This window comes from Zingiber officinale, chromosome 5A, assembly GCF_018446385.1.
Source record: "Zingiber officinale cultivar Zhangliang chromosome 5A, Zo_v1.1, whole genome shotgun sequence".
In the NCBI taxonomy this organism is placed as follows: domain Eukaryota; kingdom Viridiplantae; phylum Streptophyta; class Magnoliopsida; order Zingiberales; family Zingiberaceae; genus Zingiber; species Zingiber officinale.
Genome location: NC_055994.1, coordinates 10,313,914 through 10,386,002, shown reverse-complemented (window position 1 = coordinate 10,386,002; position 72,089 = coordinate 10,313,914). Strand labels below are relative to the sequence as shown.

General features: G+C 42.7%; 1 protein-coding gene across 1 annotated transcript; it reads right to left on the bottom strand.

Moving 5' to 3' along the window:
* Window positions 1–35,818: 35,818 nt before the first annotated feature.
* Window positions 35,819–37,054, bottom strand: LOC121979412 (F-box/kelch-repeat protein At3g61590-like). The gene has a single exon (XM_042531402.1). The coding sequence runs from the start codon at window positions 37,052–37,054 to the stop codon at window positions 35,819–35,821; it is 1,236 nt and encodes a 411-aa protein (XP_042387336.1).
* Window positions 37,055–72,089: the final 35,035 nt, after the last annotated feature.

The following is a 72,089-nucleotide window of genomic DNA, read 5'->3' as shown; positions in this document are numbered from 1 at the left end:
CTGAAGACGGAGAAGTCTTTTACACTTTAGAAGCTTAGAACTATTGCTAGAAATGACAACACTGATGATTGCTTGAGTTGATTGAATGAATTGATTGTGCAGATCAGTGCTATATTTATAGCACTGGTCGGGGCGCCCCGAAAGGGTTCCGGGCACCTTGGGGGGATAAAATTTTATCCCCCAACGATCAGATCGCGTTTGACGCGATCCTGGTCAAAATCTGAGTCCGGGCGCTCGGAATGGTTACGGGCGCCCCGGACTGGTACGAGCGCCCGGACCAGGAAAGTCGACTTTGTTGACTTTTCGTCCAGGCCTTCTGCTCCGTTTTAGTTTGTCTCGGTCCGGGTCTCTTCTGCTCCGGCACCGTTTGCTTGGGTGATCTCGGCCAACCGGAATAAGGCTCACCCGAACCCAATTCCCGGCCTTCTCCTAGAGCAATCTTCCTTCCCGGCTTTACGTCCCTCGAACGCCGTGCACGTTCTTCACGTCCACCGGTGTACTTTTCTGCAGCTTTCTCGTCATTCGGACGCACCGAGCTCGTCAGCTCCCTTCCCGTGTCGTCCTTCTCACTAGCTGCGTCTTCCGCTCGACTTCCTGCACTCCTAAGCTCCTGCACACTTAGACACAGGGATCAGACAAACAAGACCTAATCTAAACTTGGTTGATCACATCAAAACAACCACGGGATCCAACAATCTCCCCCTTTTGATGTGCATCGACCCAAGTTTAAGTTAGGGTAAAATAGACAAATGGTAATTTTAAGAAAGTTACTAAACTAACATTTTTGGCGCAAAGATTGCGATAATAACATAAGTTAGAAAAAAATTTAATTTTCCTAACTCCCCCTAAACTTGTTACTTAATTCTCCCCCTTTGATCACTGTAAAAATGGGGTAAAAACAATTTTCCAAGTCATTTCAAAAATCCAAAGGTTTTCTAAGTCATTTAAAAAAAAAATGCTAAGTTCAGTTTTAAAAGTAATTTCAAAACATTTTCTAAGTTGAAAACACTACTAAGTTAGTGAAAAAAATCTAAATTAAGAAGTAATTTAACTGAGAAAAAAAAAATTTTGTAAGAAACTTTTATAAGTTCAGAAATATTTTTCAAAATCTAAGCGAAGCATTTTCAAAAAAACTTAGTTAAGTCAATTTCCATAAATTTCTAAATCTCTGAAAAAAAATTACAACTTAAACCAAAAAAACTTTTTTTAAAAATAGTTTTAAAGATTTTTCAAGTGTGAATAAAATAATTTCTAATTTCAGAATAGATTTAAACTTAAATAACAATACTATTTAAAAAAAAATTCCTAAGTATTTTTCAAAATTCATGTGCTGTAGTTTTTAAAAAAATATATTAACTAACCTTTTAAAGCATTGTTTTATTCTAATTTTAATATTTTTACCAAAAATTAATTAAATATTTTATTTCGATATTTCGGCTTCCAGGTCGTAGCGAGGCACTAGGTCTTCTTGGTTATTGGAGCAACAATTTAATTCACTCACTGTAAGCTTTAACTTATATAGTTCTAATTTAGTAAAGATTTTGGAATCCAGTATAGATTCCTTCCTACTGGGTTACTCAAAATTTTAGGGGGAACATAATTTTTAGGAACTTTCCTAAGTTGTCCCTGATGTTTTCTAATATACCAGTTTAATTTTCTATAAATTTTTAATTTTAATTTTGGAAATTTATTTAAGCATGCATAATGATTTTTCAATTTCTCAATTTCAACTTTTAATTTTTAATTTTCTAATTTTAAATTATCATACATTTCTAGTGGACATGCTTTTGCTAAGTTAAATTTCAATTCAGTATTTTCTTTTTCTAATTTAGCTAAGTTTTTAGAAAGAGCTATAATAAATTGAAACAACTATTTACGATTTAGTGCACGTATCTCACTTACCTTACTTGGTGAGGCTCCCCCTTCATCATACCTTTCCTCTTCTGATGATCCTCCCCCTTCATCTATGCTCATCTCTGAGTCCGAGTCATCTTCAAGGAGATGGTTGGCCACCAGTGCTAGTCCCGAGAAAGCTTCGGCTTCTGACTCGGAGGATGAAGAATTATCCCATGTAGCCTTCAGGCTCTTGCGTGTAGAGAACTTCAGTTTTTTAGGCTTCTCCTTTTTCTTTTTCTTCAGTTTGGGGCAGTCATCCTTGATGTGCCCTTCCTTATTGCAATTATAGCATCGGACTGTCCTTCTATTGTATTGATGCTTCCTCGACTACGATTTAAATGTATTAGTTTTAAGAAATTTACTGAAAAGTCTTACCAATAGTGCCGCTTCGGTTTCGTCGATCGATGCTTCGAAGTCAAGATCGTCCTTTTTGGCTTGTAGGGCAATGTTGAGGTTCGACTTCTCTATTGGTTTCTCTGCAAGTCAAGACTCGTGAAGTTCGAAAGTAGAAAATAAGTTTTCTAAACTACTTACCTCAAAGTCCTTAGAGATGTAGTATGCATTTACTAAGGACGCCTATTCAGGGGTTCTAGGGAAGGCGTTGAGAGCGTATTGAATGGAATCTCGGTTTGTTACCGATTCACCGAGATTCTTCAGTTGCGTAATCAGGTCCTTGATTCTCGCTTGAAGTTGCGCTACCTTCTCGCCAGTGTTCATATGGAGATTCGTTAGTTGAGTTCGAAGAATGTCGTGCCTCGCTAGCTTTGCTTTTGAGGTACCTTTGTGGAGCTCTAGGAATTTCTCTCAGAGATATTTTGCGGAGTCATAGCTTCCGATTCGACTTACCTCCTGGGGCGGCAGAACGCTGAGCAGGTGGAATTTTGCCTTTCCGTTAGCCACAAAATCAGCCTGCTCCCTCTTCATCCAGTTGTACTCTTCTTTGTCTTTTGGTTCTTCATATCCATATTTCATTATTAATAATATATCAAATTTAGTTTTAAAAAATACCTTCATTTTTCGCTTCCATGTGGCGAAATCTCCGTCGAACTTTGGGGGATGAATATTTGCTCCGGCCATCGTCTTTGTGCTTCAGTCGGTGGTTAGTCCTTCTGAGGCGGTCTAGCTCTGATACCAATTGTAGGTCTAGCGGGGGTCGACAAGAGGGGGGGGGGGTGAATTGCCTGAAAAATAAAAACTATACCCTCCTCGAAATTTTCAACTCAAATAGTGTAATAGTAAAATAATAAATAAAAGTAGAAACGAAAAGAGACTCAGCAGTTAACCTGGTTACAACCAAGAAGGTTGTTAATCCAGGGTGATGAAAAGCGCACTAGAAAGATCTCTTTCTCTGAAGGCAGAGAAGCCTTTTATACTTTGGAAGCTTATAACTATTGCTAGAAATGACAACACTGATGATTGCTTGAGTTGATTGAATGAATTGATTGTGCAGATCAGTGTTATATTTATAGTACTGGTCGGGGCGCCCCGAAAGGGTTCCGGGCACCTTGGGAGGGGATAAAATTTTATCCCCCAATGATCAGATCGCGTTTGACACGATCCTGGTCAAAATCTGGGTCCGGGTGCCCGGAATAGTTACGGGCGCCTCGGACTAGTCCGGGCACCAGGAATGGTTCCGAGTGCCCAGACCAGGAAAGTCAAATTTTTTGACTTTTCATCCAAGCCTTCTGCTCCGTTTCAGCTCGTCTCGGTCCGGGTCTCTTCTACTCCAGCTCCGTTTGCTTGGGTGATCTCGGCCAACCGGAATAGGGCTCACCCGAACTCAATTCCCGGCCTTTTCCTCGAGAAGCCTTCCTTCCCGGCTTTACGTCCCTCGAACGTCGCGCATGTTCTTCCGCCCACCGGTGTACTCTTCCGTAGCTTTCTCGTCCTTCGGATGCACCGAGCTCGTCAGCTCCCTTCCTGTGTCGTCCTTCTCACTAGCTGTGTCTTCTGCTCGACTTCCTGCACTCCTAAGCTCCTACACACTTAGACACAGGGATCAGACAAACAGGACCTAACCTAAACTTGGTTGATCACATCAAAACAACCACGGGGTCCAACAATTAGTTCCTGAGAATCGACCCCTGACTATTGCATCAGAGATATCATGCGCCCATCGTCTACGCTATGCCCTAGGGGCACTGTAAGAAGAATACGAGTTAATACAAGATATGTCCCAAATATTGACAGGGAATTTGAATGAAATTAAATGTATACACATGCAGTGAGTCCAGCAGTTATACAATCTGAGTATGTTTAATGTAAAGATATCATCACATTATTCAACCCAAACAAATAACAGAAACTATCACATTATCCAGAAGTCACATTATTCAATAGAATAAATAATAAAAATTATAATTGCGATTGAAGTTGTCTAGAAGCTGAGAAAATAGAACGACTGGAATGATGTAGTTAGAATATTGGTCGAATTATCATAACTTAGAAGAGGAGAATACAATGAACTGTCTTCTATGTTGATCAAGTCATCAGAAGACTTTTGGTCAACGTTACTTATAGACAGTAACCGAATTGTCTTGGTTCTTGGTATACCGATGCTCGAGGTAGGTCCCAATAATATATAAGAAGTAGGCTAAATAGTAGATAATAAAATGCATGAAAAATAAGTATGAAAACGTATCTTGGCCCAGGGCTGCCCTCTAACAAATTGGAGAGCTGGTCGAAACTCTGATCGAATTGTCATGATCCAAAAAAGTAGATGAATGTGAATCGATTGATAAGCTTATCTGAGGATGACGACCCGAAACTGGACACGACATGAATATGTAAATGTAGCTGAAATACAATAATCGTACAAAGGCTGGAACGTGGCATGCAGGTACCGCTCTGATCATATTCAAAAAAAAAATTCAACAAAAGCCGAATAAAATAAGTTATAAGTGGAGAAGTTGAGAAGGAGGAAAAAAATATAATTCAACAAAAGCCGAATAAAATATGTTATAAGTGGAGAAGTTGAGAAGAGGAGAATATTAGATTTTTTTCCTTTATTTTTTTCTTTAATTATCTATCTATCTATCTATATTATAGATATGCTATAATCGGGAATAAGTTTTTTCTAGGTACCTGCAATTAATTCAGATGCCTAGATTCATTTAAATTTTTTTTTTTTATAATTTCCGATCGAGATTTAATTCAGATGCCTTGAATTTTCTTTTAAAACAAAAAATTTCTTAAATTTTAAATTCGAAACATCATAAATATATAAATTATACTTCATGAGCATCTAAACTTATTTATCTTAAACACTATAACCAAATAGGAAAGTATGAATCCTAGAAGAAAATCTTATTAGTTTAAATCCATTATAACCCAGCCCCTAAATTCTAAAATATTACACCCTAAATACATATAATATACCTCGTGAGTATTTAAAATTTTTAATCTTGAATACTATAATCTAAGAGGGAAGTCTGAACCCTAGAGGAAAAATTTTATTGATTTAAATCTATTATAACCCAACTCCTAAATCCTAAAATTTTGAACTCTAAATATATATAATATACCCTAAAATAAAATAAAAAATAAAAAAAATTACTAAAGGAGTCTAGGCGCCTGGATTCATTCCAAGCGCTTGGAACATGTCACCCACGGGTGCTTAGATCAATTCTAGGCACCCCGAATTAAGTTCAGACGAACTTATACATGAAGATCCGCAACGTATCAAATTTAGGCTTCAGGCCCTATTGAGCATAGGTACGACTCTAATCATATTAAAAAATATATATAATTTAACAAAAAAAATAAATAAGTGGAGAAGTGAAGATTAGATTTTTTTTTCCTTTCTTTTTTTCTTTAATTGGTTGTTGCTGAAATGAATGAATATATAACTATTTTATTAAAAATATGTACCATTTATTAACTAACTTTCATAAAACCTAAAATAAAATTATGTTAATAATCTTTTTTCCATTCTCATTGAAAATAATTCTAAGGCTTATTAGTAATTTCTACATATGCATCAATTAGAGATCTAGAGTTCTAGACTACGGCGTATTATTAGAACTTTTTCTTATTAATCAATCAGGGATCTAGAGTTCGAGACTCATCTGTAGCATATTATTGGAAATTTTTCTCATTAATCAATCAAGGATCTAGAGTTCAAAACTCAATTGCGGTGTATTATTGAGAATTTTTTTCATTAATCAATTAGATATTTAGAATTTTCTTTAGTCCCACATCTTAGAATTTATAACTCTGCGAGCAGAGAACTTTTTATAAATAACTTTGGCCGATGATATTAAAAAGCATACTTTTCTCGGCTTTTTGGATAAAATTAAGTACGATATTAAATTATGTTTTTATAAGGGAGAGTTCGTTACCCAATTTATGGGCGGTCTTTTTGCTAAGATTAAATGTAGTATTTGTTATTATCAGTTTAATATATAATATAAAAAATTAAATTAATTTTTTATGAAAGAGAGTTCGTTACCCGCACGTGTTCATGTATTATATTATACACGCAATCAGTGATGAAGCCACCTATATATTTGGTGGGGCAGGAGCCACCTATAACTTTGGTGGGACAGTTTCTCCACCTCAATTTTTTGTAAGTACCTTTAGAGCTGTATAAAATTATAAAAATATTAGAATCTTGTTCCACTAATAAAAAAAAGGGGGGGGGGGGGGGCAATACTAAAAAAATAAAACTATTTTCTATAGGTCAATTCTTCTTCCCTCAGGTCTCACCTTGCATTGCCCCACCTAGTATAAGGGGCCTAGCTCATGCAATGCATGTGCACGATCGTTAGTGTGTGTGTGTGTGTGAGAGAGAGAGAGAGAGAGAGAGAGAGAGAATCTATCCCATTTAGTAGCTAATTTTGGTGAAGCCCAAAATGAAATTACATTAAAAATCTTTTTTCTTTTCACACTAAAATTAATTTCAAGGTTTATAAGTAATTTCCATAAATACATAAATCACAATATAAAGTTCAAGACTCAGCTACGGTATTCAAAGTTAAGCTTAATTATGATCTAACAAACTTACTTGAGTATGCTGGAAAGTTCTATTTAAGGCTAGGCAAAGAAATCCTGATTAGTGGATTGAGCAAAAGTCCTAGTTGAGGCTAAGCAATGTAAAAGTCCTAATTGAGGCTAGGCAAGGTAAAAGTCCTAGTGGACGCTAGACAAAAGTCTTGGAAGATCGAGGATATTAAACAAAAGTTCTAGGGGTCAAGGACACTAGGAGGCAAGTCCTAGGGGTCGAGGACCAGACGTCCAGCGAGAAGTCCTGGGGGTCAAGATCGGATGATGAGCAAAAATCCAGATAGGTCTGGAGGACCAGGTCTGGCAACAGGTAAACTCTCCCAAGCGGAGTGGGTGAGGCTGTATTCCCCGTTGAGGGAACAGTAGACATTGGTGTTGGTGCAGGAAGCATCCGACGATCGAACTTGTGTTTTAATTATGTCAAAGAGTTCAAAGTGTTGGTGCGAGAGGCATCCGACGATCGAACCTGAGTTTTGATAATGACAAAGGATTCAAAGTAAAGGTTATTTATGATCTAATATTCTTGAATGAGTTTGCAGGAAAAGTCCTAAGGTATCTTAGACAAAAGTCCTAGCTGCGGTTAGGCAGGTGAAAACCCCTAGGGGGCGGTAACCCTAGGTCCTAGGAGGTGGTATCCCTAGGCAGAAAGCCTTGGCGGGTCGAGGTCTTCAAGCAAAAGTCCAAGAGTCGGGATGATATTGTCCCGAGGGATATCTCTATGAGTTTTCTGAGGAATACCTTATAAGTGAAGTCCTTCTGGTAGTCCGGGCTCTGATACCAATTGTTGGATCGAAAATAATTTAGATATCTCCACAATGACATGATATTATCCACTTTGGGCCTAAGCCCTCATGATTTTGCTCTTGGGCTCTACCCAAAAGGCCTCATACCAATGGAGATATCTTTCTCTTATAAACCCATGATCTTTTTCATGTGTTTTCAATTTGGGACTATGTTTACGACCTTGCAACCCCAACACAAAGTTAAGTTGTCTTGTTATCTGATGTGTTTGAATGAGTTTGTAGGAAAGTCCTTGTTAGGATATATACTAAAAGCCTAGCTTTTTGTATGAACATTTATATTTAGAAATAAAAATCTCTTTGGTCAAATGTCTGCGTCTATTTGTTAAACACAGTTGTCCATTTAATTTATATTGTAGATAATATGGTGTGTCATGTCACACAAAAGATCATGTTATCAGTTCCTTATAAATTATAAAAAATAGCTCACAACCAAGATGGATTGGGACAAACTATTGGAATGGTTGTAGTGTAATTTGATATTAGTTTATCTTGACTATAAAATTACACTAGTACACTATGTTTGTATTGAGCAGGACGATTTGAGATTATTTTTTTTATACTGACTGCATAAAAGAGCAAAATCTCTGTTATTATGGATGTGCGTACTCTTAATCCCAATATAATAACGAGCACATATACTTAGTATTTATTTCTTTAATTTATCAATGGGTGAGATTTATTTCGTTAAATCAATAGGCCCGATAAGTTAGAAAATAATATTATTTATATGGTGTATTGCTGATTATAAAAGGAAACTGTGTCCTAGTGATTTAGGTTGATGATATCCTCTTGAGGAGTGATAACCATGATTTTACTGCATTATTTTGATTCATATATGCATGGTTTGATGTTGATTTCATAGGTTAAAATCATGGTTACATCACATTTTGTGCATTATGTGTATTTTTGGACTTAATTGCAAATTACTTTATTTTTATATTATTTGATGCTAATATTTGATTCTTATTTTGTAGACATCAAAGGATCTTGAATTTGGATATATTTTCACCGAAATTGGGCTCAAATCGGAGTTCAAACAAGAAGATTAAGCTTTGAAGCATTATGAGTCGTTTATCAAGAATAGGACAGATCTGGACCATCCGCTGAAGATCTGGCCGATCCAACCTAATGGGGAGCAGATCTGAGCCATTGATGAAGATCCAGAAGTTTTGATCCAGATCTGAGTTCATCTAGCCATTGATCAAGCTGAATTAATCTGGGCCGTTCAATGAAGACTGGGCCGATCTGGGCCATCCAGTGATGATCTGATCGATCCGACCTACGGGAGGGTAGATCCAGACCCTAGATCAATATCAGTACATTCGGATCAGATTTTGAATGACTTTTCACCGTTGATCAAGAGCCAAATCAATCACAGTCGTCCGTTCAGATCTGGAACAGATTCAAAACACAGAAGCTACAGTGACTTCCAGTGTCGATCCCCTTCGCGTAGCTCAGTCCCGGCGCGTGTCTTCCAGCGGATTCCGACCCCGATTTCTTCTCCAATCATCTTCTCAAGCTTCTACCTCGGTGATAATCTCTACGGCAGCTCATCCCGATCATCTGGAGCCTCCGGTGGGTGTTTCTTCCGGCGAATTTTGCATTTATGTTCTTCTCTGTTCCAGCACCGATTTGGAGGTGGTCTTCCAATCGGCGACTCCGATTCCCATCAGAGACGCTTGGAGGTGGTCCGCCGGCGTTCCTGAGCTTCATCAGATGCCCATCCGCAATCCACAGTGCTCATTCCGATCCAGAGTTTCAGATTTGCAAATTTCCAGCATTTTCGGCACTTGAGTGGGTTCCGAGATGTTCTTAGCTCGCCGGGGGTGGTCCGTCGGTGTTGTTGAGCACTCCTCGAACTGAGACGCAGTTGAGATGCTTCGCTGAGGTCCAAAGTTGGGTGGTCTCGACTTTGGCACTCTTGTGTGACGGCAAGAGTGTGTAGCTTGGTAGATTGGTTGTGAGTTGGATCGGTTAGGGTTTAATTCATTTTGTTATTGTTTTTATAGCTTAGACAGATTTCTTTTAATGTTCGTTATATTTTTATGCAAGTAGTTAGCATTTCTTTCCTTGTTGAAGCTTAGTTTAAGTTTTATTTGTGCTTGGTTAATTGTTTAGTGTTTAAGTGCTAAATTAGGTTTACATCTTGCTTTAGATCAGATTTATTTGAGTCTCGTAATTTTATCCTTAGTTTGATGTGTGTTGATGGATTTATCACAACGTAGTGTGACAATGCGTAATGATTTGTTCATTGGCACATAGTTATGTTTCACTCTTGCTTTAGATTAATTTCTTAATTGCTGTGTTCTTCCTCTGTTAGATTTAGATTTAAAGCTTAAACCCCCAACTCTATTTTTATATCGAAAACCCCAAAAAATAGGAATAAAAGACAATCCTAAATTACATTCTACGTTGGTTCCTCGGATCGATCCTGGGCTCGTTACTACAACATTATTGTTTAATTAAGGGGTTCAGTGGAAAAATACATTTGTACAATTTGATTAGCGGATGTGATAGATTCGCTATATCAAGGAGCTCATAAGAATTGTCATGTAAATCCTGCAGGTGGACTTAATCCGACATGACAATAAAGTTGAGTGGTACTACTCTTGGAACTAGATATTAATTAAGCGAGTTGTCAGTAACTCATTTAATTAATGGACATTCGATATCTTAAACACAGGGAGATTAATGCACTCATGATAAGAAGGAGCCCATAATGTAATATGAGATTGATGCGGTAGTTTAATAATAAATCTTTAGTGGTATGAGTTATTATTGATGAACTTGAGTTGAGTGTTCGGGACAAACACAGGAAACTCAAGCTCATTAGGAGGCCAAAACCAATTCCTGCTCTAGGTACCTGTTGTAACCTCTTACTAAAAGCTTTTTTATCCACCCAAAGCCCAGCTTCTTACCCAAGCTAGGGGCCAGCCACATCCTTGCTTGGTGCCCAAGCAAGGGGCCGGCCAAGCCCATCTTGGTGTCCAAGATGTGGCCGGCCAAGCCTTGCTTGGTGACCAAGCAAGGGGCCGACCATATAAGAAGAGAAAAAGGTAGTTTTTATTTAAAAAATAAAATTTTGTTAAAATCTTTCCTTTTATGGCTATCTATAATGGTTTAAAAGTGAGATTTTAATTTTGTTAAAATCTTTCCTTTTTTGTAACCAACCATTATAAGAATAAAAGTAAGTTTTGTTTAATACAAAATTTTGTTATAAACTTTCCTTTTTAGCCATCCACATGGTTTTAAAAAAGAGTTTTTAAATTTTAAAATCTTTCCTTTTATAGCTATCTATAAAGGATTAAAAGAGATATTTTAATCTTTCCTTTTTTGTAGTTATCTATAATGTTTAAAATAGAGATTTTAATTTTTGATAAAACTTTTCTTTTTTGTAATCATGATTTAAAAGAGAAGTTTTAATTTTAAATCTTTCTTTTTTTAGTCGTCTAAAAAGTTTAAAAGAGAGAGATTTTAATTTTAAAAATTTCTTTTGTAGTGATCACAATAAGAAATTAAAAAAAAGATTTTAATTATTATTAAAATTTCCTTTTTTGCCATGACCAAGGATTATAAAAGAGAAGGAGAGGGTCCCTCATGGAAGACAATTCTATTCCTCTTCCAACTCTTTAAGGCTGGTCCTTCCTCTCTCTCTTTTTTCTCTCTTTGTTTTCTTCCCTTAGGGCCGGCGACATCAAGGATTAGAAAATCCTTGTGGCCGGTTTGCTTGGAGGGGAAGAAGAAGAGAAGGAAGTTTCCTATTTTGGCATTCCTTGGGTGGCCGAAACTAGTAAGCATAGAAGAAGGTTCGGGTGGATTTCATCTTGGTAGATCGTCACCCACACGACGTCCAAGAGAAGGAGAGGAATACAACAGAAGATCAAGAGGTCTTTAAGCTATAAAGAAAGGTATAACTAATTATTTGTTTCCGCTGCATAATTAGTTCATGCACTTTGTATGGATTCTGAAATACCAACACAAGAGGCTATCAATTTTGTGCATCAATTTTATGTTTCAATTTGTGTTTTGATCTTGTGCTTCTATTGAGGTCTCTATAGTTAAACCTAGGGTTACTATAATAAGTTTAAATATTCAATTTCTTTGAAAGGTTTTGTCTAGAAAGTGGTGGATGATCACATACCCAAGAAGGCCGAGTGTCTCGCCATGTTTAACCTAGAAGTCAATCATTGAAATAAATATTTAATCAACTTCTATAATATGGTTTAACTTATGAAGAACACATGGGTTGAACTTGGAGTAAGAATGTTAAGTTTCGTTTCCAATCCAAGTTTAACTTCTGAAGAACAACTTAGATTAATAATGTTAAGCATCGTTTGCAATCCAAGTTTAACTTCAGTAGAGCACATGGGTTGCTAGGAAAAGTTCTATACTTGTATAAAATTTTTGTACAAGGGAATTAGAATGGAATTCCAAGTAGCACCCAACAATTGGTATCAGAGCTAGTTTTCTTCCTTTATGTGTTTGGTTTTCAGTTTAATTATGCACTTTTCATACATAAATTTAGGATAATAGTAGGATGTACAAATAGATTAACTCTATGGTTGCAGGCTCCAACTATTATGACCCTATTTGTGTTTATATGTGATTGGACCCTCGGGCATGTCGAGGGCATTTTATGTGTGTGCATGATTGTAATTATTAAATACAACAGGAGCTGTATTAGTTTTAGGATTTTACATTCTGTTCGATCTAGATTACATGTACATTCCTTCATGGAATATAGGATCGATAAATGTAAAATTTTATTATGTTGCGGCTCGTCTCCTTGCTATGCGTGGTGCTACCTTGAGGACCGGAGGCGCAGCGGAAAAGGAAGCAAGAGGACGCAACGACATAAACCCTTTGGTGGCAGCTAGGGTTAGCAGCATACAGAGGACAACTATGGATGAGACCATAATAATTGGAAAATAATTTTTTCATATTTATTGTCTTTTATGTTGTGTGTGTGCATGTTAAAATTCCTCATTTTAAATAACTAAGTGGGAGAGGAATTATTTAATTTAATTCCACGGTCTCCATTACTGGTTTGTAAATGATGCATTCAAACTTGCACGTTGACTTTAAGTGTTTTCCTCCACATCGGATGAGTTTGTTTGTAGATCACTAGATCAAACTTCCTTTATGGATGATTATAGGAAATTACTTAATTTTGTGTGATTCTCTCCATCTGAAGGGACACAATCCTAATTAATCGACTAAGGATCAAGTAATGATATACACTTATGCGCATTTAATAGTATCCTCCCCATCGAAGTCACTGTTATTATTTGTGTGATCGAAGATAAATCAACAATTGATTTTATTTATAATAAAGTTAGGTTGACAAGATAATGAAATCAATAGGTAAAACCTCCTCTTACAAATGTTTGAATTTGTATACGTCCACACTATCGTGGCATACAAAATTCACGGTGTTTTGAGGTATTGACGAATTTAAATGATATTGTTTGAGGAATCAATATTATTTTAAATTCTAAAGTATTGACCAAATATTTTGTGATTCTTAGGATTTCAAATGGCTTTCAATCCTTTTGCTATTATATTGAAAGAGAATAAACTTACTGGTCCCAATTATAATGATAGGAAAAGAAACCTGGACATTGTCTTAACTGCTGAAGGATACAAGTTTGTACCTTTAGAGATCAGTCCTAACTTGCCTAATAGCGATTCTAGCGAAGAAGATATTGAGTATCATAAGAAATGGGTCAGGATAGATGAGATGGCGCGGTGTTACATATTGGCTTCCATGTCAAATGTGTTGCAGCATCAGCATCAAGCCCTACCCACTGCCTATGACATGATGCTCAATCTCAAAAAATTCTTTGGACACCAGAATCAGGCTGCTAGGCAGGTGAACAATAAAGGTATATCTTATTCATTAGTTATTGAAACATGTTTAGTGGTATTATCTACCGGTACCTGGTGTGTAGATACGGGAGCCATTGATCATGTCTGCAATTCATTGCAGGGGTTCCAAGAAAGCCGACAACTACATGAAGAAGAGATTACCGTATACATGGTCAATGCTATGAAAGTGACGGCTGTTGCAGTAGGAGATGTTTATTTTTCCTTTGATAGGAATAAAGCTTTGATTTTGAGAAATTGTCTTTATGTACCAAGTTTTAGAAAGAACTTGATTTTAATTTCTAAACTATTTTTGGATGGATATTCTATTTTTTTTATGACAAAGTAGTTATCAAGAAAAATAGAGTAGTTATCTATTCTGGTACATTGGTTGGTAATTTATATACTCTAAATCCAATAACTCCCATGATGCAGCAGACGAAAATTAATAACACATCTTCTAATTCTAATAAGAGAAAGCAGCCTTCGGAAATAAACCAAACATATCTTTGACATCTAAGGTTAGGTCATATTAACTTGAGTAGGATTCACAGGTTAATAGCCAATGGACTTTTGGGTTCATTGGTGGTGTAAAACTTTCCAACCTGTGAATCTTGCTCGAAAGAAAAAATAACCAAGAGACCTTTTAAAGCACAGGGATATAGAGCCAAAGAAGTGTTGGAATTAGTTCATTATAATTTGTGTGGACCTATGACTATCCAGGCGAGATGTGGTTTCGAATATTTTGTCTCTTTTATAGACGACTATTCGAGATATGGGTACATTTACTTGATGCACCGCAAGTCTGAGTACTTTGATAAGTTCAAAGAGTACAAGGCTGATGTGGAGAAACGTCATGGTAAAAGTATCAAGATATTACGGTCTGATCATGGTGGCGAGTACTGTTAGGACCAAAAGTAGCTAGAGGGGGGGGGGGGTGAATAGCTCGTCGCGTGCTAAATGCGCTTCGTTGCTTGTTTCTTCGAAGATGTGCAGCGGAAAATACAAAGAAACAAATACAAGACGCTAACACGGTTGGTTTACTTGGTATCCACCTCACAAGAGGTGACTAGTCCAAGGATCCACACCTACGCACACACCCTCCACTAATAAAACCCTCCTTTATGGTAATTACCAAAGGCGGAGAAGCCCTACAAGACTCAATACAAGAAGAAAGGAAGGGATACAAGAAATACAAGCTTACAAGCTTACAATGAGTGCCCTAACCCTAGTTTCTTCTTCTTGCTTTGATCCGCCTCTTGACTTGGAAGAGCCTCCAAGAACCTTCAAGAACTGGCGATCTCGAGCTTGAGAAGAGCTGTGGAGGAGCTGGTGAAGATATGAAATGAATCGGTGAAGAACTGCTGAAGGAATCGCACGCCAATAGCTATAAACGACTCCAACGGTCGAATCCCAATCGATTGGATTGCTCCCAATCGATTGGGGAGGCTTTGGATCGATCCATGGATTGATCCAGAGCGCCTCTGTGCTCTGAAAAAATGACTGGATCGATCCACGGATCGATCCAGCGCTTATCGCGCGAAGCAGCAGCGTCCCAATCGATCCACTGATCGATTGAGACCTCTGGATCGATCCACTGATCGATCCGGAGGCTTTCTGTTCGCTGGGAAAAGCCTGGATCGATCCACTGATCGATCCGGAGGCCTGGATCGATCCACTGATCGATCCAGATCTGCTGGATCGATCCACCGATCGATCCAAATCTGCTGGATCAATCCACTGATCGATCCAAATCTACTGGATCGATCAGCGGATCAATTCAGCTCTTGGTTTTTGCCCAAAACCAAGTCCAAGGCCCCCTAAACCAACATCTAGTCAACCATGACTTGTTGGTACATAGAACCTAGCATCCGGTCACCCTTGACCAGCTAGGACTCCCCACCAAGTGTTCGGTCAATTCCTTTGACCCACTTGGACTTTTCTCTTCGTGCCAAGTATCCGGTCACTCCCTTGACCTACTTGGACTTTCACCAGATGTCTGGTCAACCTTGACCCATCTGGATTTCCCCGTGCCTGGCTTCACTCACCAGGACTTCCAATCTGCCTAGCTTCACTCACTAGGACTTCTTTTTTGCCTGGCTTCACTCACCAGGACTTTCCATTTGCCTGGCTTCACTCACCAGGACTTTCACCTGGCTTCACTCACCAGGATTTCCTTCTGCCTAGCTTCACTCACTAGGACTTTCACCTGGCTTCACTCACCAGGATTTCTTTTCTGCCTGGCTTCACTCACTAGGACTTTCACCTGGCTTCACTCACCAGGATTTCCTTCTGTCTAGCTTCACTCACTAGGACTTTCACCTGGCTTCACTCACCAGGATTTCCTTCTGCCTAGCTTCACTCACTAGGACTTTCACCTGGCTTCACTCACCAGGATTTCCTTCTGCCTAGTTTCACTCACTAGGACTTTTTTTCTGCCTAACCTTCCAGTTAGGACTTCCTAGTCAGGTATCCGGTCACTCTTGACCTACTTGACTCTTCTTCAATCACACTGATCAGTCCCTGATCAGAATCTCCCCACTTGAACAACTGCACCTGCATTGTCCATGTGTCTACATGTATTGTCAAACATCGAAACTATGACCAAGACTCAAGCTTGGTCAACTCAGTCAACCTTGACCTAAGGGATATTGCACCAACAATCTCCCCCTTTTTGATGTTTGACAATACCTTTAAGTTTGAACCATCCTGAGTTAAGCTAATCCCATAGCCTTAACTCTATTCATGCCAAAGTATGAATGTTGGTTCCCTTCAATCTCCCCCTATGACCTCCCCCATAGGTAATGAAGGTCTAACTTAAACCACACATTCTCCCCCTATTGGCACACATCAAACCATGCCCCATTTTTGGGCACACATCAACAAATTCACTTGTTGAAAACTCTCCCCCTGAAGAGTTGCTCATCATTGTTCACAACTTCACTCGTTGTGATCAACACGATAATGATGGTCCCATACCCTTCATTATCTCCGATGCTCACCGTGAGCATATTCCCGAAAGAAGGTTAACCACCTTCCAAGGTATATGAAAAATAATTTTCATGTCCTTAGCGAGTAACTCCCCCTAAAGACATGGTGGTAACTTCTGCCATTGCACCAACAATGACTTGGAATCCCTAAACTTTTAGGAACCCAAAATTAGAAGTTTTGAGGTTCAAATGTTCAAAAATTGAAACAACCTCAACCTAAACTTCTACTTAGTCTTCTTTAACCCTTCTATCCTTGTTTTCAACATGAAAACACCCTCTAAAGGTATACAAACGTGTCTTGAGGGGTTAGGAATGGTTACCTTGACTAAAATAGGTTTAGAGTGCTGAAATCAGGCCTTCCCAGCCAAAATCAGCATCCTGAATCGATTGGAGTTGGGTTCCAATCGATTCAACCTATTTGAATCGATCCACTGATCGATTCAGGATATGTGGATCGATCCACTGATCGATCCAGCGAGCTTCTGCTCGCAAGAATTGCCTTCTGAATCGATCCACGGATCGATTCAGGCACTCCAATCGATCCATGGATCGATTGGAGCTCAGATAGTTGCTGAATTTCAAATTCAGCAAACTTCAGAAACCCCTAGAAAATTCTACAAAAATCTAAAAATCACGAAATTTTGTGTAGACATTATTTAGGGCATACTTTATCATGGAAAAAAGTTTTCTATGAAAATACATCATATTTTTAAAGATTGATACAAACTTTAAAACTTGCAAAAACTTGAGTGTTTTCTTCAAGTTTGTGTTTAACTATTCAATGGTGATTACTATCAAAAGATAGCCTTCACCAAGGTTTTTAAAACTCCTTTTTAAAACCATTTTCAAGACCAATATCCCATCATGTTCCTTGGGCTTAATGTACATGACTTGTACATTAGCTTTTCCAATGATGGGAAAACACATAACTATGTGTTTTGATGAACTTAAAACTCAAAAGAATGCACTAAGTCAACATCTTGAGTTTTGTCCATCATCCTAACATCTCACTTGTATCTAATGTGTACTAAAACACATACAAGTCACCTTATAGTCCTTGTGAGATGTGAGATTTTAGTTTTGCCCTTTCTAGGGATCATGCATATCTATCTAGGCATTTTAGAGATATTGGACATCCACCTAGGATGTCACTTGTTAAAAAGTGTTGTTAAATGTCATTTGTCCTTAAATACAAGGATTTAAACTTAATGCATGATTATGTTATGGCATACATCAAAAGTAAATGATTTTTCAAAAGAAAATATCCTATAACTACATGATGTATGAATGTCATGACATGACATTTTTGGATTTTTCATAATAAGATATGAATACAAAAATAAATATGATGTCATGGCATATGATGGGCAAACAATCATGGCAAAGTTTAGCTTAAATAAAATATACCTAGATTGCCTATCTAAGTATCCTTAACCACTTAGCTAACTCAAAATATACCACTTGTTTTAACTTAAAATGTTAAACCTAGATTGCCCTAAATACTTCAAAGAAATGCCAAAACCTAAATTGACATTTCTATTTCTCTTGATTTGTTTATGCCACTTAAAAACTAAGCATATCCTCCAATGTTGGCATATTCCATTTTTCTTCAAGAGTAATCACTTTAAATTTAGGCCCGAATTGTCTTAAATTCCTAAGAGAATACCAACATCCCAACTTGGTATTTCTCTAGGTTTTCCCACTTTATGCCATTTTAAGATAAAATCACTATTTCCACCATTAGGCATATTTTACTCTTTCAAGGAGTAAATAATAATCCCATTTCATTTTCCAAAGATTAACAAAAACCTTGAAAATGCTCCTTGAGTGTCACTTTCCTCAAAGTTGGGTTAACTACCCTTCTAATCAGAGTTGACACTCTCTAACCCTTCTAGGGGGTAGAGAAGATGCTCCTAGGAACCCAACACCTATTGGTGCTCCTTGGATGCTCTAGGTACTCACTAGGGATAACTTCCCTAGATACCTTCCTAGTGACCTTGTTAGGCTTCTTAGAAGCCTTGGCCACAATTTCTAGGTCAACTCTAGGGATAGCCTCCCTTGTGACCTTGTTAGTGACTTTCTTCGACTTCTTAGACGTCTTAGTCACATGGGTGGCAAAAATACTCTTAGGGATGACCTCCCTAGTATTTTTGACTTGACCTCTAGACTTAGGGTTGGTTCCATAACTATATGGAACCCTATGATAACTAGGCACATCCTTCTTAGCCTTGGATTTGTATCCCAAACCCCTATGAGCATTGGATGCCTTGTGTACCCCTAGACCTATGTTATGCTCATTTTGCCCTAATAGGATATTTTCCATCCTTTTTAGGGTCTTTTTCAATTTGTCAAGTCTTGACCTCAAGACTTGATTTTCCCTAATCAAATCCTTAGATTTTGGCTTTTCATAAAGTCCTTGAGCATTTTTATTTTTCTTAGGCAAATACCTATGGTCCTTAGTGTTATTGCCTAGATGTCTATCTACCTTCCTAACCTTAGGTGTGGTAGTCTTAGCATGTAGAGCAACATGTTTTTCTTTAATGCTCTCATGCTTCTTATTCTTATGATAAATAACATTAAAATGATAAAACTTAGAGCTATCATGCTTTTTACCATAATGTAAAGGGGTAGGCTCAATAAAAGTTACCTTTCTTTTTACCTTAGAGGCTCCCCCTTGACTTGAGCTTCCTCCTTGAGCCTTGACCATCTTCTTCCCCTTAGGGCATTGACTCCGGTAATGCCCCTTTTGATTGCAAGAGAAGCACACAATGTGCTCCTTGCTCTTCTTTGTTCCGGGGATGGTCTCCTTTGGCTTCTCCTTGCCCTTAGGTGCCTCTTGGCCCTTCTTCTTGGCCAATTTAGGGCACTTGCATTTGTAGTGCCCATGTTCCCTACATTCAAAACATATAATATGATTCTTATTATTAATTGAACTATTTATACCTTCTTGTGTAGGGGTGGCACTTGCTCCTCCATTTGATATGAATATAGAGGCTTCCTCTTGATCCGAAATTGATTTCCCTCCAATTGATTTATCTTGACTTGTGGAGGTGGAAGCTTCTTCATTCTCTTCTTCTCTTGACCCGGATGTGGAGGATTCTCCTTCTTCTTGATCCGGTGTCACCAAGAGTTGCTCCCCCTCAATCCTAGAGGTGGAGACTTCACCTTCTTCTTCATCCTTTTGTACATGAAACAAGGAATATGCTCCTTCCTTGCTCTTTTGATTACACTCCCTTGAGAATGAAGCTTCTTGGATTTCCTCTTCTTCGGAAGTTGAGCATCTCTCAACTTTGGAGTCCTCCTCTTGATCTTGCTCCAATGAGTCACCCTCTTTGGATTCTTCTTGGTTAGGTATAGTGGAGGGGATCTCATGAGCCTTTTCCAATTTGCTCCATAGCTCTTTGGCATCTTCAACTTCTCCAATTTTCTCCAAGATGTTGCTCGGCAATAGATTGACCAAAAGCTTGGTCACTTTGTCATTGGCCTCACATCTTTGGATTTGTTCTTGGCTCCATTTGCTCCTTTTGAGAACTTTACCCTTTGAATTCCTTGGAGCCTTAAAACCTTCCATTAGAGCAAACCATTGCTCTATCTCCATCATCAAGAAATTTTCAATTCTTGATCTCCAAGAATCGAAGCTTGTGGATGTGTATGGTGGAGCCACCCTTGTATCAAATCCAAGTCCATCTTGGAATTGCATCTTGAAGTTGAGCTTTTTGAATTCTTTGACTTTGATGAATTTGCTCCAACTTCTTCACCCTCTAGCTTTGCTTGTTTTGCTTGACCCTTCCGGCGATGATTCCGATGAAGAGCGGCCTCGCTCTGATACCACTTGTTAGGACCAAAAGTAGCTAGAGGGGGGGGGGGGGGTGAATAGCTCGTCGCGTGCTAGATGCGCTTCGTTGCTTGTTTCTTCGAAGATGTGCAGCGGAAAATACAGAGAAACAAATACAAGATGCTAACACGGTTGGTTTACTTGGTATCCACCTCACAAGAGGTGACTAGTCCAAGGATCCACACCTACGCACACACCCTCCACTAATAAAACCCTCCTTTATGGTAACTACCAAAGGCGGAGAAGCCCTACAAGACTCAATACAAGAAGAAAGGAAGGGATACAAGAAATACAAGCTTACAAGCTTACAATGAGTGCAAAAACCCTAACCCTAGTTTCTTCTTCTTGCTTTGATCCGCCTCTTGACTTGAAAGAGCCTCCAAGAACCTTCAAGAACTGGCGATCTCGAGCTTGAGAAGAGCTGTGGAGGAGCTGGTGAAGATCTGAAATGAATCGGTGAAGAACTGCTGAAGGAATCGCACGCCAACAGCTATAAACGACGCCAACGGTCGAATCCCAATCGATTGGGGAGGCTTTGGATCGATCCACGGATCGATCCAGAGCGCCTCTGTGCTCTGAAAAAATGTCTGGATCGATCCACGGATCGATCCAGCGCTTATCGCGCGAAGCAGCAGCGTCCCAATCGATCCACTGATCGATTGAGACCTCTGGATCGATCCACTGATCGATCCGGAGGCTTTCTGTTCGCTGGGAAAAGCCTGGATCGATCCACTGATCGATCCGGAGGCCTGGATCGATCCACTGATCGATCCAGATCTGCTGGATCGATCCACCGATCGATCCAAATCTGCTGGATCGATCCACTGATCGATCCAAATCTGCTGGATTGATCAGCGGATCAATTCAACTCTTGGTTTTTGCCCAAAACCAAGTCCAAGGCCCCCTAAATCAACATCTAGTCAACCATGACTTGTTGGTACATAGAACCTAGCATCCGGTCACCCTTGACCAGCTAGGACTCCCCACCAAGTGTCCGGTCAATTCCTTTGACCCACTTGGACTTTTCTCTTCGTGCCAAGTATCCGGTCACTCCCTTGACCTACTTGGACTTTCACCAGATGTCTGGTCAACCTTGACCCATCTGGATTTCCCCGTGCCTGGCTTCACTCACCATGACTTCCAATCTGCCTAGCTTCACTCACTAGGACTTCTTTTTTGCCTAGCTTCACTCACCAGGACTTTCCATTTGCCTGGCTTCACTCACCAGGACTTTCACCTGGCTTCACTCACCAGGATTTCCTTCTGCCTAGCTTCACTCACTAGGACTTTCACCTGGCTTCACTCACCAGGATTTCTTTTCTGCCTGGCTTCACTCACTAGGACTTTCACCTGGCTTCACTCACCAGGATTTCCTTCTGCCTAGCTTCACTCACTAGGACTTTCACCTGGCTTCACTCACCAGGATTTCCTTTTGCCTAGTTTCACTCACTAGGACTTTTCTTCTGCCTAACCTTCCAGTTAGGACTTCCTAGTCAGGTATCCGGTCACTCTTGACCTACTTGACTCTTCTTCAATCATACTGATCAGTCCCTGATCAGAATCTCCCCACTTGAACAACTGCACCTACATTGTCCATGTGTCTACATGTATTGTCAAACATCGAAACTATGACCAAGACTCAAGCTTGGTCAACTCAGTCAACCTTGACCTAAGGGATATTGCACCAACAAGTACCTCTTAGGAGAGCTTAGGAGTTACTTATCAGAGGCTGGGATTCAATAACAACTGTCTGCACCTGGTACACCCCAACAGAATGGTGTAGCAAAATGAAGGAATAGGATTCTTATGGAAATGGTTAGATCAATGATGAGTTATTCAGAATTACCAAATTCATTTTGGGGATATGCTCTGGAAATGGCAGTGTACATTCTAAACTTGGTACCTTCTAAGTCAGTACCTCTACTCCCACAGAATTATGGAATGAGCGTAAGCCTAGTCTAAAACACATTCGGATTTGGGGTAGTCCAGCACATGTGCTAAAGGGAGACACTGATAAGTTAGAATCATGTACAGAAGTTCGTTTGTTTGTGAGTTATCCTAAAGTAACGAAAAGAGGTTTATTTTATAGTCTTAAAGATCAGAAGGTCATTGTTAGCACCAATGCCCGATTTTTAGAAAATGACTATGTAATGAACCACAAGCCCATGAGTAAAATTATTCTTAAGGAAATAAGAGAGAACACATCTAATTTAGTACTAACAGTACAAGATGAGATACCACAAGAAACTGCAACATGTGTCACAAATAATGCACAATTACAGCTAGTGTCTCATCGTAGTGGGAGGGTTGTTCGACAACCTAAAATATTCATATTTTTGGGAGAGTCTTCAAACTTGATCCCTGGTAAACATGAACCTGATCCCTGGACATATGACGAAGCACTCCAAGATAAAGATGCAACATCTTGGCAAAGTGCAATGAAGCAACCAGAGGGGTTCATTGCAAAGGGCAAAGAGCATCTTTTTTGTAAGCTCAATTAGTCCATTTATGGACTAAAGAAAGCTTTAAGATTTTGGAACATCTGGTTTAATGAAGTAATCTAGTCTTATGGATTCATTCAGTGTCCGGATGAGTCTTGTGTATACAAGAAAAGTGACGGAAATGTGGTGGTATTTCTTGTACTATACGTAGATGACATTTTGCTCATTGGCAATAATGTCAAAGTGTTGTCAGACGTAAGGGTATGGTTGTCCAAGTAGTTAATATGAAGGACTTGGGAGAATATGAACATATACTTGGGATCAAAGTAATAAGGGATCGCAAGAAAAAGATATTGTGCTTATCCCAAGCTTCATACGTCTATACAATCCTTGCTCGTTTTAGCAAGCAAAACTTCAAGAAAGGTTTCTTACCTTTTCGGTATGGAGTACCTTTATCTAAAGAGATGTCTCCTGAGACACCAAAGGAGATAGGAGATGAAGGCGGTTCCTTATGCTTCGGTTGTAGGAAGCCTAATGTATGCAATGCTATGTACGAGACTGGATATCTGTTTTACCGTGGGAATGGTTAGCAGATATCAAAGTAATCTAGGATAGGGACATTGGACTGCCATAAAGAATATATTAAAATACCTAAGAAGGACTAGAGATTATATTCTAGTATACCAGGCAGATGATTTTCTTCCTGTGGGATACACGGATTCAAACTTCCAATCAGATAGAGACAATAGTAAGTTAACCTCGGGGTATGTGTTTACTCTGGGAGGTGGAGCCATAGCATGGAGGAGTGTTAAGTTTATAGTGATTGCCTAAAGTAAATGCTCAACGAGCGTGGGGCTTAGAGTAGGAATCGCCACAGGCTTCGAACCAAGTAAAAAAAAATCCTTGGTGTTTGCATTTGCATTGTTATTTACTTTTCCGCTGCGTAATTACTTGAAAGTTTTCTAAAACGAACATGAAAGCCACGAGCGTTATTCACCCTCCTCTAGCGCTTTTAATCCAATAATTGGTTTGACCTAAGGTCTCATTGGAGATCCAAAAGTCAGGACCAAGACAATCCAAGTTAGACTGTAGCTGCACTTATCTTCATTAAATATCTATATGTACTAACTTGGTGATGCAGGTTAAGTATTTCTAGACCAAGATGATCCAGGTGTCTCAAAGGGATTGAGATGCTTGGGACTAAGGTGCCTAGAAAGGTTAGAGGCACTTGGAATATATTTATCCTTGAAGCAACAAAAGTTAATCCTCAATAAAGCCACATCAGCTATTTGTTGGAGACCGTTGGGCCGGCTAAAAGGGGATGAATAACCCTACACAAATTAAAAAGAAAACCCTTCTCGAACTTTGAAAGAACACTTGCATAAATTAAATAAAGAATGAAACTAAAAGGACGAGGCTCACGGGTTTGACTTGGTTATAACCGAGGAGGTTGTTAATCCAAGGAATGGATCACACTAAATATCTCTTTCAGGCGGAAAAGTCTCTTACAGCAGTGAAAGCACAAAAATGGGAAGCTAAACTATAAAGAAGAGTGCACAAGTGTTGTATTACTAATTTCTTGTTTAATATCTAAACTTCTGGACCAAGGCTGTATTTATAGCCTTGGTCAGGGTGCCTGGAAAGATTCTAGGTGTCTAGAAGGGGATAAAACTTTATCCTCGACGCATCGGTCAATGAATAAGTCAACTTTGATAATATTTGTGGTCCAGGCGCCCGGAAGGGTTTTGGACGCTCAAACTCCAATTGGCTCTGGGCCCCCAGATCACAAAAGTCAACAAAGTTGACTTTTTACGGTCCGGGTCCTCTACTCTGATTATGCTCGTCTCGGTCCGGGTCTTCCGCTCTGGCTTCACTCGCTTGGGTGATCTCGACCATCCGGAATAGGGCTCAGTCGAACCCAACTTTTGACCTTCTCGAGCAGGCTTCCGCTCCAACTTCTCATCCCTCAAAATCATCGCGTGTTTCCTTCTCGTCCGCCAGTGTACTCATCCGCAGCTCTTCGTCCCTCGGACGCACCAAGCCCATTGGCTCTCTCCTGTGCTGACCTTCTTGCTAGCCGCGTCTCTTGCTTCTCGAACAATCTTCCGCTCTGGCTTCTTGTCCCTCAGAAACACCGCACGCTTCCTTCTCATCCGCCGATGCACTCTTTCGGAGCGCCTCGTCCCTCAGACGCACCGAGCCCGTCGGCTCTCTCCCGTGCCATTCTTCTCGCTAGCTACGTCTTCCGCTCGACTTCCTGTGCTCCTAAGTTCCTGCACACTTAGACACATGATTAAAATACCACAGGACCTAACTTAACTTGTTGATCACATCAAAATCACCTTGGGGTTCAAACAATCTTTCCCTTTTTGATGTGAGCAACCCAAGTTAAGATAGGGTAAACCAAAATAAATTAAAAGTAATAATTTTTGCATGAAAGTGCAAAAGATAAAAAAAATATTTTAATCTACCTCCCCCTAGACTTAACCTTTTCCTTCTCCCCCTTTGATTATATAAAAAATGGGGTACCAAGAAAAATCTTAGGGCAATAATTTTGAAAACTTATCAACTTTGAAAATTTTGAAATTTTATTTGAAAAAATAGAGCATGCATTTTCAAGATTTAAAACAAATTGCTTTTAGATAAGCATTTAAAGCAATTGTATAAAGAAATTATATTCATTTAAGTAGAATATATGACAAATATTTAACGTAATTAACTGCTTTATCAGTAAGTCCACTTAAGCATTTATTCAGAAAAAAAAACTTTTTAACTTTCTAGAAAAATTTTCTTTGTTAGCAGGGATAACTCAAATAGAATTTTTGTAATTTAAAAAATTGCAAAAAGAATAATACTAGCATAATGAAAAAACTTCATTTTTACCGGATTAACAAGAAAATTTTAAGTTATTTCCAATTCTCTAATTGTGATATTTAAATTTTCATTTTAGTCTATCATAATTTCTCAAAGTTGAAGTAAAGAATTTTGAGAATGCAAAAAATTATATTTGTTCCTTGAACATGTCATTTTCTGATCTTATCTGAGATTGGCGAGATGAAGCGTTGGGGTGATGGCAGATGAAACTTCTGATGAAGGGGCACAAAAGAAGCTCTGATGAAATAGAATGCCTTCCAGAAAATCATGGATTAAATGCTTTGATAGGTGAGTAGCTACGGATCTTAGAAAACCAAAGAAGATCCGGGAGAAGTCCCGCTGGGGAAGACACCCTCAAGGAGATCACGGACTAGAGCTCCAATAAGCGATCCCTGCGTACCACGAGACAAACCGACAAAGTGTTAGTGACCTAAGAACGGGGTGGGAATCCTTGGCTAGGCCCTCCGATGCTCAAGTCAGTTTTCTCGTCCCTCGAAAGAAGAAGAAGAACAGTGGAATTAGGGTTTCAGTTGTGATAGCGTCTGTTTGCATACCTGGCCAATGGAGAAGATCCCCCTTTTTATACCACCTCATTTAACCTCCACGGTCATGTGGTGGACCCCGGTTTGTTAAAGTTTGTTAGGAGATGATGTAAGTTCAACCTGCGAAAATAGTTTAAGGAATCTTTTTTTACCCTAAATGTACCTTTTTTGTCGTTTAGCATACCTGCAGAAATTTTGAGAAACCATTTCCCGCCTAATTAGTTGAGCTGTCATATGATCACATATTATTCTCATATTATTCATATATCACGTGTGCTTGATTAATTACTTCGATCTTGTTATAAGAATGCCTTTTGTTACAATAACCTCGACTGGTAATTTATATTCGGTTGGCTACTCATACTCGGCTAGGTTTTGCCTGCTGAATTTATATGCTCGGCCTGTTCTTTATGTTCGACTGATCTTCCACGCGTGATATGTCCTATCCCGTATAAGGCTAAGTGCTTTCCCGCTCGGTTAACATTTTATGAACGACCGGTAATACAGACTCGGTCGTCCTATCACACTCGATCGTTCTTCGCTTGCCGAGTGTATCCCAACATTCTGGGTTGCATAAGGTTAGGCGCCTTTCCATTCGGTCAGCCCTCTAGGTTCGACCGGTTATGCCTGTTTGTCCGATATTAACTTACCGGGTGTATTCAAAACGCTTCGGACCGCATAAGGCTTTACATTCGGTCGGTCCTTTAGGCACGATCAGTCATACATGCTCAGTTAGTCTCTTCCACTCGGCCAGTTTTTGCCTGCCGAGCGGAACATGCTCCTTCTACTATAACATTAAGTACCTTTATACTTGGCCGACTGTTCATGCTCACACAACTATGCCTTCCCAGCGGGGTTTTCATGAAGACCCCCTCCTTATGCCAACATCGTTTTGTTGTGGGGAAAACTAGCAACGCTTGGAAGGAATCTATGGAGCAACTAGATGCCCTTTTACTTCCCGACCAAGTAGACATATTCTCTGAAAACTCTGTTACGGAAAGCCTTCACCTTCCTTTACTGCTCTTCCCTTCCGATTTCGACTGGCCCTCTTTATGGATAGTTTTTTATCGAGGTGTTGCGCTTGAGCCAGGTGTCCATGGACATGTACCGACAAAACAAAATCCTAAAAGATCGCATTTAAGACCTGGAATCCCATCCTTCTAACTCCAGTACTCCAGAAGTGTGCCAACTCAAGGTGGAAGTGGTGTCTTTGAAGAAGTTAATTGCAGCCCAAGAACAAACTCTCAGTGAAGCCTAACTGGAGTCCAGTCTTCTACCGGATGGTAATAAAAAGCTTGAAGCCCTCCACAAGACAGCCAGCGTCAGGTACCATGAGGAGCTAACCCTCAAGGAGAAGGCATTGTCGGAACTGGCCCGGTAGACCGAGGCTCTGGACAACCTTAAGATAATGTACAAGCAAGAGATGGACCAATGAACTAATGAGCTCAATGCCAAAGACTTGCTCCTGATGGATTACCGAAAAGATTTGGAATCCCAGACCACAGAATTGGGTTCCTTATAGATGGAGCTATCTCAAGCCCGCTCTGCCATATCTAATTCTGCTATTGCTCTAGAAGCTTATAAAGCGGAGGAGAGCGACCGCTTTCAGACCAACCGAGAGGAATACCTACGATGTCCAGAATTTGGTTCCCAAGTAGGAGATCGCTTCATCCGATCACTTGCTTATGGGGCAATAGGAGTAGTCCAACAGCTTAATGAAGGAGGGTACCTGTCGTCTGACCCTCCAAAGGACTTCCTGGTCCATCATTGAATCATTAAAGAAATACCCGATGATATTTTTTCAGAGTTCAAATGATTCTCTATATAGTGCATCCATTACTTATTTATGAAAGCTTGTTTCAGCCTCTCATATTCCTACTTTCTATGCATGCCTCATGACTTTTCCTTAGGTTAGGTCCCATCATGAGGATGCTTTCTAGCTTGGGTCCTCAAGTAAACATAAGTTAAGACGACACTTATTATACTAAGAGCTACATGAGCTACTCACGAGTGAGATTTTCAGATCTCTGTTTGGCTAGGCCCGAACTATCAGTCTAGGTCTAGAAGAATCCAGCTGGAAACTTCCATTAGGAGAGAGGCACTAGGGCCCAATAAGGCCTTTAAGGACTTCATCAAGAGTGTCTCAGTTTTCATAACTTCCTAAAAGATTTAAACATAATCCAGGTCGGGTTATCCGATTGGGCATTTTATACCGATGCTAATAGTGCTTACTTCCCGACCTAGGCTCTTTCTCTCAAACAAATGCCAGTACAAAGAATGACACACTTAGGTATAGTAGGATTGAAGGTAGTTAGCACTCCATGGTCGGTCCAACTTCCTACCCCGAGTGTCCTGTAGGTAATAGGCATAAGATGCTAGTTTTTTAATGACCTTATAAGGGTCATCCCATTGAGGTGCTAACTTAGTTACCTCACCTACCGGTTTGATCCTTTTCCATACCAAATCCTCTTCTCTGAAGAAGCAGGGGATCACCTTCTTATCATAGTTTTACCGCATCCATTGTCGATACGCGGTTATCCAAGCGGCTGTCCTCTCATGGGTTTCACTAATAAGATCTAGCTCTGAGAGCTGCCGCTCGACATTCTCAGGGTCATACAGTAACCGCTGGATGGATGGAACCCCAACCTAGACCGGCACGACTGCTTCGTTGCCGTAGATTCGATGAAAGGGAGTAAGCCCTGTACTTTCTCACGTAGTCGTTCGGTATGTCCAAAGGATGCTAGGAAGCTCCGCCACCTAATTGCCGCCCACGTGGTCCAACTTGACCTTCAACCCCTAGATTGTCCCTCTGTTAGTGACTTCGGTCTATCCATTACTCTAAGGGTATGTCACGGAAGTGAAAGCCTGGGTGATACCAAACCCCTGACACCATTCTTGGAGTTTATGCCCTTGAAATTGTCTCCCATTGTCTGAGACCAATTTATGCAGGATTCCAAATCGACATAAGATATTCTTCCATAGGAACTAGATAACGACTCCCTCCATTATCCTGGCTAAGACCTCTACCTCCACCCACTTGGAGTAATCCATCGTGATGAATAAAAATCGCCTTTGCCTAGGAGTCATAGGGAAAGGTCCCATGATATCCATACCTCATTGGTCAAAGGGACAAGAGACTATTGAGGTTTTCAAAATCTCGGTCGGTCGATGAGTCAGGTTATGATTTTTTTGGCAAGAGAGACAAGTGACCACCAACAATTAAGCATCTCTCTGCAAGGTGGGCCAAAAATACCTAGTCAGCAATACTTACGAGCTAGCGTCCTTCCTCCGACGTGACTACCGCAACATCCCTGGTGAATTTCTTGCAGAGCATATTCTGCCTCATCCGAACCTAAGCATTTAAGAAGTGGTTGAGAGAATGCCCGCTTGTACAATTGATCACCTATCAATGTATAAACATGAGATCTCTTTATAATTGATCTGGCTGCTTTAGCATCGGCGGACAAGATACCTCATTGAAGATAAAGGATCATTAGGGCTCTCTAGTCAATTGGTTCTTCCAAGTTATTCTACAAGTCGATCTGAGCTATCAGGAAACTCTGGGCTACCGACTTATCCAGAACCCAAGTGGTCAAAGAACTGACCATTTTGGCTAATTCATCTGCTCTCTGATTGTCTGCCCTAGGAATCTTGATTATTGTAACCTCCTTGAAACTTTCCTTCATTTTCTGATACACTTCTCTATAAAAGCTGATTGTAACCTCCTTGAAACTTTCCTTCATTGAAGCTATAATTTCTCATTGTTAACTTCAAAGTTGTTGGCCACCTACTGAGCCACTAATTGATAATCTGAGTAAATAATTACCCGTATGGATTCAACATATCGAGCTGCCTGTAGTCCAGCCAGAAGTGCCTCATATTTTGCCTCATTGTTAGTAGCTCTAAAGTTTAACCTGACGATTGTTTGCATGATATCTTCTTGAGGGGATGTAAGAAGTATCCCCACTCCACTTCCTTGTTGAGTAGATGACCCATCTATGTATACCTTCCATGTTTCCTCATAATCATGCTGATAGATCTTCGTTAGAAAGTCGGCCAGGACTTATGCTTTGATCACTGTTCAGGGCTGATACTGTATATCATATTCTCCCAGCTTAGTTGCCCATTTAATGAGATGGTTGGCTATCTCCATGTTGGTAAGGGCCTTCCCTGTGGTACTATTGGTCAGTACAGTAATTGGGTATGCAAGAAAATAAGGTCTTAGGTGACGAGCTTTGATCACTATTCGGGGTTGATACTGTATATCATATTCTCTCAACTTAGTTGCCCATTTGATGAGATACCCGCTATCTCCATGTTAGTAAGGGTCTTTCCCGTGGTACTATTGGTCAGTACAGTAATTGGGTGTGCTAGAAAATAAGGTCTTAGACGAGGCATGAGAACCAACTCATAAACTAACTTTTTGAGGGCCATGTATCAAGACTCGGCCCCTTTTAATAGATGGCTGAAGAAATACACTGGTCGTTGTGCATCATCTTGCTCTTTCACCAAAACTGTCCCCACGACCTCAGGGGCAGCTGACAAATATTCCTACAGATGGCGCCAAATTGATCCTATCCTAAATCTGAGTCAGATAGAGGTCGGCGAAGATGGTGCTGGTGTTGACAGAGAATCGACTTTGATGCACCCTGTATATGCACATCCCAAAAGCTAACTCCCACATGGAACTTCAAGGTCTATATTATGAGGACTGGTAGTACTTGAGCTTTGCACATACTCAGACAATCACCCGGAGCATTAGAGACCAGAAACTAGAGAAAAAGTCCCCGGCTCAAGCCCTCCGACGCTCAAGTCAGGTCCTTTTTCACAGAAGAATAGTATACAAAAGAAAAAGAGCTGCTCAAGATGAGTGTGTATGTGCGACTGCTTGGCTAAGGAAGAAGACCTCCCTTTTTATATGATGCTATATGCTTTCAGAGCCTGCCTATTGTCAGAGAATGTCAGGTGTTAGGGCCTGTCGGATGAGAGAGGATGTACGGTAACCTCCTATTGGAGGAAGGAATATTCCATTCACAGATGATAACAGACCATGGGAATATTCCCTGACATATGATAATTATTCTCTGACAGAAGATTACAATTCCCTAACATTGTTGTCGCTTAACACTTTCCCGTCCCGCCCAGGTTTAGCTACACATAGCTTGGGATGATAATTCAGATATAGCACCCGGCTTGAGTCTTGATGAGGAGGATGAGCCATGGCGACCTACTCGGGCCTTATTTGAGACTGTGGCGAGAGACCCATCTTTTATGCCTTGATCGCTAAAGGATTGACCGAGAGTTGTCTTAGTGAAAGTACCAGACCTATCTACACGACCCAAGCTAGGGAAGTCCGATCAGTCAGGGGTAGGTCAGGAACTAGTCCAGGTCGCGTCTTACGTCTCAGATCTGGGGATTTGCCCTTCCTATGCCAGACTAAGAATTATACGGTCGATGACGTGAGACGGTCCAACTCCCCCTTTCTCCTGACAGTTGACTGTCATATCCCCTTGACTTTTGACTACCGCGCCCCCTTGACTATTGACTGCTATGACTACCTGGCCTTATTGGGTCCCACCTTTATGCACCGTATTAGTAGCCATAAAGATGGTTAGCCTTATATATTGACCAAGATATACCCAGTAGACAACATTCTAACATCCTGTCAGAATAACAACTATATGTTAGAGAATATTCCTCTAGAACCTTCTTCGTGGATTATTATGTCTCTCATTAGCCGCCCACTTATGATAGCATATTCATTTAACTACTTCATCAAAGGCCTATAAATAACAAAAGAGGTATACATGTGGATAAGGAAAGATTCCTTAGACAATTATTGCTCAGGTTATATGCTAATCCTATTAGGAATCTATGTCAGACGAACAGTCAGGTGAGGTGAATGGAATGTTGACTAAATCACGATGTCCCGGAGGGGAGTATACTGAGATGACTTTTATGTTGACCAAGTCGTTAGAAGTCCTCTAGCCAACGCTACCTGCAGCCAACGACCGGGTCATCCCGATTTTTGGTATCCCGATGCTTAAGGCAGATCCAATGAGTATATAAGTAACAGACTAAGACGTATAATAATGAAATGCGTATAGAATATAAATGGAGAACATACCTTGGCCCAAGGGGCACCCTCGGGTGGATCGGTGAGCTAGTCGGGACACTGGTCGAGTTATTGTGACCCGAAAGAGTAGATGACTCTGAACATGCTAGAGAGCTGGATCTGACGACGTAGAGCCGGATGCGATGGCACGAAACTAGATGCGATCTTGGCACATAAGCCGAGATATAACATCGGCACGTAGGACAAGATAAAATATCGACACGCAAGTCAGGATACAATGATGGCACGAAGGCTGGAACACGACACATGGGCTGGAGTAAGATAACAGCGCGCAGGCCGGGATATAATGGTGGCACGAAGGCTAGAGCATAAAAACATCACACAAGTCAGGTCAAAACATAATAACAGCGAGGACTTAGGGGGCCCATTCGACATCAGAGGCGTATGACAATGCAGATCGAGAGCCAGAGAACCAGACCGATGGATCTAAGGTACCAGTAGCAAGGCCGACGGTTGAGGAATGCTTGCTAGGGGGTTATGGAACGACGCTGGCGAATGGAGCTATATTCCCATGTGAGGGATAGTAGAATATCGCCGAGGAGAGAGACACTAGACTGCGTGACTGACTAGCAAAGGGCCAACCGATAGAGAGGGCTACGAGATGGACGAATTTGCTGCGGCAACGTTGTGCCAACAATGGCCAAATGCAGGTGGAGGAGAGAAGGCTATCGGTAGGTAGTTGCGGATGCCGGAAGGGAGAGGGAGACAGCATGCGAGTAGAGGAGGTGACTGCTGCGTCACGAGAGGGAGCAGTGGTGGCATCCACAACAGGGATCACATCGCGTATGTGAGGAAGCGGAGGCACTGGAGGAAAGGGGTAGCCGACCTTGGAGGTGGCCGGCTCTAGAGGAGAACAGAAGCGGTGACATAAGCATCAACGTCGGTGATCGATGAGGAGAAAGGGACCCCCTCCTTACCTGCAACCTTGGCGGTGTGCGTGAGAAGAGTTGGAGGTGATAGAGTGGTCATTGACATGGAGAGGAGGTGGCGTCGAGGAGAAGGCATCACAGTGGTTGTGGGGAAGGAAGGAGGCGACTCAGAGGCGGTCGCTGCTCGGCTGGCGGTGGCGTTCGCAACCTGGGTCGCTTGAGAGGCCACGGCGATAGAGAAGAGGAGGTACGCCCCCTTGACTATGGCGGCAGTGTTGGCGTTGAAGAAAAAGATTTCTCCTTCATTCCTTTAGCGATCGAGGAGAAAACCCAAGCCAAAGCCCCCCTTCCTTCGCGTGAACAATGCCCTAAAAATGATTGGTACAGTAAATGGCCAAAATACCCCTCCTCTCTCTGCTTACCACATCATACACTTTCCATTATCCAACAACCTCTAACATTTTAACATTTCACGTCACCTCATGATTACGGAGGTTATGAGAGATGACAAAAAAGGGGATCCTCTCTATTGGCAAGGTATACTTTTTTAGCATCTTAGACTTACTCTCGGGCGAGCATTCTCTATTGTTCTTCATTCACTCGTCTCGACTCCGTACTGATTTGAATGTCAGAGGGCCTTCGCAAGAAACCCCTCCCTGGTTTCTAGGTACTAGCATTCTGTTTGTTCGTCTGAGTATGCGCAGGATTAAAAGGAAGCTTGTCTATGAAGTAAAAAGTCTTATTCCAGTCAACCATCAGGCCACCGATGCCAGCATGTCATCTTTCCATTTTTAGATAGGATCATCCATCAATAAAATTAAGTTCAATTTCCAACAGCGACGATGACCACAGCTGGCTCAATAACCGGACGAAGCCTCTCCACAGCCGACGTCCTTTGAGCAACAGTCTTCTCTTATGCAACAGAATCACCACAGCCAGCAGCTCTTGCTATGATGGCCAGAATATGACCGATTGAGGAAGAGATGGCCAACGATTGCTTGGACGGAGGCAACCTCTGGTCGGAGCCATTTTTCACGATTTGGTCCATCCAACTTACCTTTAGACCAAATTTAGAGTGACTTCCACCATCGGATTAGATCTAGAGAATGTTGGTGTGGGAAACATCTGATGATCGAACCTGTGTTTTGATTATGTCAAAGGGTTTAAAATTAAGTTGTCTTGTTATCTAATGTCTTGGAATGAGTATGCAGGAAAGTCCTAAGTGTACTTAGGCAAAAGTCCTAACTGCAGTTAGGCAGGTGAAAAAACCCTAAGGGGTGGTAACCCTAGGTCCTAGGGAGTGGTAACCCTAGGTGAGGAAATGTCCTAACTATTGTTAGGCAAAGAGAAAACCCTAGGGGGTGGTAACCCTAGGTCCTAGAGGATGGTAACCCTAGGCGGAAAGTCTTGGCGGGTCGAGAGCTTCGGGTAAAAGTCCTAGAGTCGGGAACTTTAGGTGAAAAGTCCTGGTGGCACGAACCAGGTGAAAGACTGGGCGAGTCGTGGAGCAGACGTCCAGCAGGAAAGTCCTGGAGTCTCGGGTACTGAGCAAAAGCTAATCGATTTGGAGGACCGTTATAGCAACAGGTATATTCTCCTGAGTGGAGTAGGTGAGAACGCATTCCCCAGTGAGGGAACAATAAGTGTCGGTTCGACCTAGGGTTTTCGGTTGAAAATTCCAAGTCAGAACCGGACAGTCAGAAGACTGTCAAATATATTTTTAATTATGTCTATATTGTGCTAACCTTGTTTTGCAGGGTATGGTTAGTGTTTTGGACTAACGTATTTTGTAGGAAACGTGTTTACTTTGGGTAACCTGGAGAATCAGCCTTGCAGCACAGCTCGAGAGCACCCTCATGGAGCTTGAGGGTGCCCTGGATATAGGCGCGAGGGCACCCTTCATGTGGTGATTAAACCTATTATAAAAAATTTAGGCTCATCAATAACTTTTGATCCAAACATATTAGTGATTAAAATTACTATCGAAAGAATTTTAACATAGTTAGATTTAAGGGACGATGGTATTGATGACTATGTATCAAATTTATTGATGATGGAATTGTCTCTAGCTCCCATGGAAAACTTAAAATATTTTGAAATTATGAAATGTGAGTTTTTTTTTTTAATTTGGAAGAGTACCGTAAGAGAATATTTCATATTTAAAGTGATTCTAATGAATCTAGACTCATTAATAACTTTTGTCTAGTGTAGAGAAAATTTTCCATTATTAAAACTAAAACGCGAGCTAAAACAACAGTTGCAAGGGTGGAAATCAAATAACACAAGGAGCTACACTAAAAGGATACAACTAGACCTATGGTAAATTTCTTCAGTTACTAGTTTGACATTTTGTTCCCAGAGTAGCTTGTATCCGACTAATCCAGTTTAAACACTCACTGCTCTTGAAGTCCATAAACATATGACCTTATAATTACGGACAGATGATCAAAGCCTTGGCAGATAATAAAACATTCTTTCTTAACCAAATTAAACAAGAAGAAACTAAAAAGTATTTTTTTTTCTCAAGTTGTAAATTAAGCGAATCATGCATGCAGCAGAGAGATCAAGGGGAGATGTCGAATCTCGGTTCGAAGCAGAAGCCGTAGTAGAATTGGGACCTCGGTTTGAAACATAAGTGCAACTGCTCAGTGTAGGGATGGCTCGACCATGCCCACACCTTCTGCCCCATGTCGAAGGTCAGTATCTCCGGCCACAATGCAGTGTGCATGAAGATGAAGTCACCGGCGCCGCAGCAGTTGATTGAATCAGACCTGCGTAACTTCTTCTGCATGGAAATCGGCATTTGAGACACCTCCCGCCATGTCTTATCCTCCTTAAGTTCCAAAATCACCCATACCTCGTCCGGCGGGTCGTAGACCGCTCCAACCATGACCAATTTGTTCGACAGGTTGAGCAATCCAGAACAACCAAAAGGGCATGGCGTAGGAATCGATTCTTGAATCAGAGACTGAATGCTAGAGGGCGGCTTGGCAAGATCGAACGCCACTAAGCGGGGGATCTTCAGATCCAGATGGTAAATGAAGTGGTAGAGCACGCCGTCGCATATGACGACATACCTGCCGGCTTGCCAGTGGCCGAGGTCTTGGGCGAAGGGAGTGGCCCATGATTTCGTCGTCGATTGGTAGATGTGGACGGATAAGTGCCATTGTAAGAATTTCCCAAGTAGCTGTGTGTGGATGCACTTGGCGACGACCACGGTGTAGCCGCGCGTGCAGCGATCGAACGACAAGGCGAGCGCGTTGAAGTTGGGGGTAGAGTGGCCGGGGACTTGAAGCAGCTTCCAGTCTCTCTTGATGGGATTGCCAACAAATAAGCGGCTCCCGTCGCTGGGGTTCATTAAGCAGACCAAGCCGCAGGAGGAGGACGTGCACCGGAGGCTCTTTTCCAAGCGAGGGGAGCCGAAGTTGTACCACTGGAGGAGACCGGAGTCGTATAAGTGGCCCGAGAATGTGGTGCAGCCGTCGAAGCAGGGCTTGAAGAACAACGTCTTCTGTGGCGCCATCATCGCCCACGACGACGGGGCGGAGGAGTGAACCACCTCGTACCATCGTTTGCACACGATGCCCAATCTGATAATGTTGACGAAGGGCAAAAAGGAGAGCACCTTCTGCAGGAGTTCGTCCGGTAGAAATAGAATGGTGTCCCCCGACAATAATATTCCCTTGTCTTTTTCCTCCTCCTTTCCGTCCCTATTTCTATTTCTACGCATCGTCCTCATCTTCTTCCACAACTCCCTATCTCTAGGCATCGTCCTCGTCTTCTTCAGCGACTGCTCCATGAAGAATTGAAGATGAGATCGTAGTAATTAAACAAGTACCTAATATGCAGTAGCCTAGTTGCGACCTATAATTAATATAGAAATAAAATTTAGTAATTGAAACATATATAGAAATTCTATATTAGAAAGCGAATAAAATTCTTTCTAAAAAAAATAATATAAATAAGGAAATTCTTGGTCCCCATCTCTGTTTATTATATGCATTCACACCCTCATTTATGGATTGAACCTAAATATTGAGAAAAACGTATCATTTGGAGAATGGAAGAATTTGATGAAAGTGACAATGACACAATCAATCATGTGAAAAATCTTTTAGAATTGAATGTTTTCTATTTATAATTGATCGTGCTTGATTTCTTTTCAAATCAGTTTGAATAATTTAAACAATATCAAAAGTTATTTGAATTTTTATTGAATTTGGAGAAGTTATAATGAGTGAGCCTTTAACTAACTTATCAAGTTTTTTATGGAGTTTCAACAATTTTTGACCCACAATTGGAGTTTAAACATTAATGGTGATGAGTTATCTTCGGAGTCGATGTTCATGATTTGTTATTTAACAAATGAAATAAATAGCAACTGATATGATATAATGTCTCACAAAATATAATGGTTTAATCTCAAATATTTATATTACCTATAAAATTTTGTTAACCATACCAATAATAATTGTATCGACAGAAATAAGTTTCTTGAAGTTAAGTTAATCAAGAATTATCTTCGATCAACAATATCACATGATAGACAAAATGAGATAGCAATGTTGTCGATTGTTTAAGTTAACCAAGCGATGTTAGACTTCTAGGCCTCGCACTGTGAGCACTTTTCAATTTACCCTAGCGGTCGGTGGGAAACTTTTGTGGGACTAGGCTGATCGCCCTAACTTCGACATTACCTGACATAATTAATCATTTTTTACACTACCATGAGTCTAGTCTGATTCAGATCAGGCCCTACGTGACCCTGATTCTGTTAGAACCTCAAGGTTGTTTTGGTGTGATCAACAAGTTAAGTTAGGTCCTGTATTGTTTTAACCTTGTGTCTAAGTGTGCAGGAGCTTAGGAACACAGGTAGTCGAGCAGACGCAGCTAGCGAGAAGGAAGGCACGCAGTGCGTCTGAGGGATGAGGCGCTGCGGAAGAGTACACCGACGGACGAGAAGGAAGCGTGCGGTGGTTGCGAGGGACGAAAGCCGGAGCGGAAGATTGCTTGGGGAGCAAGAGACGCCACTAGCGAGAAAGACGACACGCGGTGCGTCCGAGGGACGAAGACTGTGGATGAGTACGCTGGCGGACGAGAAGGAAACACGCGGCGATTCTGAGGGACGAGAAGCCGGAGGGAAGCACGCTCGAGAAGACCTGAAGTTGGGTTCGGGTGAGCCCCTTTCCGGATGGCAGAGATCACCCAAGCGAGCGGATCCGGAGGAGAAGAACCGGACCGAGACGGGACTGAACCAGAGAAGAGGTCCTGGATGAAAAAGTCAATGTCTGTTGACTTTGAGCAGTCCAGGCGCCCGGAGCCCTCCGGGGCGCCCAAAACCCTTCCGGGCGCCCGGACGAGACTTTTAACCAGGATCGAGATTTGACTCGACCTGATCGTTGGGGGATAAAGTTTATCCCCCCAGGGCGCCCAGAACTCCTTCGGAGTGCCTCGACCAAGGCTATAAATATAACCTTGGTCTAGAAACTTTTAAAAACAAACTTTGAATTGTAATTCCAACGTTTGTAAGCTTTAGTCTAGAGTTGAACTTCTGTTTTCTGCGCTTCAATGCTGTACGAGGCTTCTCCACCTGAAGGAGTTTTTAGTGAGCTTAATCTTCCTTGAATTAACAACCACATCGGTTGTAACTAAGTAAATCCTTGTGCCTCGCTTTTTCTTTATGCTTTTAATTTATCGACTTACTTTATATATACAAGTGTTAGCTTAAAGAGTTCGAGGAAGGTTGTTGTTTGCTTTTTGTGTTTACAGGACTATCCAACAACCCTCTCCTAGCCGACCCAACGGTGCTACAAGAGGTATCAGACCCGAGACGCCTCAGAAGGACTAACCGCCGTCTGAAGCAACAAAATGATGGCCGGAGCTAGCGAATACCCACCTGCATTTGAGGGGGAGTTTTTCGTCTGGAAACAAAAAATGGAGGTATATCTTAATTCTGATTTTGGTATTTCTTTAATATTAAAATTTGGCTATGAAGCACCAAAGACAACGAATGGAGAAGAACTCGATCTATGCCTCTGGAACAAGAAGCAACGTAACGAATCGATGGCAAACGGACAGGCAGAATTTCACATTCTAAGCGCAATACCAACTAAAGATTACGATAGAGTCGGAGAGTACAAAAGCGCAAAAGAACTTTGGGAAAAGTTCTTAAAGCTCTACGAAGAACCGGTTGAAGCCGTCTCCTCAATAGACATCGAGCCGTCATCAGAAGAATCCGAAATGGAAGAAATTACCGAGACATCCCCAACAAACTCAATGGTCGAATTCCATCCCGAAGCCACAGAAAGCCCATCCCAGATGAGCAACGATGAAGGGGGAGAGGCTTCAGAAGAAAGCAACTCGACAGGGGGAGAATCAACTATCGAAAAGGTAAGTCAGGTATGGACTCGAACTTCTGATAAATTGGTTCAATCAATCGAAAAATTGCCTAAAGATTTTTTAGAATCAGAAATTGAATCTTCAAAAAAGTTTTTTAGATTAAGAAATCTATTATTAATAGACTCCTGCAAATTAGAATTTTTGTTAAAAAATTCCTACAAACTACAAAATATTTTTTCGAACGAATCTTGCAAATTGTCGAAAGACATTTTACCTATTATGTTGCTGAAAGAATGTTGCCAAATAAAAGTATTGTCAAAAGAGTCTTGCAAGTTACAAAATACTTTGTCAAACGAATCTTGCAAACCTGAAACATGTTTGAAAGATCTTTTACCAAATATTTCGTCAAAAGAATTTTCTGCATGCTTAATATTATTTACTTTAAATATGAAAAAGTGTGATTTAAAAAGTTATGAAATATTGAAATGAAAATTTAAAACTTTCTGATAAAATTATTAAAATAAAATAAATAAATAAATAAATGCATAGAAATTTTTTAATGTTATCAATTTTCTTAAATAAAGTATTGGGCTTAGAATTTTTTTTATGGTGAAAACTTAAAAATTTTCCAAAAGTTATTGTTAACTTAGAAATTTTCTCTGATATTTTGAGATTGCTGTTGTGAAAATTATTGCAAAATTTTCAAAGTTCTCAAAATTTTCTAAAAAAGTTTTTAATGACTTGGAAATTTTTTTCCTAAAAATTTTATTCCTTGACTTAGAAATATTTTTTTTTTGAAATATTTTTTTTCTAAGTCTTTAACCCTTAGATTGTTTTTCTTCAAACCCTATTTTTTTGTGAACAAAGGGGGAGAAGGGAAAGTATAAGTGTAGGGGGAGGTAGATAGATTTAATTTTTTTTTATCTTTTCTATATTTTTGCACTTAAATTGCAAATTAAGTTAATTTACTTAATTTTATTTAATGTCTATATTAACCCTAACTTAACTTGGGTTGATCACACCAAAAAGAGGGAGATTGTTGGAACCCCAAGGTTGTTTTGGTGTGATCAACAAGTTAAGTTAGATCCTGTGTTATTTTAACCTTGTGTCTAAGTGTGCAGAAGTTTAGGAACACAAGTAGTCGAGCGGAAGAAGCAGCTAGCGAGAAGGATGGCACGCAGTGCGTCAGAGGGACGAGGCGCTACGGAAGAGTACACCAACGGACGAGAAGGAAGCATGCGATGGTTCCGAGGGACGAAAGCCGGAGTGGAAGATTTCTTGGGGAGCAAGAGACGCAGCTAGCGAGAAGGACGACACGCGGTGCGTCCGAGGGATGAAGACTGTGGATGAGTACACTGGAGGACGAGAAGGAAACACGCGGCGATTCCAAGGGACGAGAAGCCAGAGGGAAGCACGCTCGAGAAGACCAGAAGTTGGGTTCGGGTGAGCCCCTTTCCGGATGGCAGAGATCACCCAAGCGAGCGGATCTGGAGGAGAAGAACCAGACCGATGCGGGACTGAACCACAGAAGAGGTCCCGGATGAAAAAGTCATCGTCTGTTGACTTTGGGCTCCGGGGCGCCCGGAACCCTTCCGGGCGCCCGGACCAGACTTTTGACCAGGATCGAGATTTGACTCGACCTGATCGTTGGGGGATAAAGTTTATCCCCCCAGGGCATCCAGAACCCCTTCGGAGCGTCTCGACCAAGGCTATAAATATAACCTTGGTCCAGAAGCTTTTAAAAATGAACTTTGAATTGTAATTCCAACGCTTGTAAGCTTTAGTCTAGAGTTGAGCTTCTATTTTCTGTGCTTCAACGCTGTACAAGGCTTCTCCACCTGAAGGAGTTTTTAGTGAGCTTAATCTTCCTTGGATTAACAACCACATCGGTTGTAACCAAGTAAATCCTTGTGCCTCGCTTTTTCTTTATACTTTTAATTTATCGTCTTACTTTATATATACAAGTGTTAGCTTAAAGAGTTCGAGGAAGGTTGTTGTTTGCTTTTTGTGTTTACATGACTATCCAACAACCCTCTCCTAGCCGACCCAACGGTCCTACAAGTGGTATCAGAGCCGAGATGCCTCAGAAGGAGTAACCGCCATCTGAAGCAACAAAATGATGGCCGAAGATAGCGACTACCCACTTGCATTTGAGGGGGAGTTTTCCGTCTGGAAACAAAAAATGGAGGTATATCTTAATTCTGATTTTGGTATTTCTTTAATATTAAAATTTGGCTATGAAGCACCAAAGACAAAGAATGGAGAAAAACTCGATCTATGCCTCTGGAACAAGAAGCAACATAATGAATCGATGGCAAACGGACGGGCAGAATTTCACATTCTAAGCGCAATACCAACTAAAGATTACGATAGAGTCGGAGAGTACAAAAGCGCGAAAGAACTTTGGGAAAAGTTCTTAAAACTCTACGAAGAACCGGTTGAAGCCATCTCCTCAATAGACATCGAGCCGTCATCAGAAGAATCCGAGACGGAAGAAATTACCAAGATAGCCCCAACAAACTCAATGGTCGAATTCCATCCCGAAGCCACAGAAAGCCCATCCCAGATGAGCAATGATGAAAGGGGAGAGACTTCAGAAGAAAGCAACTCGACAGGGGGAGAATCAACTATCGAAAAGGTAAGTCAGGTATGGATTCGAACTTCTGATAAATTGGTTCAATCAATCGAAAAATTGCCTAAAGATTTTTTAGAATCAGAAATTGAATTTTCGAAAAAGTTTTTTAGATTAAGAAATCTATTATTAATAGACTCCTGCAAATTAGAATTTTTGTTAAAAAATTCCTACAAACTACAAAATATTTTTTCGAACGAATCTTACAAATTGCCGAAAGATTTTTTACCTATTATGTTGCTGAAAGAATGTTGCCAAATAAAAGTATTGTCAAAAGAGTCTTGCAAGTTACAAAATACTTTGTCAAACGAATCTTGTAAACTTGAAACATGTTTGAAAGATCTTTTACCAAATATTTCGTCAAAAGAATTTTCTGCATGTTTAATATTATTTATTTTAAATCTGAAAAAGTGTGATTTAAGAAGTTATGAAATATTGAAATGGAAATTTAAAACTTTCTGATAAAAGTATTAGAATAAAATAAATAAATAAATAAATAAATATATAGAAATTTTTTAATGTTATCAATTTTCTGAAATAAAGTATTGGGCTTAGAAATTTTTTTATGGTGAAAACTTAAAAATTTTCCAAAAGTTATTCTTAACTGAGAAATTTTCTCTGATATTTTGAGATTGCTGTTGTGAAAATTATTGCAAAATTTTCAAAGTTCTCAAAATTTTCTAAAAAAGTTCTTAATGACTTGGAAATTTTTTTCCTAAAAATTTTATTCCTTAACTTTGAAATATTTTATTTTTGAAATATTTTTTTTCTAAGTCTTTAATCCTTATATTGTTTTTCTTTAAACCCCATTTTTTTATGATTAAAGGGGAAGAAGGGAAACTATAAGTGTAGGGGGAGGTAGATAGATTTAATTTTTTTTTTTTATCTTTTCTATCTTTTTGCACTTAAATTGCAAATTAAATTAATTTACTAACTTTTATTTAATGTCTATATTAACCCTAGCTTAACTTGGGTTGATCACACCAAAAAGGGGGAGATTGTTGGAACCCCAAGGTTGTTTTGGTGTGATCAACAAGTTAAGTTAGGTCTTGTGTTATTTTAACCTTGTGTCTAAGTGTGCAGGAGCTTAGGAACACAGGTAGTCGAGCGGAAGATGCAGCTAGTGAGAAGGACGGCACGCGGTGCGTCTGAGGGATGAGGCGCTGCGAAAGAGTACACCGGATGACGAGAAGGAAGCGTGCGGTGGTTCCGAGGGACGAAAGCCGGAGCGGAAGATTGCTTGGGGAGCAAGAGACGCAGCTAGCGAGAAGGACGACATGCGGTGCGTCCGAGGGACGAAGACTGCGGATGAGTACGCTGGCGGACGAGAAGGTAACACGCGGCGATTCCGAGGGACGAGAAGCCGGAGGGAAGCACGCTCGAGAAGACCGGAAGTTGGGTTCGGGTGAGCCCCTTTCCAGATGGAAGAGATCACCCAAGCGAGCGGATTCGAATGAGAAGAACCGAATCGAGGCTGGACTGAACCAGAGAAGAGGTCCCGGATGATAAAGTCAACGTTTGTTGACTTTGGGCTCCGGGGCACCCGGAGCAGTCCGGGGCGCCCGGAACCCTTTCGGGCGCTCGGACCAGATTTTTGACCAGGATCGAGATTTGACTCGACCTGATCGTTGGGGGATAAAGTTTATCCCCCCAGGGTGCCCAGAACCCCTTCGGGGCACCTCGACCAAGGCTATAAATATAACCTTGGTCCAGAATCTTTTAAAAATGAACTTTGAATTGTAATTCCAACGCTTGTAAGTTTTAGTCTAGAGTTGAGCTTCTATTTTCTGTGCTTCAACGCTGTACGAGGCTTCTCCACCTGAAGGAGTTTTTAGTGAGCTTAATATTCCTTGGATTAACAACCACATCGGTTGTAACCAAGTAAATCCTTGTGCCTCGCTTTTTCTTTATACTTTTAATTTATCGTCTTACTTTATATATACAAGTGTTAGCTTAAAGAGTTCGAGGAAGGTTGTTGTTTGCTTTTTGTGTTTACAGGACTATCCAACAACCCTCTCCTAGCCGGCCCAACGGTCCTACAAGTGGTATCAGAGCCGAGACGCCTCAGAAGGACTAACCGCCGTCTGAAGCAACAAAATGATGGCCGAAGCTAGCGACTACCCACTTGCATTCGAGGGGGGGTTTTCCGTCTGGAAACAAAAAATAGAGGTATATCTTAATTCTGATTTTGGTATTTCTTTAATATTAAAATTTGGCTATGAAGCACCAAAGACAACGAATGGAGAAGAACTCGATCTACGCCTCTGGAACAAGAAGCAACGTAATGAATCGATGGCAAACGGACGGGCAGAATTTCACATTCTAAGCGCATTACCAACTAAAGATTTCGACAGAGTCGGAATGTACAAAAGCGCAAAAGAACTTTGGGAAAAGTTCTTAAAGCTCTACAAAGAACCGGTTGAAGCCGTCTCCTCAATAGATATCGAGCCGTCATCAGAAGAATCCGAGATGGAAGAAATTATCGAGATACCCCCAACAAACTCAATGGTCGAATTCCATCCCGAAGCCACAGAAAGCCCATCCCAGATGAGCAACGATAAAGAGGGAGAGACTTCGGAAGAAAGCAACTCGACAGGGGGAGAATCAACTATCGAAAAGGTAAGTCAGGTATGGACTCGAACTTTTGATAAATTGGTTCAATCAATCGAAAAATTGCCTAAAGATTTTTTAGAATCAGAATTGAATCTTCAAAAAAGTTTTTTAATTAAGAAATCTATTATTAATAGACTCCTGCAAACTACAAAATATTTTTTCGAACGAATCTTACAAATTGCCGAAAGATTTTTTACCTATTATGTTGCTGAAAGAATGTTGCCAAATAAAAGTATTGTCAAAAGAGTCTTGCAAGTTACAAAATACTTTGTCAAATGAATCTTGCAAACTTGAAACATGTTTGAAAGATCTTTTACCAAATATTTCATCAAAAGAATTTTCTGCATGTTTAATATCATTTACTTTAAATCTAAAAAAGTGTGATTTAAGAAGTTATGAAATATTGAAATGGAAATTTAAAACTTTCTGATAAAAGTATTAGAATAAAATAAATAAATAAATAAATAAATGCATAGAAATTTTTTAATGTTATCAATTTTCTTAAATACAGTATTGGGCTTAGAAATTTTTTTATGGTGAAAACTTTAAAATTTTCCAAAAGTTATTCTTAACTTAGAAATTTTCTTTGATATTTTGATATTGCTATTGTGAAAATTATTCCAAAATTTCCAAAGTTCTCAAAATTTTCTAAAAAAGTTCTTAATGACTTGGAAATTTTTTTCCTAAAAATTTTATTCCTTGACTTAGAATTATTTTTTTTCTAAGTCTTTAACCCTTAGATTGTTTTTGATCAAACCTAATTTTTTTGTGATCAAAGGAGGAGAAGGGAAAGTATAAGTGTAGGGGGAGGTAGATAGATTTAATTTTTTTGTTAAATCTTTTCTATCTTTTTGCACTTAAATTGTAAATTAAGTTAATTTACTTAATTTTATTTAATGTCTATATTAACCCTAGCTTAACTTGTGTTGATCACACCAAAAAGGGGGAGATTGTTGGAACCCCAAGGTTGTTTTGGTGTGATCAACAAGTTAAGTTAGGTCCTGTGTTGTTTTAACCTTGTGTCTAAGTGTGCAGGAGCTTAGAAACACAGGTAGTCGAGCGGAAGACGCAGCTAGCGAGAAGGACGGCACACGGTGCGTCCGAGGGACGAAGCGCTGCGGAAGAGTACACCGGCGGACGAGAAGAAAGCGTACGGTGGTTCCGAGGGACGAAAGCCCGAGCGGAAGATTGCTTGGGGAGCAAGAGACGCAGCTAGCGAGAAGGACGGTACACGGTGCGTCTGAGGGATGATGACTGCGGATGAGTACGCTGGCTGACGAGAAGAAACACGTGGCGATTCCGAGGGACGAGAAACCAAAGGGAAGCACGCTCGAGAAGACCGGAAGTTGAGTTCGGGTGAGCCCCTTTCCGGATGGCAGAGATCACCCAAGCGAGCAGATCCGGAGGAGAAGAATCGGACCGAGGCGAGACCGAACCAGAGAAGAAGTCCCGGACAAAAATTTCAACATCTGTTGACTTTGGGCTCCGGGGCGCCCGGAGCCCTTCCAGGTGCCCAGACCAGACTTTTGACCAGGATCGAGATTTGACTCAACCTGATCGTTGGGGGATAAAGTTTATCCCCCCAGGGCGCCCGGAACCCCTTCATAGCGCCCCGACCATGGCTTTAAATATAGCCTTAGTCCAGAAGCTTTTAAAAACGAACTCTGAATTGTAAATCCAACGCTTGTAAGCTTTAGTCTAAAGTTGAGCTTCTGTTTTCTACCCTTCAACACTGTACGAGGCTTCTCCACCTGAAGGAGTTTTTAGTGAGCTTAATCTTCCTTGGATTAACAACCACATCGGTTGTAACCAAGTAAATCCTTGTGCATCGCTTTTTCTTTATGCTTTTAATTTATCGGCTTACTTTATATATACAAGTGTTAGCTTAAAGAGTTCGAGAAATGGTTGCTTTGTTTTTACAGGACTATCCAACAACTCCCTTCTAGCCGGCTGCAACGGTCCTACAAAATCTAGTTGACTTTGCATTATATTGTAACACCTTCGAAGAGACCTAAATAAGAAATGAAGGGCGTCGTTAGACTCCTTGTAGCCTTAGAAATCCACACGACCTGAAATGGATCCAATCGGACATCATTTGTGGTTTTTGGTCGAAACTTACTTAGGACATAAATAAGTCTTATTAGACTCATTTCAGGTCATGAATTTTTAAGACTGCAAGAAGTCTAACGGTTCTCTTTATTACTTATTTTGGTCTCTTTCGGATGTGTTACAATATTATGCTAACTTTAACCAAAATGTGGTCTTGGTCTCCGAGAAATTAGATCCACATTAGGTTTGATCTGAATCAAACTAGACTCGTGATAGTGCAAATTAAATCAACACCATCGATGGTGCTATTATAATTAAGACGTGATGTTGATTTTTTAAAATCAGCACCACAATAGTTATTATCTGCATGTAAAAGAGAAGGAAGAGAGGGCAAAAAGAGAAGAAAAAAATGATCAAATTTAACTAGATGATATATAAACTTTGTTCGCTTCAAGAATGAAATTAAATTTTGCGTTCCTCTTTTCTTCCCTTTCAAGTAAACATAGAAAAGGATTAAAACTTTATTTGTTTAATTTATTTATTTGCATTTTATTCTATTTTAATCGGTATAAACTATTATTATTTCTTTTCTAGATACGTAATTGATATTTCACGTAATTATGCATGATTTGTTATGAGAAAAAAATCTCAAATTAAATTAAAAATATCTAATTTAAAAATGGAGCTAGGCCCAAAAGTTATGGTAAGAAAAAAGACAAGAAATATCTCTAGCAAAATCTCCATATTTCATGTCAAATAGAGCATCCTCAACAACAAATGACTCTGTGATTATATAACCTAGTATAACATTTTTGTGATTTGAAAAATATTGGTTCAAAAACCTAAAAGACACTTAGCATATTCAGAACTTAAAGTAAACAGGAAAGGAAAGAAAAAGAGTTTTACTCTTCATTTCCCGTGCTTAGAGTTTTATTCTCATTTCTATAATCACTTTGTCACAGTGGAATCTGCTACTAATTCTTCAATGGTAAATCAAACTTTTAGTAGGAATTTTTTTAAAGAGCACACCTAAAATTTTGGGATTGACCAAAAGACGTCCCAAAGTTTGAAAATGTCATAGAAATACCCATTTTTTTTTCATTTTATTCCTTTGTTATATTTGACTTCTTTTCACTTAAACAATCTATTCTTATTTTTCTCATTTCTATAACCACTTTGTCATACAGACGTGCTACCAATTCTTTAATATTAGATCAAATTTTTAACGGGAATTTTGTTAAAGGTCACATCCAAAAGTTTGGGTTTGACAAAAAAATGTCCCTAAGTCTGAAAATATCAAAAAAGATATATCATTTTTCCATTTTATCCCTAAGTTAGATTTGACTCTCTTTTTTCTCATTTCTATAACCATTTTGTCCAAAAGACATCCCAGAGTTTAAAAATGTCAAAAAGATACACTTTTTTAGTTTTATCCGTATGTTAGATTTGACTTTTTCCTCTTGAGTAATTGAGTTTTACTCTCAGTTTTCTCATTTTTATAACCATTGTCATACAGACGTGGAATTTGCTATCAATTTTTTAATATTAGATCAAACTTTATCAGGAATTTTATAAAGGCACTCCCAAAATTTTGAGATAGATCAAAAGACGTCCCACAGTTTGAAAATGTCAAAAAGATACCTTTTTCTCATGTTATCCCTATGTTAAATCTGACTTTTTTTTTTCTCTTCTGTTTTCTCCCATTTCTCTTATATGTATGCAACATTTCTCCTGTATCCTCTCTTTTATCTCTTTTTTTGTAGGCATACACTAACTATTAACTATTGTAGTGTTGACTTTTAAAAAATGGTATCATAATTTAATTACATTAGTATCACTGGTGATGCTGATTTACACTATCATGGATCTCTAATTATGATATATTTGTAGAAATTTTTTCCTTAAATATGAAGCACAACCAAGCAATATTAGGCTTCTGAGCCTCCCGCCGTGAGCGCTTATCGATTTATCCTAATGGTCGATGGGAAATTTCCGTGGGACTAGGCCGATCACCCTAGGTTCGATATTACCTGACCTGGTTAATCATTTTTGTTACACTACCATGAGTCTAGTCTGATTCAGTTCAGGCCCTACATGACCCTGATTCTAGCTGACTTTGCATTATATTGTAACACTTTCGAAGAGGCCAAAATAAGAAATGAAGGAAACTGTTAGACTCCTTGCAAGCTCAGAAACTCACAAGATCTGAAATGGGTCCAATCGAACATATTTATGTCCATTAGTGGTTTTTGATCGAAACTTAATTATAGATCTAAACAAGTCTAATTATACTCATTTAAGGTCCTATGAATTTTTGAGACTACAAGAAGTCCAACGGTTCTCTCTATTAGTTAGTTTGGTCTTTCCGGATGTGTTACAATACTATGCTAACTTTAACTAGAACGTGGTCTTGGTCTCCGAGAAATTAGATCCACATTGGGTTTGATCTGAATCACACTAGACCCATGATAGTGCAAATTAACACCATCGATGGTGCTAATATAATTAAGACGTGATGTTAGATTTTTTTTAAATCAGTACCATAATAGTTATTATATGCATGCAAAAGAAAAGGAAGAGAGGGAAGAAAAAAAATGGTCAAATTTAACGAAGGGTAAACTTGGGGGGGGGTTGGGGGGAAGCACTTTTGAGTATTTTCAAACTTTGGGATGTCTTTTAGACAATTCAAAATTTTAAGTGCATCTTTTTTGGAGCAATTCCCTAACTTGTAGCATTACCTTATGATACGGATATGGTTTTTGGGTAAAAGAGTGATTAAGAGGGGAAAGAGGGGCATTATTGTCATTGCACTGTTTAGGGCTTAAAGGGGGTTCGTGGGTTTGGTTTGAAGGGGGTTGCTTCGTGGAGGAGAAAGGAGGCCGCCGCTACAGGACTCCTTCTTCCCTCTCAGAATCCTCGCCGGAGCTGCCGCCGGCCATCAACAGGAACAAAAAGGGAAGGAGTCTTCTTCCTCCTCTAGGCGCCCTTCACCGGAACCGGCGTTGCCGCTGCCCTCGTTTTCTTCCTCGGGACGCTGCTGCTCCAGTCACTCACGCCCATGCCTTCCTCCCGTTTCAACTCATGACGCCACCATCCTTCTTCCTCCTCACGACGCTGCTACCGGACAGATTTGCCGTCACCTTCTCCCCCCTCCCTCTGCTCCTCACGTCGCCACCGCCGGAAAGGCCAGCGCTCCTTCTCTCTCACTCTCCTCGCCGACGCCGACTTCCGGCCACCTCCTTCTTCCTCCTCCACACAACGCCGACAGCTTCCTCCTATTCTCCCTCTCTCATGCTCTCTTGCGGGACGTCGCTACCGTCCTCGCAGCGAAATCGCTGCCGTCGCCGGCAGCCACCCCCTTTATCTCTCCACGCCACCATCACACGCCGGAAAGAGCTGCCCCCACTGGACTATTCTCGCTGCCTCCAAGCGCTTCTCGTCGGAGCTGGCTCAGAGTCGTCTCTCTCTCTCTTCCCTTATTCTCGTCGGAGCTGCCGCAAGATATCCTCCATACTCTCGCCGGAGCCGCCCCCTAGCAGTCCCCCTTTCTCCCTCTCGGTGCACCAGCAAACTTCTCTCCTCCCCTCAGCCAACGCTGCTGGATTTGTGCCGCAGCCGGCGCTAGGCAGACCCGACCAGATACTCTTTGTCGTGCCGACACTGTCGACGCCTTCGTGTCGCAGCTGCTGCATTTGAGAGTCCGACGTTGTTTAGGATCGGATTTCTCGTCGTCGTGTTCTTCCGACTTGCGGGCCACTATGGCATTCCCGGCCTTCGTGTCGTTGTTATGGTTTGGCATCACTGATTTGATTGTATTCTGCTTTTGTTGTTGCCCCGGGCTGTGTGCCGATCTAATGTCTCGGCCTACGTGCCGACTTCATATCCCGGCCTGCGTGCCGACCTAGTGTCTCGGCCTGCGTGCCGACTTCATATCCCAGCCTGCGTGCCGACCTAGTGTCTCAGCCTGCGTGCGGACCTCATATCCCGGCCTACGTGCTGGTGTCGTGTCCTGCCCTGCGTGCCGACCTAGTGTCCCGGCCTACGTGCCGACCTAGTGCCTCGGCGTGCGTGCCGACCTCATATCCCGACCTACGTGTTGGTGTCGTGTCCCGGCCTGCGTGCCGACCTAGTGTCCCGGCCTGCGTGCCGACCTAGTGCCTCGGCGTGCGTGCCGACCTCATATCCCGACCTACGTGCTGGTGTCGTGTCCCGGCCTGCGTGCCGACCTAGTGTCCCGGCCTGCGTGTCGACCTAGTGTCTCGGCATGCGTGCCGACCTCATATTCTGACCTGCGTGCTGGTGTCGTGTCTCGGCCTGCGTGTCGGTGTCTTATTCTGGTCTGCGTGCCGGTATTATATCCAGACCTGCAGCTCGTCCTCCGGGTCCGTGCTTCGTTCAGCTTCTCGTCGTCAGATCCAGCTCTTCACCCTGATCAGAGTCAGCTAGTCTTCCGGGTCGCGACAATTCTATCCGCGTCCCATCCGAGGGCGCCCCCCTGGGCCAGGGTACGTTTTCCGTACTCACCCCTTATTTATTTCATTATTATATCATTAGCCGGTAACTCATATATTCGTTGGATCCGTCTCGAGACTCGGGGTACCAGGGGCCGGGCCAACCCGGTCACTGGCTGCAGGTAGCGTTGACCAGAGGACTTTTGAAGACTCGGTCAACACTGGAGCCATCTCAGCACACCCCCCTCTGGGACGTCGCGACTTCGTCAACATCTCATCCACCTCACCCGACGGTCCGTCCGACCCAGCTTCCGGACGGGATCAAATTTGGCGTCGTCTGTGGGAACACAACAGCCTGTTCTGGAACGTGAAGATGGACGACGTCGGGAGGTTCTATGCTATTATCATAATCCCGGAGGATCTCGATGCACATATTATTTTCCATCCCCACTCCACCGGTATTCGGGAGTCGAGGGATCGAGTGGAGCTTCAGTTGGCTGACAGGTTAGTTTTTCCGTTACATTTTTTCCCTGACTCCACGGGTATTCAGGAGTTAAGGGACCGAGACCAACCCTTAGCCGGTTGGCAGGGCTTCCCGATCAGGTACGATTACAAGCTCTGCTCTCTTTTTACGATTATAGGAACTGCTATATTTCCCTGATAAAAGAGTAAGAGCTTAGTTCCTTGATCAAAGACTAGAGCCTTCAATTTCTGATCGGACACTAGGGGCCCAGCTCCTCGCTCATACTCTAGGGGCACAGCTCCCCACTCATACACTTGGGACATAGCTCCCCGAGCATAGACTTGCAGTACCACTTCCTGATCAGGATCTAGGGGCCTCGCTCTTTGATTACAGGCTAGGGACCTTACTCTCCGATCAGAGGCCAGGGGCCCAGTTCCTCGATCATGTGTGCTACAGGCTCTGCACCCTTCACCATAAGGCTCTGCATCCACTTATTGCTATAGGCTCTGCACCCTTCACCATGAGGCTCTGCATCCTCTTATCGCTACAGGCTCTGCACCCTTCACCATGAGACTCTGCATCCTCTTATTGCTACAAGCTCTGCACCCTTCACCATGAGGCTCTGCATCCTCTTATTGCTACAAGCTCTGCATCTTTCATCATGGGTTCAGCATTCTCTTACTGCCATATGCACTTCACTTTACTATTATTATATGTTCTGCATCCTTCACTTGTTGTGCAGCCTCTTACATCTACAAGTGTTGCTATCTTCACCTACGGTGCTCTGCTTCCTTCTACGACTATGGACTTTGCTCTCTTATATCGGCTTCACGCTCTTCATCCTCTCCCCTCGCTCCATGGGTATTCGAGAGTTGAGGGACCGATATAGATCCTCAGTCAGGTGACAACACTCCGTGATCAAGTATGATAAATGCTTCATTCCCTTATATTGCTACAGGCTGCGCTTCTATGGGCTTCAGGGCTTATCCTCCCCCGTTCGGGGTTGAACGGTTTTCACTGGTCTTGGACCAACATATCGGATTTCATATCTCCCTCATTCGGGGTTGAGCGATAGTCACTGGTCTCAGACCAGCTTATTGGATTTCTTATCTCCCCCGTTCGGGGTCGAGTCATCGCCACCGGTCTCGGACCGGAGTATTATTACTGGTCTCGGACCAGCGCCATCGCCACCGGTCTCGGACCGGAGTATTATTACTGGTCTCGGACCAGCGCCATCGCCACCGGTCTCGGACCGGAGTATCATTACTGGTCTCGGACCAGCGCCATCGCCACCGGTCTCGGACCGGAGTATCATTACTGGTCTCAGACCAACGCCATCATTACTGGTCTCGGACCAGCGCCATCGCCACCGGTCTCGGACCGGAGTATCCCAGACTCTCGCCTCAGTGCGAGTTATAAGTGAGCTCTGCTCTCACGCCCAACGACCTTTCAGGTCGGCTCCCATGCGAGAATTAAAAGTGAGCCTTGTGCTCACGCCCAACGACCTTTTAGGTCGGTAGTCCCAGACTCTCGCCTCAGTGCGAGTTATAAGTGAGTATTATGCTTTCGCCTAACGACCTTTCAGGTCGGCTCCCATGCGAGAATTAAAAGTGAGCTCTGTTCTTACGCCCAACGATCTTTGGTCGGTGGCCCGGACTCTCGCCTCGGTCACGAGTTATAAGTGAGCTCGCCCTCAACGATCTTCGGTCGGCTCCCATGCGAAATTAAAGTGAGCTCTGTTCTCACGCCCAACGACCTTCGGTCGGTGGCAAGACTCTCGCCTCGGTCACGAGTTATAAGTGAGCTCTGCCCTCACGCCCAACGACCGTCCCATGCGAGAATTAAAAGTGAGCTCTGTTCTCACGCCCAACGACCTTTCAGGTCGGTAGCCTCAGACTCTCGCCCCAATGCGAGTTAAAAGTGAGCTCTGCTCTCACGCCCAACGACCTTTCAGGTCGGCTCCCATGCGAGAATTAAAAGTGAGCTCTGTTCTCACGCCTAACGACCTTTCAGGTCGGTAGTCCCAGACTTCTGACGGTCAGGGCTCAGATTATTCTCTTCTCCCCTTGCTCCACGGGTATTCAGGAGTTGAGGGACCAAGACGGATCCTCAGCCGGTTGGCATCACTTTGTGATAAGGTATGATAAAGATTCTGTCCCTTTATATTGCTACAAGTTTCACTTCTATGGGCTTCAAGGCTTATCCTCGCCCGTTCGGGGTTGGGCTATTACCACCGATCCCGGACTAGAGTATTACCCCCGGTCTCGGATCAGAATATCACTAACGATCTCTCGGTCAGGCGGTCAGACCAATGCCCATTCGGTCTTCCAGAGACCAAGTCCTGGTCATACCTTCAGATCAATTCCTGGTCAGGCCTCCGAACTGCTTCTTTGTCAGGCCTTCAGATTGTTTCTGGGTCAGACCTTCAGATCAAGGCTGGGTTAGACCTCCAGGTTGCTTCTTTGTCAGGCCTTCAGATTTTTTCTGGGTCAGACCTTCAGATCAAGGCTGGATCAGGCCTCCAAACTGCTTCTTTGTCAGACCTTCAGGTTGTTTCTGGGTCAAGTCTCCAGATCGAGTATTGGTCAGGCCTCCAGAGCACCTCCCGGTCGGGGTCCCTGACTCTCGCCCCGGTGCGAGTTATAAGTGAACTATGCTCTCACGCCTCCAGACTCTCACCCCAGTACGAGTTATAAGTGAGTTCTGCTCTCACGCCCAACGACCTTTCGGTCGGCACTCATCGCTCTGCTCGCAGCTCTGCCTAACACTCACCGCACTCGCTCTGCTCACTCGCCGTTTTGCCCGGCACTCAGCTCTCACGTTCCGCTCACTGCTGTTGCTCGGTCGGCATTCATCGCTTTACTCGCCGCTCTGCTCGGCACTCATCGGGCACGCTTCGCCGCTTTGCTCGGCACTCATCCTTAGCGCTTCGCTTACCGCTATGGCTGGGTCGGCACTCATCGCTTGTCGCTCTGCTCGTCATACTCGCCCCGCTCGCTACTCTGCCCGACGTTCGCCATTCGTATTTCGCTCATCATTGTTGCTTGGCCGTTTGCTTGCTCACTCGCTGATACCATTCGGCTACTCGCTGTATCCTGACCGACCTCTCACTTAGGGATTTTTCTCAGCTAGCACTAGCTCGGCCACACTCTTTATTGCCAGGTCGAGATTTGCGGTCGCTCAGTCGGCACCTTCCCAATTGCGTTCATGGCTTTATTCGTCACTCCGTCTCTATATCGTCTAGTCACGATTTACTGTTCTCGGACGACATTCTCTCGGTCGTGCTCACGGCTCTGCTTGTCGATTATTCCCTCTATGACCCGGTCGTGATCTATTGACACTCGGTCAGTACTTTTCTCAGTCGCGCTCATGGCTCGGGCAGTACTTTTCTCGGTCGCGCTCACGGCTTTGCTCGCCCATCTTTCTCTCTGGGGATCGGTCGTGATTTATTGTCGCTCGATCGCACGCTCGACACCACTTGCTCGACATTCTCAATCACTCAGTCAACACCTTTCAGTCGCCTGATTATCGCTCGATCATCTACTCGATATCGTTCGACGTCTGCTAGATCGCTCTTTTGACATTCGTTCGATATGTCTTTTGTCGCTCAGTCGGTGCTTATTCTTTTCGTCGCTCGCCCAGGTACTCGTTGTCCACAGCTACTCGTTCGACGTTATGTAATAGACCCGCGATAAGACTCTGCATTCAGTAGTGATTCTCTGTTTCATTTGGATGGGTCTAGTCAGTCGGACTTGCGCCTCCTTCGACTAGACTTGAGGGGAAGGCTTGTGATACGGATATGGTTTTTGGGTAAAAGAGTGATTAAGAGGGGAAAGAGGGGCAATATTGTCATTGCACTGTTTAGGGCTTAAAGGGGGTTCGTGGGTTTGGTTTGAAGGGGGTTGCTTCGTGGAGGAGAAAGGAGGCCGCCGCTACAGGACTCCTTCTTCCCTCTCAGAATCCTCGCCGGAGCTGCCGCCGGCCATCACTCCTCCCTCTCCCTCTCTTTACTCCGCCGCCATCAACAGGAACAAAAAGGGAAGGAGTCTTCTTCCTCCTCTAGGCGCCCTTCACCGGAACCGGCGTTGCCGCTGCCCTCGTTTTCTTCCTCGGGACGCTGCTGCTCCAGTCACTCACGCCCATGCCTTCTTCCCGTTTCAACTCATGACGCCACCATCCTTCTTCCTCCTCACGACGCTGCTACCGGACAGATTTGCCGTCACCTTCTCCCCCCTCCCTCTGCTCCTCACGTCGCCACCGTCGGAAAGGCCAGCGCTCCTTCTCTCTCACTCTCCTCGGCGACGCCGACCTCCGGCCACCTCCTTCTTCCTCCTCCACACAACGCCGACAGCTTCCTCCTATTCTCCCTCTCTCATGCTCTCTTGCGGGACGTCGCTACCGTCCTCGCAGCGAAATCGCTGCCGTCACCGGCAGCCACCCCCTTTATCTCTCCACGCCACCATCACACGCCGGAAAGAGCTGCCCCCACTGGACTGTTCTTGCTGCCTCCAAGCGCTTCTCGTCGGAGCTGGCTCAGAGCCGTCTCTCTCTCTCTCCCCTTATTCTCGTTGGAGCTGCCGCAAGATATCCTCCATACTCTCGCCGGAGCCGCCCCCTAGCAGTCCCCCTTTCTCCCTCTCGGTGCACCAGCAAACTTCTCTCCTCCCCTCAGCCAACGCTGCTGGATTTGTGCCGCAGCCGGCGCTAGGCAGACCCGACCAGATACTCTTTGTCGTGCCGACACTGTCGACGCCTTCGTGTCGCAGCTGCTACATTTGAGAGTCTGACGTTGTTTAGGATCGGATTTCTCGTCGTCGTGTTCTTCCGACTTGCGGGCCACTATGGCATTCCCGGCCTTCGTGTCGTTGTTATGGTTTGGCATCACTGATTTGATTGTATTCTTCTTTTGTTGTTGCCCCGGGCTGTGTGCCGATCTAATGTCTCGGCCTACGTGCCGACTTCATATCTCGGCCTGCGTGTCGACCTAGTGTCTCGGCCTGCGTGCCGACTTCATATCGCGGCCTGCGTGGTGACCTAGTGTCTCAACCTGCGTGCCGACCTCATATCCCGGCCTACGTGCTGGTGTCGTGTCCCGGCCTGCGTGCCGACCTAGTGTCCCGGCCTACGTGCCGACCTAGTGCCTCGGCGTGCGTGCCGACCTCATATCCCGACCTACGTGCTGGTGTCGTGTCCCGGCCTGCGTGCCGACCTAGTGCCTCGGCGTGCGTGCCGACCTCATATCCCGACCTACGTGTTGGTGTCGTGTCCCGGCCTGCGTGCCGACCTAGTGTCCCGGCCTGCGTGTCGACCTAGTGTCTCGGCGTGCGTGCCGACCACATATTCCGACCTGCGTGCTGGTGTCGTGTCTCGGTCTGCGTGCCGATATCTTATTCTGGCCTGCGTGCCGGTATTATATCCAGACCTGCAGCTCGTCCTCCGGGTCCGTGCTTCGTTCAACTTCTCGTCGTCAGATCCAGCTCTTCAGCCTGATCAGAGTCAGCTAGTCTTCCGGGTCGCGACAATTCTATCCGCGTCCCATCCGAGGGCGCCCCCCTGGGCCAGGGTACGTTTTCCGTACTCACCCCTTATTTATTTCATTATTATATCATTAGCCGGTTACTCATATATTCGTTGGATCCGTCTCAAGACTCGGGGTACCAGGGGCCGGGCCAACCCGGTCACTGGCTGCAGGTAGCGTTGACCAAAGGACTTTTGAAGACTCGGTCAACACTGGAGCCATCTCAGCACACCCCCCTCTGGGACATCGCGACTTCGTCAACATCTCATCCACCTCACCCGACGGTCCGTCTGACTCAGCTTCCGGACGGGATCACCTTACATACTCAGAAATTAGAATTGTAATTGTATTTGGGTGTTATTGTTCACATACTAGTTTCAGAGTGACATATTTCATGGCATCACGGTAAACTCCCTCCTTGAGCATCTCATGCAACAATGCATGTCATACATTATTAGAATCAAGAAAAGCACAAATCAAGGTGTTATAGATAATAACATTTATTACCTTTGAACTTTTTCTTCCGAAAAAAATCAGGGCACTTCCAATCATTACACATTCTATTGACAAAAGTATTCAGCGTAACCACATTATGGACAGGTAAGTTCTCCATCTTGGTTAGCAATTCATACTCCGAAGCCTTGCAGAACTCGTCGATCACACCATTAGGATCATAGTCATGGGTGACTTTCATTCTATCAAGCAAAGAGAGACCACCATGAAGTCTCCCTGCTTTGCAAAACCCATCAAATGATTGTGTTGGCGATGGATAATCGAGAGGCTATAAATATGTTGGATTTGTTTCAGTTTAGCAAATGAGTAAATGACTTTGGGAGGTTTATGAATGTTTATAGACATATGTAGTTTCTAAAATGGAAGTGCCTGAAATAGTGAAGACGAGAATTTTAGTAGTAAATAAGAATAATAATACATTTACTGTTGGTATTGGAAGCATAAGATAATTGAATCTGATTTTGATATTGCAAAATGTTCAAAGTTAAGTTTAATTATGATCGAATAAGTTTACTTGAGTGTGCAAAAAAGTCCTAGTTGAGGCTAGGCAAGGTAAAAGTTCTAGTGGAGATTAGGCAGAAGTCTTAGTAGAACGAGGACACCGAGAAGAAGTCTTAGGGTTGAGGACACTAGGTGGCAAGTCCTAGAGGTCGAGGACCGAACATCTAGCGGGAAGTCCCAAGGGTTCAAGATTGGATGTTGACCAAAAGTCTAGACAGGTCTGAAAGACCGGGTTTGGCAACAGGTAAACTCTCTCAAGTGGAGTAGGTGAGGACGTGTTCCCCGTTTAGGGAACAGTAGGCATCGGTTCAACTGAGGGTTTCACTGGAGATCCAAAAGTCAAGACGAAGACAGTCTGAGTTAGGCTGTAGTTACACTAGTACTTTATTATATATCTGTGTGTATTAACTCAGTGATGTAGGTTAAGTATTTTTGAACCAAGATGGTCCATGCGCCTCAGAGGGATTAAGGCGCCTGGGACTGAGGCACTTAGAAAGGTTAGAGGCACCTGGAACAGATTTATCCTCAAAGCAACAGAAGTTAATCCTCAATAAAGCCAACTTAGCTATTGAGGCGTCTCAAAGTGAATAGAGGTCCCTTAAAGGGATAGAGGTGCTTGGAATTTTATAAGACGAGGCAACAGAGGATCTGGATCAGACTCGACGATATAGAGGCGCTTGGATGAGTCAATAAAAGAAGCGCTCGACCAACAACTTCAAATAATCTTTCCGAATAACGTCCGTAACCACGTGTTGATCCAAAACCCACTGCACGAGGCCGTAAAGCTACTCCGACGACGACTACACTCCTACTTCATCTCTTTAAGTCGTCGATAAAAATTTACTTTATTGTTTAAACTTGTACTTAATTTCTATCATTTGTAAAGCTTTTGGATTGATAGTTGTTGGAGCAATCTATATAACCATAGGTTTTGATGTTTAGGCAAAGTTTAAATTAGATTTATTATTGTATTAGATATGAATTATGAGTGTACAGGATTCAAGTACAACAAGAGAAGTCCAAATGAGATCTTAATAATGGTGAAAGTTTAAGTGTAATCTTGGCAATGGTAAAGTCCAATTGGGATCTATTGGGGTTGTAAGGTTGCAAACATAGTCCCACATTAAAAACACATGCAAAAGATCACGAGTTTATAAGAAAAAGATATTTCCATTGGTATGACGCCTTTTAGGTAGACCCCAAGGGTAAATCCATGAGAGCTTAGACTCAAAGTTGACAATATCATATCACCGTGGAGATATCTAAAGTTTTTTTTGTCATAATAATTAGTATTAGAGTAAGGTCGTTCTTCACCGGACTAACCGCCGGAAGAAGCATGAGCCAGAGCCATAATCCAAGATCGAACCATATGAATGAAACCTTGAACGAAGTAGGGGGCCCTGAGCAAGTCAGTGACCTGATACTTGAGAGGGGACCCTGAGCAGGTCAAGAGTGAATCGATATTTGAGGGAGACCCTATGATTCTTTATTTAGGGGGGGATTGTTGGGGTTATAAGGCTGCAAATATAGTCCCACATTAAAAACACATGGGAAAGATCATGAGTTTATAAGAAAAAGATATTTCTATTAGTATGAGGCCTTTTTGGATAGAGTCCAAGGGCAAAACCATGAGGGCTTAGACCCAAAGTGGACAATATCATATCATTATGGAAATATCTGAATTCTTTTGGTCCTAACAGGATCTTCGTAAAGGAAGTCCAAGTGTGAGTCTTGCTTGTGTAAGTCTAAGTATGTAATCTTGACAACGTAAGTCCAAATGTGACTTGGCAAAGTTGAACTCCCACAGTGTGACTCTTGGCATTAGAAAACCCAACAACAAGGACAAGGTTGATGGAAGTTCCTGAAGGCAAAATGTGAAAGATGGAGAGGCATATGAGGGACGCAAGGCTGATGGAGGAGGCTAGAAGACAAGGTCGAGAGTTGTACCGGCGAGAATGAGAATGAGTACTAAGAGAAATGCACTCAGGTATGTCAGTCGATTGATGTATGTACCGGTTGACTGGGCCAAGACATAGAGTGCTTCTGTGTCTTTCGGCTGTGGTGACCAATCGACTAATCCCATGACCAGTCAGCTGATATATAACCCTTAATAGAATAGCAGATTTTATAGAGAGTCGTTAGCCAACACCAGTCAACTGGTAACGGTAAAATTAGTACGTTGATTTTCCCCAAGATCTATATAATGGAACTTGGGTGGCTGGCCATGGTTGATAATGTTAGAGTGTATACTAAAAGCCTAACTTTTGTAAACATTTATTTTTGAATAAAGAATCACATTGGTCAAATATCTGTGTTTATTTGTTAAATACAGTTGTTCATTTAATTTATATTGAAGGTAACATAGTGTGTGGTGTCACACACAGAAGATAATGTTATCAGTTCTTTATAAATTATAAACAGTAGCTCACGACCAAGATGGATAGGAACAAACCATTGGAAGGCCATAGTGTAATTAGGTATTAGTTTATCTTGACTATATAATTACACTAGTATACTTTTAGTGTATTGAGTAGGACCATTTGAGGTAGTTTCTTTTTATACTAACTAAATAAAAGAACAAGACCTCTGTTATTATGGAAGTGTGTGCTCTTAATCATAATATAATAACAAGCACATATATTTAATATTTATTTCTTTAATTTATCGATGGGCGAGATTTAGTTCGATAAATCAATATGCCCGATAAGTTGAGAAATAATATTACTTATAGTGTGTGTTGTTGATTATAGAAGGAAACTGTGTCCTAGTGATTTAGGTTGATAATGTCCCCAAGAGGAGCTCATAAGGATTGTCATGTAAACCCTACAGGTGGACTTAGTCCGACATGACGATAAGGTTGAGTGGTACTACTCTTGGACTAAGACATTAATTAAAATGAGTTGTCAGTAACTCAATTAATTAGTGGGCATCCGACATCTTAAACACAGGGATACTAACACACTCATAATAAGAAGGAGCCCAAAATGTAATTTGGGATTAGTGCAGTAGTTCAATGATAATTCTTTAGTGGAATGAATTATTATTGATGAAATTAAGTTGGGTGTTCGGGGCGAACACGAGAAGCTTAATTTCATCGGGAGACCAAAACCAATTCCTCCTCTTGGTCCCTATCGTAGTCTCTTAATTATAAAGTATTATACTCACCTTCTTACCCACTCTTAGGTGGCCTGCCAAGCCAAGCTTGGAGCCCAAGCTAGGGCCGGCCAAGCCAAGGGTGGAGCCAAGTTTAGGTGGCCGACCAAAGCTTGGAGTCCAAGCTTTGGTGGCCGGCCACTAAAAAATTAAAAGGATTTTATTTTAAAATCTTTCCTTATGTGGAAGCCATGGTTTTAAAAGAGAGTTTAAAATTTAAATCTTTCCTTTTATAGCTTTCTACAAAAGATTAACAGAAAGGTTTGATATCTTTCCTTATTTGTAATTTAAAAGAAAGATTTTAATTATGGAGAAAACTTTTCTTTTTTGAAACTATCCACATATTTTTAAAAGATAGATTTTAATTTATAAAAGTTTTCTTTTATAACAAACCATGAAGGGATTCAAAAGAGGAATTTTATTTTTAAAATTTTTCCGGAAACAAATAAGGAAGTTTTAATTTTGTTTAAAACTTTTCTAAATTGGAGAGCATGAGGTGGCCGGCCATGAGGAATTTATAGAGGAAATTTTAATTAAATTTTCCTTTTATTCATTGGTAAGGAAAATAAGGAAGTTTTAATTATGCTCAAAACTTTCCTTATTTGTCATGACCAAGGATATAAAAGAAGGGGTAGAGGTGCCTTCATGAGATACAACATCTTCTATTCCTCCTCTTCTATTCCTTGGTGGTCGACCCTCATCTTCTATCCTCTTCTCCTTTTCTTCTTCTTTGGTGGCCGGTGGCATCATCACTTGGAGCTTGTTGGTGGCCGGATTTTCCTTGGAAAAGAAGTAGAGCAAGGAGGCTTTGTTTCTAGCATCTCTTGGAGCTTAGTGGTGGTGGCCGAAACTCATCATCTTAAGGTGAGTTGGTGGCCGAAACTTGCAAGGAGAAAAAGAAGGCTTGGGTGGTTCTCATCTCGGTAGATCGTTGCCCACACAACGTCGGGGATAAGAAGAGGAATACGATAGAAGATCAAGAGGTTGTTGCTTACAAAGAAAGATATAATTAGTAATTCTATTCCGCATCATACTAGTTTTTCTTTGTATGGATTTTGAAATACCAAACACAAGAGGCTAGAGTTCTAGGTTTTGAATTTATGATTCGATTTTGTTTTTCTTTTCTTTTTCGATCTTGTGATTCAATTGTTCTTAATGGTTAAACCTAGGGTTACTATAAGGAGATTAAATATTGAATTTCTTTGAAAGGCTTTGCCTAAACAGTGGTGGATGCTCCCATGCCCAAGAAGGCCTAGTGTCTCGCCACGTTTTGTCCTGGAAGCTGATCTTAGAAATAAATGTTTAATCAACTTTGTAACATGGGTGGACTTGGATTAATAATGTAAAGCATCGTTTGCGATCCAAGTCTAAACCTATAAGAACAGATAAGTTAAACTTGGAATCAATAATGTTAAGTTCTGTTTGCGATCCAAGTTTAATTTATAAAGAACACAATAGGTTGTTAGGAAAGGTTCGACACTTGTACAAAAAAATTTTATACTGTGGAACCGGTACGATATTCCGAATAGCAACCAACAGTTACATGAATGTGTGAGGTTTGGTGTCTTTCTTGTTCATTGTAGTGCTTTAGGGTTAACTTTCTATTGTTAGTGTTTGTTTTGTATTTTCGCTGTATGCTAACGAGTTGGAAGCAACTGATTTGGGCGACGAGCCCCCCCTCTAGAGGACATCAATGTCCTAACAAGTGGTATCAATGCGGACCAGAGAATATTGCCTGCACATCAGTGGCCCCCTAGAGTTGGTTCTACGGATATAGAGGGAGATAAATGCAGGTACATAGTTGAAAGCGTATGACAGAGACGTTAAGCCCAGACCATGACATCCCGAGAATCAAATCTTGTACCTCTTAACTATAAGATCATACATCCCCAATTGTACTACGCCCTGGATACAAACATTGCCCCAACGCTTATCCTCCATGTGGCTGTTATTCCATCACACCAAAATTGATGATTAATCATGATTGGACCCACAACGATATTTAATATTCTCCGAGATCCTGTGTTGTCCTTTTGCGTGTCGTGGCGAATGAGTATGATCCAGTGAGTCATGCTATACCCAACCCCAAGCACTAGTTCAAATTTTTATTGGGAAAAAGTAAAAAAGACAGTCATTTTTTTAAAATTAACATCCAGTATTTTAGATTAATAAAAATAAATAAAATTTGATCATAATTTAAAAATTATTTATAATAATCAATCTATCAATCTAATGTTCTTAATTAGGTATATCGAGGTCTCGAGGTTATAGTATCACAATAGGATATCTGAATTGTCACCCATATATCTACGATTCGATTCTCAGTTATGACGTATTTATAGGAATTTTTCCTCCAAATGAGGTGTCTAACCAAAGGATACTAGGCTTCTGGGCTGCCAACCGCGCGTGCTTCCCATTTACCCTAGTGGTCGGTGGAAAATTCCTTTAGGCTAGGCCGACCATCTCCAAAGATAGTCAATGAGACTAATTGGGATTATTATTTTTTTTAATTAGATTTATTGTCCCCGGGACTAGTGCTGCGGTAGGATATCCAGGTTGTCCTTCAAATGGGACGTGCAATCAAAGGATACTGGACTTCTGAGCTGCCTACTGTGTGGCTTTTTGATTTAACCTGATGGTCGATAGAAAAATTTCGTAAGACCAGACCGGTCATTTATACAATAATTTATTAAACTTAAGCCTTAATCTTTGAATATCTAAAAAAAATAAGAAAATATATTTTTAATCAGTGCTATGGATTAATCATATTTTTTTTATTTTTTACAATGTCTCAATTTATGATCCAATCATATATAATTATCCAATGTATTATTATTATTATTATTATTATTATTATTATTATTATTATTATTATCAGATTAAATCTTAATTGATTGAGTACATTGTAATAATTACGATTTTATACGTAGATATTATAAATTTTATAGTAGTTACAAAACTCTAATTTTTATAATACATATTTAATTTATTCAATGTTGTTAAAAATTTTATATTAATATAATTGCTATAATATTCAAGCTATAATAGTTACAAAATTATATTAAATAATTATAAATGATTAAATTAAAAAGTTAATTTATTTAGAAAATAAATAAATAAAAAATAAATAAATAAAAGTACCTTTATTTATTTATTTTTGAAAAGGGTGTTTTTCAACTGCATGCCCAAATTCTTGTCCATTTCCTAGAAACTACCCCATCTCCAACAACTTCCTCGATCATTCGATCAACCTTGTTTTTCCCCATGCAAAGCAGATTCATCCTCCATCCTCCATGGCGACTCCGTTCCCCTGATTGACGAAATTCCCTCGCCTTTGAATTCTCACGCGCTATCTTCTTCATCCTTTTATAACTCCTCCGCCTCCTGATCTCTCTCCGATCGGACCTCACCTGCTCGATCGGTTCCCCATGGAGGCCAATGCTCGCATTGCCGCTCATCTGGCCGAGCTCAACCAGGACCTCGAGCTAATCAAGCAGCTGGAGACTGGAGTCGCACCTGCATGATCTCGACCTCTGCAGGGCTCTAGCGCCCAGGCTCATGTCCTCCATCCAGAACTCGATTCTCATTGCTAGCGATCGGCCTCCGAGCAGCAAGACGCCCAAGAGAAGGTACGTACGTACGTACGTACGTACGTAGGTCGCAAACACGCATTGGCCGCTCAGGCATGAAGCTGATCGGTGATGAATGCTGTTGGGATTTAATTTGCAGGAAGGCGCTGCACTCGAGGACGCGCAAAGTGAGGCTGGGCTCAATGGCTGGGGAGTCGAAGGTGTTAAAGTACGGATAGAAAGAGATCCTCGGAGCCAAATATCCAAGCTCAGTCACTCTTCTCTAATCATAAAGAGATTGAATTTTGTCGAACGAATTAAACTGCATGCCATTTCGATAAACTCTTGATCTTGTCTTGTTGCAGAGCTTATTTCTGGTGCACCCACAGCGAGCGCTTCCCTCGGCTGCCTTGCGAAGAAGCAGGTGCAGCGATCGGACGACAACCTGCTGGTCTTCGACGTCACCTACCACGAGCTCCACACTTGCCTTCAGTAGCGAAGGGAGCAGGACGCCAGCCAAGAACAGAGCATGGCAGATGGAGTATAGAAAAAGAGCTTGATCGGGACTTAGCTAGAAATTGACCCTTGGCTTCTTGGCCAGACCTAATTAAGAACTGACCTAAAAAATGTAGATCTGCTACATTAACGACCCTTCTAGTGTCGGCCCTACGTATATGGAGGGAGGTAAATATAGGTACACAGGCGTTAGACGCATGGTGCGGCAAACCCCATGTCGTCAGTTCCTAAGAATCGACCTCTGACCATTACGCGAGAGATGTCATGCGCATACCATCTGCGCTATGTCTCGGGGGCTATCAAGCTCTCAATTCAAGCTTGGCTTGAGCTTGGTTCGTTTAGATGTTATCGAAATCTCAATTCAAACTTATTTGATTGTTTGAAACTTGTAGTTGTTTGATTGGTTATTGAGCTTGATAATTTAAACTTATTTATTTATTTTATTTTATTTTATTATTTATCTAGTATATTGAAAAAAAAGAGTTTTATTAATGAATATTGATCCGGTAGTAAGAGTGGGGGTCCCGTACGGACAGGGGTCAATGACACATGGAGGTCAGAGTCAAGACGGTCAACCTATAGGTCTGGCCGAGCGGAAGGCCATCTGGACGGTTGGCCACGACAGTGCTCGGATTGGCGCGGAGACAGCTTGACCGCAGGTCGGGTTTCCGACACTCATGGGTCCGCATACGAGAGTTGATACGCCGAGCGGCCTGTCCGCTCGGCCCGGTTGCGGATCAACTAAGGTCGCATTCCCGTCCGAGTATATGACCGAGTGGCCTACTCGCTTGGTCCAGTATGCTTCCACTCCTGGACGCCAGTGGGCCGAGCGGCTCTCCCGCTCAACCCAGTAACAGACAAAAGGTGCAAAAGAGGACAAAGGGGACAGCTAGGGATATCCTTCTCGAGACATGTGTCGTCGACGGGCAGCATGGTCGGCAGCCGGACCGGACAAAGAATCGTATGGTGGAAGTTTCCACTGTCATGTCAGAGATATGCTCGGACGGTTGCGATATGGTGTTAGGCATGCTTTCCTGACACATCCATTTTGAGGTACGTCTTGGGAAGCGTGCATGCCTCAAGAAGCATGCACGTGCCTCCCAGGGGTCCTATATAAGGACCCCCAGACTTCGACGGAGGTATGCATTCTCATATACTGTAGCTCTTTGCCTCGTTACTTTGCTTCGATTTCGTTTCGCCTAACTTGAGCGTCGGAGGGTCGTCGTCGGGATCCCCTTCCCGGCTCAGTTTTGTTGAAGGTTCACCGGAGTTCCACGTCATCCCAAAGTCTACGCGGAGCCAGCAGAGAGCGCCACGTCCCCAGCGTCCGTCGACTCTACTCTCGGACAGGATCAAATTGGCGCCGTCTGTGGGAACGCACTTGAATCCGAGTGAAGAATATGGAAGGAGCTGGGCGACCGCACACCATGACACTCTCTCAAGAGGAGCTCAACACTCTTATCGAGGTGAGAGCAGCAAAAATCATGGAGCAACAGCAACAGAAAGCGTTAGCCAAGCGGTTGGCGCAGCAGGCGACCTCGGCGTTAGGCGGTCGAGCGGCGCAAGAGGATCGACCGGAGTAGTACTCTACTTGGGCACAGAACAAAGGGCAAATCGGCACACCAGGAGACATGCCGCCCACCCCTATTCCGTTTCATCGAGCCCTGTTCCAAACTTCGTCTGAGCTTGCTCAAGCCAGTCAAGGTTCATCTGATGAAGCCCCTGCTCTGTACGCCAAGAAAGGCAAAGCACCTCAGACAGAGTCATCTCCCGAGAAGATCAATCGCCAATTCTCTGAGGCGATCCTGCAGGACCCACTCCCAAGGCACTATGCCCCTCTGGCGATCGGAGAATACAACGGCGCGACCGACCCGGACGACCATTTCGGTAAGTTTGACAATGTCGTTACTCTCCATCAATATACTGACGGAGTTAAGTGCCGAGTCTTCCTCACTACGCTGTCTGGCTCAGCACAAGGCTGGTTCCGGAGACTACCGGACGGATCAATTCGGAGCTTCAAAGACTTCCGAACGGTGTTCCTCCACCACTTCGCCAACAACTGACGCTACTAGAAGACCAGTGTCAGTTTATTCTCCATGAAGCAAGGTTCGAGAGAGACCCTCCGAGCCTACATCCAGCGCTTCAACCAGGCGGCCATGGATATCCCCACAGTCTCATCCGAGACGATGATGCATGCCTTAACCCAGGGCCTAGTTGATGGGGATTTCTTCCGCTCGCTCATCAGAAAGCCACCCTACGACTACGACCACATGCTAAAGAAGGTAAACGAATATATCAAGGTGGAGGAAGCTCAGACGGCTAGAAAGAAAGAAGCGTCGCACGAGCCCTTGCCTTCAGCCGAGCGGAGGCCGATGCTTAGCGATCAGCCACTGAGAGGACCCCGCACTGATGGAGCACACCCTCATCAAGAAGCCAGGCCGCAGGCCGTCCAACATGTGGCGACCGAGCAGCCCAGGAAAAAGGGAAAGGTATGGACTCCCATGTTTTGTTCACTACACCAGTCAGCAACCCACAACACACGTGATTGTCGGAAGCTCGCTCCGATCGCTCACCCTGCGCCAAGAAGCTACCGCCGCGGATCGCCTTCACCTGATTGACGACACCGACCCCAGAGCACCGGATGACGGGTGGCTAGGGAGTCACCAGAACGGCAACATCATTACCAGCCGAGGGTCAATCCCCGGGCCTCGCATGAGCGAGCAAGATCATCCGTGCGGGAAGAGGAAAATAGAAGCAACGCCGCTCGGGGGCGAGATCAACATTATTACCAATGGGCCGACGGGCGGTGACTCCAACCGCGCAAGAAAGTCACATGCTCGGCAACTCAGGATCCATGCGGTCGGCTGCAGCCAGGAGCGAGCACAAGGACCTGAGATCAACTTCGGGCCCAGAGACTTAGAAGGGGTCGAAGTGCCGCACGACGACGTCCTCATCATCCAAGCAGTAATAGCAAATTATACTATTCATCACATATTTATTGATACAGGCAGCTCGGTCAACATTATTTTCAAGAAGGCATTTGACCAACTTCAAATTGACCGAGCCGAGTTGCTTCCAATGACAACTCCGTTATATAGATTCACCAGCAACGAGATTCTGCCGGTTGGCCAGACCCGACTGGCTATATCGCTAGGAGAGGAGCCGCTTTGAAGGACGCGGACCACTAACTTCATCGTGGTCGATGCCCCCTCCTCCGCCTACAACGTGATACTTGGGCGACCGGCTCTCAATGAGTTCCGGGCGGTCGTCTCAACGTTTTGTCAGAAGATCAAGTCCCCCGTGGAGGACAAGGTGGGCGAAGTTAGGGGAGATCAGCTCGCCGCCCGACGATGCTATGTGGAGATGGTCCAAGTAGAGTCAAGGTACGCTCGGAAAGCACCGCGTCTTGAGGTAAACGCCATAACTGAAAAGCCTCTAACTTTAGTTTATGAAGAAAAAGAAGAGGTGTAGATCCACGATGGCCGACCAGAGGCCACCACATTCATTGCATCCGACTTGGAAGCGGCCCACAAGGAAGAGCTGATCAGGTGCCTGCGGCATAACCACGACGTCTTTGCGTGGCAACACACGAGCTACCAGGCATCTTGCCGAGCGTTGCGCATCACAAACTCCATGTCCGGCCGGATGTGCGACCGGTGAAGCAGAGGAAGAGGGACTTTAGCGCTGAGCAGAACGTCATCATCCGGGCATAAATCGAGAAGTTTCTGGAGGTCGGCCATATACGGGAGATGCAATTCCCGAGCTGGCTCACGAACGTGGTGCTGGTCTCCAAGCCGGGCAACAAGTGGAGGGTATGCATCGACTTTCGGGATCTAAATAAGGCGTGCCCGAAAGACTTTTACCCTCTGCCTCGAATCGACCAAATGGTGGACTCAATTACGGGATGCGAGCTGATATGCATGTTGGATGCTTATCAGGGATACCACCAAGTCCCGCTCGCCCAGGACGATCAAGAGAAAGTAAATTTCATCACGGCGGACGACACCTACTGCTACAACGTGATGCCGTTCGGACTGAAGAACGTCAGCGCCACGTATCAGCAGCTCATGAACAAGGGTGTTTTGGAAGCAGATCGGGCGGAACTTGGAGGTATATGTTTATGACATTTTTATTAAATCACTCCGAGCGGTCGACCTTTGTGCAGATATAGAGGAGACCTTCCATACACTGAGGACGTACAGAGTCAAGCTAAATCCTCAGAAGTGTCTGTTCGGAGCAAAGAGTGGTCGCTTTTTGGGCTATATCATCACCGAGCGGGGCATAGAGGCGAACCCCAGCAAAGTGAAGGCATTGTAGGACATGCCACCTCCCAGAAATTTGAAGGAAGTACAGCGCCTTACCGGTCGGATAACGGCTCTCTCGCGGTTCATCTCCAAAACGACCGACCAGAGCCTGTCCTTTTTCAAGATTCTGCGCCAAGCCACCAAATTCCAGTGGGACGAAGAATGTGACCGGGCGTTCAAAACTTTGAAGGTTTATCTGAACTCTTTACCTGTATTAGCCAAACCGACTATCGGCAAGCCGCTCCGCATATACTTATCCTCGACCGAGCATGCTGTTGGCTCGACGTTAGTATGGTCGGACGGCGAAGAACAGCCTGTGTATTTTCTGAGTCACATTCTAAAGGACGCTAAATCCTGCTACACTAGTCTCGAGAAGCTTGCCTTCACGTTAGTCCTCGCCGCCCGGAGACTCCAACCCTACTTTCTCGCACACACAATCGTCGTCATGACGAACAGCCCTTTGGGGAGAGTACTTCTTAATCTTGAGGCATCCGGATGATTGATCAAATGGACAACCGAGCTCAGCGAGTTCGACATACAGTACCAGCCCCGGACGACAATTAAGGCGCAATCCTTGGTGGATTTCGTCACCGAAGTGTAGAACCCCGAGCCCGAAGCCACTTGGAAGGTGTATGTGGACGAGTCATCCACTCGGCTCGGGAGCGGTGTTGGTATTCTACTGATTTCCCCGCAAGAAGAGTGGATGCATCTCTCCGTCCGACTGGATTATTGGGCAACCAATAACAAAGCGGAATATAAAACCCTCATAGCTGGACTGCAGGCCGCTCGACATGTGGGAGCAAGCCGAGTGGTGATCTACTCTGACTCTCAGCTTGCCGCTCAGCAACTCTCGAGAGCTTTTGAGATAAACAGTGCAAGACTCAAGCTCTACGTGGAGGCCTTCGAGAAGCTCAAAACCAACTTTGGCGAGGTTGTCATACAGAAGATCCCCCCAGCAGAGAACAGGCGGCAGATGAGTTGGCTAAGCTGGCGAGTTTGATAACGCCAATCATCACCCAGCAACTGATCGAGCAAGTATCCTTAGTGGCGCACATTGACAGGATGGAGGGCCTCGCGTTCCCGAGCGACTGGAGGACGACCATAGTGGAATATTTGAGATCAGGAGCTACGCTGTCCGATCGGGATGGGGCACAGTTGCTAAGAAGGAGAGCGGGTCGGTTCACCCTCATTGGGAATCAGCTCTACAAGAAGGCTTTCTCCCGTCCACTGCTGAAGTGTGTCAACTCGGAGGATGCAGAATATATACTAAAGGAAGTGCATCAAGGATCTTGCGGAGGGCACCCGGGCGACTGGTCGTTAGCAAGGAAGATCCTGCTTGCTAGATACTTCTGGCCGACCCTCCAGGAAGACGCCGCTCGGACCGTCGCCACTTGCCTTTCCTATCATAGATATCATAGCTTCTCCCATCGGCCAACGGAGGAGATGAAGGCGTCTACAGTATTCTGCCCGTTCGACCAGTGGGGCATGGATATTGTAGGACCCTTCCCCATGGCGACCGGATAGCGGAAGTTTTTACTAGTGGCGATGGACTATTTCTCAAAGTGGGTGGAGGTCAAGCCGCTGGCGAAAATAACCGAGCAAATGGTCAAGAAGTTCATCTGGCAGCACATAATATGTCGGTTCAGCTTTCCACGTCGGCTTGTGTCCGACAATGGGCGGCAGTTCGTCGGCCAGCAGCTCCGAGAATGGTGTGAGGGGTACGACATTTAGCAGCACTTCACCTCCGTGGCCTACCCGCAAAGTAACGGAAAAGCCGAAGTCGTCAATCGGGAGATCCTTCGGATTCTTCGGGTTCGGCTGGACCATATAGGGGGTAGCTGGGTGGACAAGCTCTCAGGCGTATTATGGGTGATCCACACGACTCCAAAGGAAGGAACGAGGGTCACGTCTTTCCACTTGGTGTACGGGGGAGAGGCTATTGTGCCCGTGGAGGTCGGGATAGAATCTGATCGGGTGCAGCGGTACTACACAGATAACGCCGAGCGGAGGCAACTAGAGCTGGATTTGATAGACGATACGCGAGCCAAAGCAGTCGTCCAGCTAATGGCGTACCGGCAAAGAATGAAGTAGAATTACAACAGGCGAGTAATCCCCAGAGCGTTGCAGGTCAGCGACCTAGTGTGGAAAAAGGTGAAGCCGGTCGGCGATGTGAGCAAGCTGGAGGCTCCCTGGAATGGTCCCTTCAAAGTCAT

Excerpts from the sequence above, each read along its gene's own strand:
- LOC121979412 (XM_042531402.1), bottom strand. The coding sequence starts at position 37,054 with ATGGAGCAGTCGCTGAAGAAGACGAGGACGATGCCTAGAGATAGGGAG.